Consider the following 70985-nt stretch of genomic DNA (forward strand, 5'->3'; position numbering starts at 1 on the left):
GCGGTTCCGGAAGCAAGCACCTCCGGTATTCCTGGGAGGTCCAGATGTGTCGAAAGCCGAGCAGTGGCTTACGGTGATCACCAGAATCTTGAACTTTATGGGTGTCACCGGCAACGACAGAGTGGTGTGCGCCACATTTCAGTTCCAGGAGGATGCCCTGGTATGGTGGGACATGGTGTCTCAGATTCACGATGTCACCACCATGACTTGGGAGAGGTTCCGGGGAACTTTTCAACGCGAAGTACTACAACGAGGCGGTTAGAAGCGCCAAGAGAAAGGAATTCGTTCACCTGACCCAGCGGGAGAACATGAGTGTCACTGAGTATACAACTCAGTTTGACCGGTTGGCGAGGTTAGCCTCGGGTATTGTGCCGACCGACTTCAGCAGAAAGGAGAAGTATCTGGACGGGTTGAATCCCAAGATCAGGCATGACCTGATGATTACCACCGACGACAGCACCACCTACGCTCAGATGGTGGAGAAGGCACTGCGAGCTGAGGGCGCAGTGGGGTGCATGTCAGAGTCAGCTAGTACTCGGTTGGTGGCGGAGCTCTACCCCTCCCGCATCAGGCTTCAGCAGGGGGAGTAGTGGTTCGGCCATTGATCAGAGGAAGAGGGCACCCACTGCTTCCGGCGGCTCGAGCCAGAACAAGAGGTTCCGGGGGAACCAGAACAGAGGGAACCGTCCTGGTGGTAATGAGACTCGCTTCTCCTACCCCGAGTGCCCTAGCTGCAAGAGGCACCATCGGGGAGAGTGCAAGGGGCAGGGATGCTTTCATTGTGGCATGCCCGGGCACTTCAAGAGGGAATGTCCCCAGCTCCGGCCAGAGGCACCGAGAGCTCCAGCGATACCCACTCCAGCCAGGGTATTCGCCATCACGCAGGCTGATGCAGATGCCAGCCCATCAGTTGTTACAGGTCAGATTCTTATTAACGACTCGTTTTATTCAGTGCTGTTTGATTCTGGGGCTACACGTTCTTATGTGGCGGCCAGAGTCTTTAGTAAGTTGGGTAGACCCTTTGATAGATATGAGTCAGGGTTTGGAACCTGTTACACAGCGGAGAATTGGTTATCTCCAATAGGTGGATTAGGTCTATGCCGATCAGGATAGATGGTAGAGAGTTGAGCGCTGATCTGATAGAGATGAGCTTAGTCGAATTTGATATTATTTTAGGAATGGATTTCCTATCTAAATATTCGGCGAGCATTGATTGCAAGAGGAAGATGGTGGTCTTCCAACCGGAAAGTGAAGAACCGTTCGTATTTGTGGGTTCGGTTCAGGGATCTCGGATCCCGGTGATTTCGGCTATGTCAGCGAGAGAATTATTGCACGGTGGGTGCTTGGGGTTTCTGGCCGTGGTGGTGGACACCACTCGGCCAGACACCATTCGGCCAGAGGACATCAATGTGGTTCGGGAATTTTTGGACGTTTTTCCCGAAGAACTTCCAGGGTTACCACCTCATCGGGAGATTGACTTTGTGATTGACTTGGCACCAGGGGTGGATCCGGTTTCTAAAGCCCCGTATAGGATGGCTCCAAATTTGAACTTAAGGAGTTAAAGATTCGGCTCCAGGGGTTGCTTGACATAGGGTTCATTCGGCCCAGTGTGTCACCTTGGGGAGCCCCGGTTTTGTTCGTGAAGAAGAAGGATGGATCTATGAGGATGTGCATCGACTACAGAGAGTTGAACAAGCTGACGGTGAAGAATAAATATCCATTACCTAGGATCGATGACTTGTTCGATCAGCTTCAGGGGAAGACGGTCTTTTCTAAGATTGACCTCCGTTCGGGTTATCATCAGTTGAGGATCCGAGAGGAGGACATTCCAAAGACGGCTTTCCGCACTAGGTATGGACACTACGAGTTCCTGGTTATGTCATTCGGACTAACCAATGCTCTGCGGCATTCATGGACACGATGAACGAGTATTCAAGGATTTCCTCGATATCTGTGTGATTGTGTTTATCGACGATATCCTCGTGTACTCTCAGTCAGAAGAGGAGCATGAGTTACATCTTCAGATGGTACTGCAACGACTTCGAGAACATAGACTCTACGCCAAGTTCAAGAAATGTGAGTTCTGGTTGTCTCAGGTGTCCTTCCTAGGGCACATTGTGAGTAAAGAGGGGATCAAGGTGGATCCCGGGAAGATCGAATCCGTCAGGGATTGGCCGAGACCGAAGACAGTGACAGAGATCAGAAGCTTTTTGGGATTAGCTGGGTATTACCGTAGGTTCGTGGAGGGGTTCTCCAAAATTTCAATGCCCCTAACCGAGCTTACAAAGAAGAATCAGCGATTTATCTGGACAGATAAATGCGAAGCTAGTTTTCAGGAGCTGAAACAGAGATTGATTACTGCTCCGGTACTAGCTTTGCCTTCGGACGAGGAGAAGTTCGTGGTCTACTGTGACGCATCCAAACAGGGTTTGGGGTGCGTATTGATGCAAGCCGATCGGGTTATCGCTTATGCCTCCCGTCAGTTAAAGGATTATGAACAGCGATACCCGACTCATGATTTAGAATTGGCCGCAGTGGTTTTTGCACTGAAGATTTGGCGGCATTACTTGTATGGTGAGAAGTGCGAGATCTACACCGACCATAAGAGTCTCAAGTATTTCTTTACTCAGAAAGATTTGAACATGAGACAGAGGCGTTGGTTGGAACTAGTGAAGGATTATGATTGCGAGATCCTCTACCATCCCGGGAAAGCCAATGTGGTGGCCGATGCCCTGAGCAGAAAGGGTCCCGGGCAAGTGGCTAGCATGGTTCAGATCTCACCTCAGCTAGCAGAGGATATGGTTAGATCCAGCATTGAGTTTGTGGTAGGTCAGCTTCACAACTTAACGCTGCAATCGATCCGCTAGAAAGAATAAAGGTTGCTCAGACAACAGATCCGGAGTTAGTGAAGATCCGAGATGAGGTATTGGCTGGTCAAGCCAAAGACTTTTCAGTGTCAGATAGTGGAGTGCTTTTGTATAAAGCCAGGGTTTGTGTCCCGAACAGTGTGGACTTGAGGAACGAGATCTTTGAGGAGGCTCATTCTACTCCATATTCTCTACATCCCGGCACCACCAAGATGTACCAAGACTTGAAACCGTACTTCTGGTGGAACGGTATGAAGAAGAATTTGGTAGAATTCGTATCGAGATGCCTCACATGTCAGCAGATCAAGGCTGAACATCAGAGACCAGCAGGGTTGTTGCAGCCTCTAACCCTACCAGAATGGAAATGGGAGGATATTACTATGGATTTTGTGGTCGGGTTACCTAGGACCACGGGTATGTATGACTCCATCTGGGTAGTGGTGGATCGATTTACGAAATCTGCTCATTTTCTGCCGGTCAGAACAACGTTTACAGTGGATCAGTTGGCAGAGTTATATGTCAGGGAGATAGTGAGACTTCACGGGGTACCGAAGTCTATAGTTTCGGACAGGGATCCGAAATTCACCTCTAAATTTTGGCAGAGTTTGCAACGGGCAATGGGTACGAAGCTAAAATTCAGTACAGCATTTCATCCTCAGACAGATGGTCAGTCCGAAAGGACAATTCAGATATTGGAGGATATGCTGAGAGCCTGTGTTATGGACTTTGAGGGTTCATGGAATAAATATCTACCGTTGATAGAGTTCTCTTACAACAACAGTTACCAGAGTACAATAGGGATGGCACCCTATGAACTGTTGTACGGTAGGAAGTGCAGGTCCCCTATCCACTGGGATGAGACAGGGGAGAGGAAATACCTAGGTCCGGAGTCAGTTCAGCGGACCAATGAGGCAATAGAAAAGATAAAAGCTAGAATGCTTGCCTCCCAGAGCAGACAGAAGAGTTACGCAGATCCGAAACGTAGAGATGTTGAGTTCCGAGTAGGGGACCATGTGTTTTTACGAGTATCTCCGATGAAGGGGATTAAACGTTTCGGGAAAAGAGGCAAGTTATGCCCTAGGTTTACAGGACCTTTCGAGATTCTCGAGAAGATAGGTCAAGTGGCATATCGGTTAGCATTGCCTCCAGCTTTATCAGCAGTGCACAACGTATTTCATGTCTCAATGTTGAGAAAATACGTTTCAGACCCCTCTCATATAATCAGTTATGAGAGCCTTCGGCTTTCGATCGGATATGTCCTATGAGGAATGTAGCAAAGGTGCAGATCCTGGATAGAAAGGATAAAGTCCTTCGGAATAAGACCATAGCGTTGGTCAAGGTTCTCTGGAGAAACAGTAAGGTGGAAGAAGCCACTTGGGAGCTAGAATCAGATATGCGAGCTCAATATCCAGAGTTATTCAGGTTAGATTTCGGGGACGAAATCCTTTTAAGGGGGGGATAGTTGTAAAGCCCGCTTAGTTAATTTGGAAATTAGCAGTTATTTATGTTAATCAGGAAATTATTTATAGCTATTTAAATAATTTATCATTGTTATTTATGGAATTCAGATATGCATAATTATGTTATCAGCAGTTTTTATATTTCGCATTTCCGGTGTCCGGTATTTTGGAACGCGGCGTTTGGCTCAGTAGAAATCACAACTTAGTATGTTTGTATTTTGGGGACGGGTTTTAGACATTGGGAATGTCGGGAATGGCCGGGAATTTAGAATGTCCCAAAAATACCCCTTTAGTATGAATTATGTGATTTTATGGTGGAGGGGCAAAATGGTCTTTTTGCCCCATTAGTGTTTTGTCTTATATGATTTATTAAATGGAAAATGAATAATTAGTTATGTGATTATTTGGCTGAAATGGATTTTAAAAGATAGTATATTATGTTATTAATGTCTTTTTCCAACACTTAGTTTTTTTTGAAAAGAAATTCCAACACACACACTCACTCAAAGCTCTCTCTTTCTCCCTCATTTCGGCTGGATCTTGGGCTGCTAGGGCAGAGATTTTTCCTCTTCAAAGCTTGTGATTTTCTCCTCCTCTAAGTGTAATTCAAGTCTAGGTTGGATTTCTTTTACTTCCCTTTGTGTTTTATTCAAGAAAAATGATGAAAATGTGATTTGCATGTTGGATTTTTATGTTGTTGTTGCTGCTGTAATCTAGTGATTATTTTGTGTTTAAGCATGTTAGTTTAGGGTTGTTTTGATGCTTGATTACTAGGTTGAGCATGCTAGATGAAAATGTGTGAAAATTGATGATTTTTGTGAGAAAATGCATGTTTTGTTTCTGTATAATTGCTGGTTGTTATTGTTAGTTTGCAGAGGTGTTTTAATGCTTAGTTAAGTAGAATTAACTAGGCTAGGGTGCATGCTAGAGGGTTTAACCAAGTTTGAGTTCTTGAACTCAAAGCTTGGTCTTCAATGGTGAAATTTGCTTGTGAGGTTTCTGGGTAGATTTGAGGCCTAGGAATGGTCATTTGGGACCTATGTAGGAGGTCTGGAAAGTTTGGGACCATTTGGGTTCGAAATGGTCAAGATATGGGAATTTGTGGTTGCTGCCTGCGAGGAACCGGAATTCCGGTTGAGCATCCGGAATTCCGGATGGGGGTTCAGATTTTCCCAGAACCGGAATTCCGGTTGGGCAACCGGACTTCCGGATGGGGGATTTTTCAGAACCCTAGTTTTCCTCGTTTTTGGGTTTTTAGGGGTATTGCCATGCTTTTCATCGATAGGGAAACTTTTAGTTTCGAGTTTTAGTCCCCGGGAAGTGATTTAGCGTGTCACTTATAGTGTTGTGGTTTTTATGGTTTAGGAGCCAGTAATCCGCCGTTCAGCTTCAGTTCCAGTCAGGTTGACCGGCACACCTGAAATCGGAATCCAGGTAAGATTAGTATAACAGTATGCATATGTAGATTACATGTTTAGCGTGCATGTAGGAAGCCTGCTAGATTACATTAGATATGTATTTAGGCTTCGAACCATCCAACCCTGTCACGTCGGTACAGGCTGGAGTATGACCAGCAGCCGGAGTATGACCGGTTTGACCGATCAGGCTGACACTTGGTTGGTGGTTCCGTACTATTGACGTATCCCGTCGGTACAGGCTGGAGTATGACCAGCAGCCGGAGTATGACCGGTTCGACCGATCAGGAGGATATAGTAACACGTCGGTACAGGCTGGAGTATGACCAGCGGGAGTATGACCGGTTCGACCGATCAGGTTGTTACGTGTCAATAGTACCGTCCCCTGAACGTTCAAAACTCAGTACCATGTTGGACATGGCAGTAGTGCTCAGTACCATGTTGGACATGGCAGTAGCGGGACTCAGTATCGTGTTGGACACGGCAGTCAGTTTTATGTATGATATTATTATGCTTTTCTTACTGAGTCTGTCGACTCACAGTTTACGTTGCATGTGTAGGTAAAGGCAGGGCAGTTGCTGATGGACCGTGAGCGAGCTTATGGGATTGTACATGTCGGGGCGGTTAGGCCTGGAGCGTACGATCCTCGGGACAGCACGGCTGAGATTTTGTATTGTCGTTAGACGACTTTATTTTGATGTAAAAGTTGAACAGTGAAAACGTTTGTAAATATTTTTTTATAAATCGGGATCCCGAGACTTTTTGCAAAATGGTTTATAAGTTTAATGAAAAAGCAAAATTTTAATTAATCACGTTTTTCCATAAACCTCGTTGATTAGCAACGAGCTGCACAGTACGTTTAAAAATCACGTAATACGCCTAAGTTAGTTAGGGTGTTACAAAACAAGTTTAGGCTCAAGAGGGTTAACTAAGGATAATCATTTCATGGTAGGCTTGAAAGGCTCAAACTATTCAACAAATGCCTAAATCATATTCCTATTGAATGTTGTCAAGGATTTCACCTCAAAAGAATAAGACATGCAAGTTCTAAGCTATTCAGTCAATCTTACCACAAACCATAGTAAAACAATTATAACATATTTCACAGATCATCAAATTGCATTCTTACACATGTTATACGAGCATCCAAACTAATCCAAAGAGTTAACAGAATTAAGCACACAGTTATTTTGCAATTTCAGAGCACATTACATTAAACAGCATCACACAATTATCCTTTAGCTTATTGCCCATTCCTAACTAAAATAGAAAATTAAAGCAGAAAATTAAAAGTGCAGAAAATAAAATTTTTTAAATCCCTCCCCCCAAACTAAAGATTCACATTGTCCCCAATGTGATATAATATTCAAGGTGAGAAGGACTTACCTGAACGCCACATCAACAAGCGGTTGACGCCCGTAATAAGCGTCATGCAAGAAAACTTGAAAATTGTTGTTATACTTGCCTTCAAGCTTGGCAAGTGATGAGTTTGAACTAAAATAGTGATTCTTCTACCACCAATGGCACCTCTTTCTTGCTTTTCTCAAATAACCTCTCAATTGGTTGTTCAGTTTCCTCATGACCATCCACATCCTTGACTGTGATTTGATCTTCAATAATTTCATCATTGAGGATGGATGTTTCTTCATTCACCGAATTGAGTTCATCATTTGTTGAGCAAGCATCTAATGTATCCAAATTTTCAACCACTTCAAAGGATTCTTTCTCTTCAATTCTAGGCTCAGTCTCTTCTATGTATTCATCTGATGGTGCTTCTACTATATTCAAACAACTATCATAACTTTCGTTATTTGAGTTATTATCCTTAAAACTCTCTGAATCCTGCGCCATTAAATTATCACATAGAGCTTTTACCATGTCCGCCAATCGATTAATCTCTTTTGGAAGTGATAGTATATCCTCCTCTTCTTCAATTGGTTGGGGTGAGTTTGGACAATAAGGAGGGTATTGATGACTCCAACCTTGAAGTGATGGATTCCAATGCCAATCATAATCAAAATCTGCCATATCATTCAACAGATTTATTGCTTCATGGCCTTTCCTTAACAAAGGCTCTCCAGTAACCTCTGCTCCATAATCCACCCAACTTTTTGTTTCATCATCAAGTCCATTATAAAAGAGCCACGTAAAACATCCACTTGAGAAAGTGGGATAACATCTCTCTCCAAGCTCTTTAAATCTCCTCCAAGCAGAATAGAATGATTCATTGTGTTGTTGGGCAAAATCCTCAAGATATAGCATCTGGATTTATCTTGCAGGTCAAACTCATAAGTACAACATTAGTAAAATAAAAATAAAAAAAAACTAAATTAGTAATTAAAAGATAAAAATTTGAAACAACAAAATTAATACTAAAACTAAAAAGAAAAATCAAATTAGAACAAAATTTAATTTTTAATAATATTACAAAATTTAATCTAAAAGAAACAGATTAGAAATAAGCAAAAAGAATTAACCAAAGTAGAAGTCAGTATAATTTTATGTAATATCAATCTTTATACAATTCCCCGGCAACGGCGCCAAAAACTTGTTGCTATAATTTATAAACACTACGCAAGTATACGCAATCAAGTAGTAAACTCACACAGGTGAGGTCGAACCACAGGGAATTGGACTAATTACTACTAAATTATACTATTAATTCTATCTGGTAAAAGAATACTTTTTATGAATTAAATAAAACAATGCAGAAAATTAAAAATAACAAAGAAAGATTAATCAAGATAAGAAAATAGGGAGACGAATCCTGTTGTTAAGTTACCAATGTTAATGTTTAAATGCTATCCTTCTCTTGAAGTGAATGACAGATTATGAATTAACCTAGCTCTTTTCAGATCTTCTAGGTTCTAAATCTCATGCTCTCTAATTAATTTCTTAATTAAACTAACATGAAATCAGCATTAAGCAATAATCTAAATGTCACAAAGGCTATGTAAATACTTTCGTTTCACATCAAAACCTAGACTATCCAATTTTAGCATTCTCAATTCTCACTTTTCAGATTTCGAATTGAGATCATAAAACATGTAAAAGGTGATCAATCTTGCACATGGAAATTAAACACAAATATGAATAGTATTCACAATCAAGATGGAGGAATGGCAATTAATCATTAACTAGGAAAAACTTAAACAACATTCATCATTCTCCCTAAATAGGAGTTTAGTTCAAAACATCCATAATCAAATCCATAATTAACATTGAAATAGAAAAGAACATAGAAAAATTAAAGAGAAGAGAAAGAACTAGTTGAAGCAATTGATCCGGGTCGCCACAAGCCGCTTTTCTAGCCTCCTCCTTTGTTTCTAGGGTTCCAATTCTGAATACTCTCCAATTTTCACGAACCCTCACTATTTAAACCAATTCTCATCTTTAAAATTCGTGAAATTACGAAACTGCCCAAAAATCCCGTCACTGGGTCCCTGTCGCGACTGGCAAAGCCCCCGTCGCGACGGGGTTAAACAAATCTATCTTCGAAATTCTCTCTGCCTTTTCCCGTCACGACTGGCAAAATCCCAGTCGCGACTGGATTAGAGTTCGATTCCTTGGGTATGTTTCTGCCAGTTCCCGTCGCGACTGGCAAATTCCCCGTCGCGATTGGAACACAGCGACACCAATCTTGGATTTTCTTCTCGATTCTTTCACCATTTTGCCTCAATTCTTGTACAAACTTTCTTTAAATGCCCGAGGACCTGAAACAAAAGAATCAAGCGTAATATAGCCCTAAAACTAGAAACAAAGAGTGAAAACTAACCGAAATATGACCCGAAACTTAGACTAATTTTAGCCTAACACTCTCCTGTCGCGATTTCCCCTGATGGGAGGTGGCTTCTTGAAGACTCCGGTTCTTTCCTCGATCGTGTAGATATGGTCTCGAGGGACTGCGAGTTCCGTATAGTTGATGAAGCGAGGTCCACCTTTCCTTTTCGGCGAGGATTCCTTCTTTGGAGGAGACTTGGCCAACTTCGGACTTCGCTGTCTTCGCGGGCTGCGTCTTCTTGGGCTTCGGCCCCTGGAGTTCTTTCCTCGTGGACTGCGAGATCGTGACCGCGGTATGGGTGACCGGCGCTTGTCCTTCCCCTTCTCTAACTCCGCTAGAGAATTCTCGATTCTTTTGTGAGGTTCGGCCATGGCGAAGAATTCAACTAAGGATTCGGGCCTTCGAGCTTGTAGTTCATTCCAAAAGTCGGTCCTCGGCAAGATACCTGTTATCAGCATGCAAACAAGCGAAGACTCAGGAGCCTTCTCGACCTTTGTTACTTCTGCGTTAAAGCGTTTAAAATAGTCTTGTAAAGACTCACCAGGTTCTTGTTTGATGTTGGCCAAAGTCGTATAAGGTGGCCTATACGTCATTGTGGCCTGGAAATGTGTGAGGAATAAGTCGACGAAGGTTTCCCACGTCGATATCGATGCCTCGGGTAATTGGGTGAACCAATCATGGGCATTTTCCTCGAGTGTTGCCGCAAGAATGCGGCACTTTGCGAGCTGCGGCACCTGATCCACTTCCATTATGGTATTAAATTTTTCAAGATAATCTATCGGGTTAGAAGTACCTTTATATTTGAGGGATTCGGATAGACGAAACCCTTTTGGAAGTTGAGCCTGTCGCACTTCTGTAGTGAAAGGCGAGGTACCATGCAACTTATATATAGGCTTTCGCTGCTGCTCGAGCATTTTCAAAGCCTGCAAAAGCATGCTTTGGTCAATCCCTCCAGCCGCAGGAGCCGGGGCTGCTACAACTGCGGGACTCGCAACTACTGCGGCAAGATTTGCTGGGACATTAATCCCAGTGGTCGCGATCGGCGCGGTAGGCGGGTTATTATAAGTATTGGCACCCTGATCGTCCGCATGGGGATCACGGAGTGTCTCAGTATTATGTGGGACGCGTGAGCGTGCCCTGAAAACTGCGTTGAGATGATCACGCAGATCACCTCGGTGTACCTGATAACGTCCTGCCTGTTGTGTCTGTACAGAGCCAGACCTTGTGTACCTGCTTGGAGTGCGACCATGCGATGACGAAGAGGCTGACTCTGCGTTGTTGTCTCTTGATGGTCGGCTGCGAGGATTACGACGTTCAGGATCTTCATCAACTTGTGTGCTTTGGTTTGGATACCTTGCGGATTGATCCCTCGACGTTGCATGGTTCAGGTCCAGACCTTCAGGGTTGGTTCTTCGTTCCCTGCGTACACGGTTAGTATGACGTCTAGAAGTCGTTACCTAAGGGTTATCGGTGCAAATAGCATGAACTCGAGGAGGGCGTCGGGCTCGGTTTTGTCCATCTACTTCGGCCTGTAGTGCACGCAGTTGATCCTGAATCGCAGCATATTGATCAGTGGTGAGCTGGATCATTCCCTCGGATACCACCGCCGGAGTGACGGGGGGAAAATGCATGGTTGCTGGTGGCGTGGATGCGTCCCCAACTTGAGGGTCAGTCGTTTCTGGGAATAGGTTGAGAGGTCTGATATTGCTTCTTCCTACTCCGCCGTTAATGACGTCCACAGGTGGCGCTCCAGCTCCAGATAATGGTACGTTCATCATCCCAATGTTGATGGACCCGTTGTTAGCTCCGTTGGCGTGATTTCCAGCCATGATGATATTGTTCTTTGAAATGAATGAAATCTTAGTCGATTCCCACAGACGGCGCCAAATGTTGTCGAGTGAATTTCGCAACACCAAATTATATTATTTTATTAATATGAAAGAGAATTTTATGGGTAATGACAAGTGCGAGTATTCAACCTAGAATGGCGAGTACTCGATTGGGAATGGGAAAATAATCAACAAAAACTGGAAAATAACAGTAAGACAGAAAATTATAGTGGTTCAGTCAGATTATGATCTGCTTAGTCCACTGTAGCAAAGGATTCGTAGGTGCCATTTCATGGTGGATCACCTCTTTATATACAAAGCAGGTGTCCAATCGGTTACACAAGGATCACATTCATTGTTAATCCATTATTTACATATTGAATTGCAATAATTAAACCCAAGCAACGTTAACATTAATAAATGAACGACAGTTACTAAGTCCATCAACGTATGCGTCTTCCGCATCTGCGAATTGACTGTTCATGTTCCGTTGTCGAGCTCCCAGGGTTATCAGTACGTTTGGAACGTCTGCGCCCTTAGGTAATTGCCTCTTGTAGACATCGCATGTCGAACTGATAGAACCTAGACATGCGAGTCTATATCGGTTTATCAAGGCTATTGGATCGTTGGGACCAAATCACATCATAGAGAGTTGATCTCTATGCTTTCGCAGAAGTACAGAGAGGATACTCGCATATGTCCTGACACATGCGGGTTGGATCCATCTTGTGTAATGTGAGTTAAAGTTATGCGATTCGACTTAGGTCATGCTCGCAGTATCTCGCTGGTTTTATCCTGGGCGAGGTTAAAACATCGAGGAGTCTCCCATGGACAATTCAGCTTTCATTGGAAATCTGAATACACGTGTCCTTTAAATAGGAGTCTGGTCTCGAGTTTCTAGGTGAGAGAAATCTCACTATAACACAAGCAGTATTATCTTCATAGAGAACTGCTTGTGTTAATACTTCTTTATTGAGTACAATCCATATGTTTCCCGAATATGCCATGTCAATGATCTCACTCCCACACATTCTCTACTTGCTTCATAAAATGTAAGTATGTTATGATTTAAATTTGCCTCGTTAAAAACATTGTCAAAAGAAACCCAATAGGACAAAATTTGAGCTATGAAAAAAAATAGTACAATATATATTTCATATTCATAACTATTTGCAAGTTGTCTCGTTAAAATCCTTGCCAAGAAAACTCAGTGGGACAAACAACATGAATATGTCTCTCCCTCATGTACATATGATCCACAATCATTTTGGTGATAATATATCTCATAAGATTATTGTTATCACTTTTAAAATATCATCGTATATTATCTATGATCATATATTCTCTATAACTCTTCCAGAGTATGTGTGAACTTCTAAATTATAGATGAGGGGTTCGTGGAACATTAATCTTTATCCAACTAATTGTATCATTCATGTGTGTATACAATTTTGTTCATACTAAAATTTAACATTTAAGTAGATATGAACATAACACATTAATGATAATATAAATTTTTATTTGTGACAATGATGGTACTCCAAGACCATATTTTTGTTCCATTCTTGTTGTACGATCTTAATTTTCATATCAAATTATCATATATCTATAATTCTTAATGTATATGAAGTACTTCAAGACTTCTCTACTAATGAACAAACTTTATACATTTAATATTTTTCAATACAAAAGAAATAAAAGTTTGTTCTTCAATTATCAAAAACTCTTCAAGAGTCTATCACAACGTATAATTTACGAATTTATACTGCATAGAAAACCATACGTATTTTTCAAACAATAATTTACTTGCATGTCTTTATTTCATATAAAGATCTTTGTCATATAGTGCGCGCAACTTTGAATTTATATCACCTAAGACATGTATTAAATTCTTCTAAAATTTTTAGATAAGGCTTATTTCACATTCTCACTATATTAGGAGCTCCAAATAAATAACTTTTTGTTGCAACATTTATGTGACGCTTATAATCCTCATAAAATATATTTCAGGCTATAATCAAATCATGATTATATTTTCTCAATATTTAAGCCTTACTTCAACCAATCTCATGTCTATGCAAACTTTGTACAATAATTTATTATGTACAAATACATATATACAAATTTCTCATTATAAATACTTATTTGCACACCCTACAGGTCTTACTTCACTTTATGCGAGTAAACTTGCCTGGACTGCATCATAATATTTTGGCCAAAAACAAAATGTATGTTGATAATTCTCGACAAATCTAATATCATGATCCTTGCTATCTCATGTTAGTTTATTGCATATGCACACATTCAATATATCTATTGTCGACAAAAATTTCATTATATGATAATTTCCTTCCATATTAATATAACTTATAGAGATCTCTTTAAATTACATATTTTTCAAATATGTTTATCATTTATAGGTACCTATATAGAACCACTTCAGGGATTCAATTATAATCAAATATGTTATGTCTAACTTCTCTAGGGAGTCTCTTCTAGAGTACCGTTTCCATCACGGTTATCATTTTTAAATCATCAATACTTTATAACATTAAGGTATCTCCATGAGTACCTCTAGATTTAACAACTTCAAGACATATCAAATGAACATTTACTAATAATCTCTACATTGTTCATTTACGCTTCAGGCGTTTTCAACTCATTCTAACTCAACTTTTGAATAATATTAATTTGCAGTTGGTATATATCATTTTGAGCTATATCGTTCTTATATATTTTGTGCAATGATCATTTTTTAAAAATTATCATCGATCCCAACTGCTTCTCTCCCCTTAATCGAGAGAATTTTAAAAATTGTGATATCTAATAATACTAATATACCTGTAGGGATTTCAATATATCACAATGAATCAATATTTATTTAAACTCATATATACTATATAAAATTGAACTTCAGGTTCAAGTTCAATACTTATGAACTTAATTCATTTATAAGAATGAGTCATACGTGTATAATTATAAATACATAAATTTATAATTTTTGTAAATCCATGATCATATGATCTTATCACATCGATAAGAAACTATGCAATAAAAATCTAACAATGGCTCAAGATTGTTAAAGAAATGTAATTTAAATATTTTCTATGTGCAAATATATGCACATTCTTTTGAGCCTTATAAATTAACAATGAGAAGAATCTTCTGGTTCTTCAATAAAATTTAGTCAAATCGTTTGACAATTTATTGCATATGATTGATCATGTCAAAATAACTCAATTCATGAACTTCAGGTTCACTATAATTTTTATTTTAATGAAACTTTCATACGGTAATGTAAAATCACTACAACATAATCATGTTGGAAATATTTTACCAAGATCTAGATTTACTACCATGTATGTTTCATTAACATCCTAATATGAATTCTAAAATAATGAAATAAACACATATAAAGTTTAGGAAACCTTACATTGGGTGCAGCGGAATATAATGACTCCTTCCGTTCAGATCTCTAGCCCTTGATTCCTTTCTGTAGCAGAACATAATCAAGATCTAAACTTGGATCTCTTTCTGTCCTTCTTTGATGCGGATTCTCCTTCTTGTTGATTGGATTCTACACAATCTTCCACACTATAATTGAGATACCACTTGATGTGTGTGGGCACTACTCTATCACTAGGGTATTTCGAAATTGAAAAGAAGAAAAGAGAAGAAGAGTGGCGACAAGGAGGCTCAGGTTTTCTCTGAAAGAAATAAGATGCATATCTCATAGTTTCCTGAAGCCATCACTTTCTATTTATAGAAAGCCATCTAGGTTTAGGTTAGAATTGTATGGCATTAAAATAATGAAAAATATAAATGGTAAAATGCTTGCATAGTGGCCGACCATGATATGGATAATGGGCCTCACTTTGCAATTTTACCATTTTGTCATTTTTCAATCCCATTTTCTCAAAAATGCCAATTTTTCAATTTAAACATTTAAATGTCAATTCTAATTATTTAATAACTAAAAATTAATTATTAAATAATATTGTCATTTAATATATTTATTAATTAGACATATAAAGTCTCTTAATTAATAAATAAACCTAGATCTCTTTTCTTTACAATTTCGCCCTTGCTTAGTGAAAATTCATAAACTAGACATAGTCTAACTTTAGAATTATAATTGATTAATCAAAATCAATTAACTGAGTCTTACAAGCAGTATGGTCTCAACTAGTATGGGGACCATGGGCCTATATAACCGAGCTTCCAATAAGTTGAACCGAATTTACCAAGTAAATTTCCTAACTTATTAATTCCTTATTGAATCCACACTTAGAACTTGGAATTGCACTCTCAGTCATATAGAACGCTCTATATGTTCCACGATATAGATACGCTATTAATAATCCATTGTTATAATCCTAATTTGATCAATGACCCTTTAATAGATGATCTACATTGAATAGGAACTAAATTACCGTTACACCTTCAATGTGTTTTATCTTTAAAACACTTAGCTCCGTATAAATGATATTTCAACGAAGTGAAATGAAATCTCAACCATTTATCTCTGTTTAGCCAAGCTCCAAGGATATCATCGTTTCACTTCTAAATTCCTATAGAAGTTATAGACTCCATATTTATGTTAGTGCTCCCACTCAATTATACTATCATCTTCCCAAAATGTACGTATCACCCTGACCCAAAAGTAGGCTTAACTAACAAATCGAAGAACGTGTATAATACTCTTGAGATCGAACCTAACCATATCAGGATTAAGATCATTTGATCTAGGATCAACAGGTAATATTGCATTGAATAGACATTACGGTAAATTTTAATATATCTAATCAAAGTTCAGTATCAGTCCCTTCCGATGTCCATACATCCAATACTGGTAAACTTTGCCAATACCCTGGAAAGGACATAACACTTATCCAAGGTGTAAGAATACCTATCGTTGATTATCATGCCAGTCTAAATCCAGTGAACTGACAAATCAGGGAATAAACTTTCGAACATATAATTGAGATTATATTCCACTGTGCTGACAACACTATAATCATTAACAAATTCATATGTTTTGGACTTAAATAGAATTCATACATTATATATATAATCATGAAATAAATCATGTGAACCATGCAACATAAAATATTATTTCTGATCTTTATTAATAAGTAAATCTGATTATATTAAAATGGGTTTTATTTAGGACACAAAACCCAACAAATCATTACAAGTTTCATCAATTCACTAAAACATATACACTCTTCAAGAGTCACTATTATGTTTATCAAACTTTATATTTCTTCAAGAATCACTATATCATCAATTCAATGATGTGTATACTTTACATGACAACTTCATCATGTTATTGTAATGGTCAAATAGATATAACCATAATATATCATTTATTTTTCCCTGTATCTTTCTAACAAGTCGTCGAATTTATTAATAGACTATTCATCAGTCTAATTATCATGACTTGATATATTATATATTTAAATGTACAACTAGTACATATAATAAGTTATTTCTTATCACTTTCATAACTAGATAAAAGTTATACATCTAGGTACATACAAAGATATTTTACTAGTCCAAGTAGCAATCGTATATAAGACTTCTTCAGGAAGCTTTTCAAATAATCATTTTGTGATTCTTTATCACTTTGATTATATTAGATCACTAACAAATATTAGTAAATTATATATTCACTTCTGGGAATATATAAACTGAATTAAATAGTAACTGTATATATATATCTTGTACCAATAATAGTTTGAAACTATTGATTTCAAGAAATAATAAAATATGTGTATATATATAAATTTTCTTTTGGCATTACCAATATATGTGAAATCAATATTCTTTGTAATAGAATTTCATTCATTCTCTTCAGGGGAATGATATTTGAGTAGTTTCTACTTTCTTCTGGAAATATTTGAGTAGTAAAAAATGCCATCGATTATTTAAAATTATTGCATTTACTTCAATGAATAACGTTGAACAAGTAGAACATTATTATAAATTTCTTAAAAATTTATTACTTGTTCATCTATAAAAATATAAGAAATTATTCAACAATTCCTTTTACGATATTTCAAAGAATACATGAATACAGTTTTTGCATAATTTTCAAGATGTATACAAAATTTGATCTTTAATATATGTCGCATGCAATAATTTCTAACATTATAAGTAATAACAATGTATAATAACATGACTAATATATAGAATACGAATAATCTTTAAAAGTAGTTGAATTCAATTCGTATCATTCCCTGCAGGGAATGATGAACAATAAATACATGTCACATGTATTTAAATAACATTAGTCATGTTCATTGTTATTCTTATACTTTGATGTTTCAATGTAATTTTCTTAACATTCGCTTTTTTTTTTTTTTTGCATTCAAAACCCTCTATAAAATTGCATCAATAATAATCATTTTTAATGATTCTTTAGCTGTATTCACATAAATACAATATTTTATTTGACAAATATAAAACATTTAGTTCAGGAAATATTTGTCAAAATCTATATCGATATTAGATTACTTTTCATTATCCTCAAAGAATACAAGAATATATATAAATATGTATTCATCTCTTTCATTATATATCAGTCAACTATATAATGAATATTACGTTTGAATAATCTTTAGGATATATGCAAGATTTTATTGAGGACACATAATCTTCAAAATATATACAATATTTTATCGATGATACATAATCTTCAGGATATATGTATAATTTATATAGATTTTCTCTACTATATCATAGACACATATATTGTAAATATTATAAATGATAAGAAAATAATATATATATGAAATCAATAATAAATATATAAAAACATATACATACATATATAATATATAGATATATAGACAGGGCCGTCTCAAGCTTTTGAGGGGCCTAGTGCAAAATTTCAAAATTAGGCCTTTTTAAAAAAAATTATTAAATATACCAAATTTTCAAAAATTTATATAATTATAACATTAAACTTAATTAAAAACAATCAAATGTCATATATTCCATGTAATTATAATAATAATTAAAAAAAAAACTTAAAAACAATATTCAAATATATAGATCCATCTATTTAACAAGCGACTTTTTTCTCCATATTTCACGCAACGAACAATCTTCAAGCCGCAAAACCTAAAAAGAACATAAATTTGAATGCAATTATTAAAATAGAAGAGATAACAATAAATGAATCATTTAAAAATGTATCTTTCTTACTTTTTGAGATGCAAATTTGCTAATCAAGTCATCGTAATGAAGTTTATTTAGCAATTTATTTTCGATAGACAGTATAGCTAACCCACTCAATCGTTCTTGCAACATAGTGGATCTTAAATATGATTTTATCAATTTCAATTTTGAAAAACTTCTCTCTGCTGAAGCAACTGTTACTGGAATGGTTAGTAATATTCTGTAAGTAATAAATGCATTTGGAAAAGAATCAACTTTTTTTATGTAATCAAGTATTTCAATTGAGTTACTATTTTCATTTGGAAAAATTTTCTTCAACACTTTCAATTCTGAAAACAAATCTAAACCATCAATATCAGATAATCCATTGAATTTTAAAACATCCTCAACATTTAAAGAGTGGTCTTTTAGATCATCTTCATCCAATGCTTTCAGTTTCTTCATGCTAAACAAAAAACCAAAAATATTTTCATACACTTGAAATTGTTCAAATCTAGTTTTAAGTGAACAAATAATTTGGTCAATCAAGTAAAGAAAATAATCAATTCGAAATGATTCTTCAGCAGATTTAATTACATCAACATCAACATTTTCATCAAATTGCTTTTTCCTACGAATTAATCGCTTTTCAGAAAATTTAGGCTCTATTCCCATCTCACTTGCAATTTTCTTAGTTGAATTCATAGCAGTTACAAATCCATTTTCCCTATAATCTTCAAAATAAGAAATGAGATCATTTAAATCTTGTATAGCCTTGTCAATGTCCATGTTTTTACTTTGTAAATGTTTACTTATTGAATTTATAGGAAATAAAATGTCATACCAAATGGTCATGCCTAATAAAAATTCAAAATTCTCTAATTCATAATTTACTAGACTTGTAGCTTCACTTTTTATTTTTGGATCTTCACTTATTTCTGCAAGTTCAAACAAAGCATCTCTTATGTTTGGAGTTTGTGATATAATTGCCTTAACACTTTCAATGTGACTTTCCCAACGAGTTTGAGACAATGATTTCACAGTCAAATTAGTTATATTATTTTTCAATATTGTCCATCGTTTGGTTGAAGAAGAGAATAATGAATATATGCGTTGTAAAACACCAAAAAATGATATAGCTTTAACACAAGAATTAGCAACATCACAAATCACTAAATTAAGATTATGACAACCACAAGGTGTATATAATGCTCGAGGATTTATATCTAATAATCTTTTTTGTACACCTTTGTACTTTCCTTTCATGTTAGATCCATTATCATACCTTTGCCCTCGTATATCATTAATGTCAAGTTTCAAATTTTCAATTTCTTTTGTAAGTTCATCAAAAAGACCTTTCCCCGAAGTATCCTCCACATTCAAAAATCCCAAAAAATATTCTTCTACTCTTATTGGATTAGATGAAATATCAACACACCTCAATATGAGAGACATTTGTTCTTGATGACTTACATCAGGAGTACAATCAAGTAAAACTGAAAAATATTTAGCTTCTTTGATCTTTTTTAAAATTGTATTTTTCACTTCACTTGCCAACAATTGTATCAACTCATTTTGAATATTATGTCCCAAATAATGATTATGAATTTCACTATTTTGAATACGTCGAACATGTTCTTGCATTATTGGATCAAATTCAGCAATCATTTCAATTAAGCTTAAAAAATTTCCATTATTTTCTTGATAGATCTTTTCATTACATCCTCGAAAGGCCGAATTATTTTTAGCTAAATTTTTGACAATTGCAATTATTCTTACTAAAACATTCCTCCAATGCTCTTTCTCTTTATTAAGTCTTTCTTGAGCATCTTTATCAATTGTTTTGTTTTTCGATTGTCTCAATTCTAAGTCAATCCAAGCACTCATGTTAAGTATGTGATCATTACTTGTTTCGTGATTCTTTAACTTATCACCTAGATGCCTCCAATCTTTAGTTCCTTTGTTACTCAATTGACTCACACTCACCATATTAGACTTTTTACCAAACAATTTACAACAAAAGCAATATACTTTATTAAACTCTTTTGAATACACTAACCACCTTCTATCATATTTTTCTCCATTTGACAATATTCTTGTATAATAAGAAGTTGAAAAGTGTCTACCATTTTCATCTTTAATTAAACTAAAATCAATTATTACTCTAATTGGACCCTTTTCTACTAACAAGTCTATTAGTTTATTATCAAGATTTTCCCATCTTCCCGGATCATAAATATAATCTAAATCTTCATTGAAATTTCTAGCTTCCATGACCTCTTCAATATTTTCTTGACATTTTTCTTCAACCATCACATCATCACACATTTCATAATTTCCTAAATTATCTAAATTTATTTGTTCTTGTTCGTTAGTTTCTTTACTTGAATTGCTTTCATCTTTTTTCTTAGTGATAACAAATTTTTCTAAAGCCCCTCTTTGAAATTTAATCAAACTTTCTATTCTCCTTTTCTTTTTAAGTTTTTCATTACCCGACATATATTTTCTACTAGACATACTTGTTCAAATTTTAGGCACACCAAAACAAAACTAAATCAATTCAATGAAAATTAATAAAACTAAACTATTCCATATAATTACCAATAATAAAGAAAAAGTAAATGAAAGAAAGATAAAACCTTGAATTATTGTAAATAAACGTAAGTGTTCCAAACTCAAATAGGGATCTTTTCTTTGAATTTTGAAGTTATCCTCTCTTTTTGAAAGATAAAGAACCTATTAAAAAAAAATTCAAAGTTAAGAAAGATATATCATAAATATAAAATTATATACAAATATGTAATATGTGAACATTATTAAAATTTATCACATAAAAAAAAAAAGTAAAAAGAAGAGTTGAATGAAAGTGTACCTCTATGATATTTTTTTTCTTGTATATGCAAAGTTGCTAACTCAATACCACAGTAAATTTAACAGAAGATTTTAGAATATAAAAGATATAGTATAACTTATATTAGTGTATTGTGTTTAAAATTGTAAAAGAGAACATATATATAGGCTTTTTTTATATAACTCGAAAAAAAAAAAAAAGATTAATTAATGGTGCACCAACGGCTCCATCTTCTCATATGCCAATAATTTATTATTTTTTTTTTTACTAAGAGCCAACTAATTAATTGGTTGGTTTTATCAAACAAATAATCTTTTCATATACCACATAATTAGGCCTCTGCACTAAAATAGGCTTTTTGTGTGGTGCATTAATGTAGATAAGTGGGCATTGTCACGCTTGGAATTTTCTAACATAATGGTTATTTCTCACAAATAATAAAAAGTATAAAAAATGGGTGTGGGGAGGTTTGAACCTTAAGCCTCAAACCCAAAGAAAACTCCACTTCCCATTTGTGCTACACATTTTTTATATGATTTGTTGAGTTAAGTATTTATATATTATACGTTTTTATATGTATATATATTAATTATAATTTTTTCGGGGCCTCCAAAATTATGGGGCCTGGGGCCGAGGCCCCGGCTGCCCCACCCTCTGGCCGGCCCTGTATATAGATAAAAGGAAAAAGTAAAACAAAGAATTCTTGAAATTGTTTCAGTCAGATGAGTATATATATAAATATATATTTAGTGTATCGTGATTTTGAAACAATTCAAGAACTTTAGCAAAATACTCACATTAGGGCTTGGGCAAAGACTCATGCTTGAAGCTCGGGCAGAGACTCGTCCAGGCGTTTGACAGGGATTGAAGATAGCATTATTGAACGATTGATTATTAATTGGTTCTAGTTCTTTTGTTTAAGTTATTCTTTTTTGGCGTCAAAAAATAATATTTTTTATTAGTTTTTGTTCTTTTATTGTTTAATCTTATATCTATATTTTACTATTTTTAGGTTAATTCTAATTGGTGTTTTATGGGGTTAGAATCTTTAGTTTTATGTGTTTAAACTAACTAGGTTTTCTCATTAGTCTTGTCTACTGACATGGTTTTTTAGTTTTCTCTGGTCCGTTTTTTGTTGGTTCTTGTTTTCTTTGTTGCTTTTGGGATTCTGCTGCTAGTGGTATGATTATGGAGGACGATATAGGGGTGCATATTCCTATTGAGGAGGAGGAGGTGACTATCTTGTCTTATGATGCCAGTGCTACGGATTGTAATGACTACGATGATAGGTGGTGTATTGTTGGAAGGTTCTTGACTGAAAGACAAATTGATTTTGAGGTCATGCAACATATGATGGCTTCATTGTGGCAGTCGGGGAAGGGGATGTTTATCAAAGAATTGGATACTAATCGCTACCTTTTTCAATTTTATCATGAAATTGACATCCAAAGTATGATGAATCGAAGCCCTTGGACTTTTAATAGGTTCTTGTTAATTTTCAGAAGTCTGCAGCGGGGGGAGGATCCAAGATTGGTTACCTTGAATGAAGTTGATATGTGGGTACAATTGCATGACCTCAGATCGAGATTTAAAACCGCTACGGTTGTCAAGGATGTCACAAACTATATCGGGAAGTTTGTTCAATCGGATGAAAGGAATTTCATGGGCTTATGGCGGGATTATCTTCGTGTTCGTGTGACTTTGAATATTACGAAGCCATTAAAGAAACGTATGAAGCTTCGCAATACTGTCGGGATTGAGTTCTGGACTAACTTTAACTATGAACATCTTCCCACTTTCTGCTTTATTTGTGAAATTATGGGGCATTCTGAAAGCTTTTGTCCAAGGCAGTTTGAGGTTGGAGAGGGTCAGATAATCAAGCCGTATGAGGAATGGATGCGAGTGAGACCTATACGTAGAAACCACATGATCAGAGCTAAATGGCTTAAGCAGTTTAATGCTGCTTTGGACGATGTTTCTGCAGCAAAAACTGTGGCTCGTGGTGAGGTCTCTCGGTCGACAATGGCAATGGTTGAGGGGAATCAAGGTGTGCTGGGGTCGAGTTCGATGATAGTGGAGGAAACTTTAGTTCAACACGAGGTAGGGATAGGAACATCAAAGGTTGTTAATGGGGACCCTATAATTATGGAAGATATTTTACCGGTTGTTATGCATAAGGAATTATCTGAGGATATCAATGACGAGGCTTGTTTTTTGGTTCTTGACTCGAAGAGGAGAAAAACGGCTTTGGAAGGTACTGATGGGGTCCAGGGGAGGGGTGATATGGCAACGGATGAAGTGGTAAATGGTTCAAAGAATTTGAGTTTGGTGGGTACTGGTGTCCAGGTCCACTAATCATTATGAATATTTTATCTTGGAATTGCCATGGGCTTGGGAACCCATGGACTTTACAATTCCTTAAGAATCTTGTGATCCAAAGAAGCCTAGTATTGTGTTTCTCTGTGAGACTCTATCCAATCGTTCTCAGATGGAGAGAGTGCGTGTGACATTGGGTTTTGATGGTATGATAGTCGTAGATATTAATGGTCGGAGTGGAGGTATTGCGTTATCATGGAAATGAGGAGGAAGTGTCTTTGCTTGGGTATTCTGATGCTTTCATAGATGTGAGAGTTGCTTCTGAAGGTATGCAGGAATGGCGTTTCACTGGTGTGTATGGAGAACCAAATAGGAGTAGGCGTGCTTCTACCTGGAATCTGTTACGTACTCTGGCTAATCGGTCTAATCTACCATGGTGTGTGATGGGTGATCTTAACAATGTTTTATCTCATGATGACAAAAGGGGCGGTAATTGGTATCCTGACTTCTTGATCCAAGGCTTTCAACAGTCTTTGGTTGACAGTGGACTTCAAGACATGGAGTTATGTGGTTATCCGTTTACTTGGGAGCGTGGCCAGGGTACTAATCATTGGATAGAATTGCGTTTGGATAGGGGGCTTGCTAATCTTGCTTGGTTGAACATGTTCACTTCCGCTAAGCTCCATAATCTTGAAATTTAAACTTCAGACCATGCTCCGATTCTTATGATCATGGTTCCTGTTGCAGGTCCCAGTTCTGTTAAGCGGTTTCGGTTTGAAAATGCGTGGTTGAGGGAACCTCTTTGTTATCAGATTGTAAAGGATAGCTGGGAGATTTGTGAGTCTAACGATATTATGCATAAAATTAAGTTTTGTGGGGAAAAGCTGGCGGATTGGGGCAAGGAGGTTACTGGAAACTTTAAGGAAAGGTTGAAAAAGTGTAAAAATGAAGTGCAGAAGCGGAAATTGGGTCGGGATGAGGTCTCTGTAGCCAATTTCAAACAAGCAAAGAAGAACTTGGCCGAATGTTATGTGCAACGGGAAGTTTTCTGGCGTCAAAGATCGAAGCAACTGTGGTTACAAGAGGGAGATAATAATAGCAAGTATTTTCATGCTTCCGTAACTACGAGACGAAGGAATAATCTTGTTGCAAAACTTAAAGATCATTGAGGTGCATGTGTTGACCGGGAGAGCGGTTTGGATGATCTTATGGTTTCTTATTTCCACGAGCTTTTTTCATCTTCCCAAACCGACTAGAGAGAAGTTACAAGTAGTGTGCAAACTCGTGTATCATCCCAGCAGAATGCTGAGCTGCTATTACCGGTTTCAGATGAAGAAGTTCGGAAAGCTTTGTTCCAAATGCATCCGGATAAATCCCCAGGGCCTGATGGAATGACCCCGGGTTTTTTCCAGAAGTGTTGGCTGATTGTTAAGGATGATGTCATCAATATGGTTAAGCAGTTTTTTCATAATGGTTCTCTTCCTACAGACCTTAATAAAACCATTTTGGTCTTAATCCCTAAAAAGAAACAACCTATGGATATGGGGGATTTACGACCCATTGCATTATGCAATGTACTGTACAAGATTGTGTCCAAAGTGGTTGCTAATAGACTTAAGAGTGTTATGCCGTCTATCATATCTGATACTCAAAGTGCGTTATTGCAAGGCCGGTTGATCTCGGATAACATCATGATTGCTTATGAGATTATGCATCACTTAAAGAGGAAATGAAGAGGGAGAGATGGTTATATGGCACTCAAACTAGATGTTAGCAAAGCCTATGACAAGCTTTAGTGGGGTTATCTCCGGGCTATGATGGTAAGGATGGGTTTTGATGGTCGCTGGATTAATTTAGTTATGCAATGTGTATGTTCTGTTTCCTATACCATTTCACAAGGTGGGAAGGAGTTGGAGCCCATTGCTGGTCAAAGAGGGTTGCACCAAGGGGATCCTTTATCACCATATCTGTTTATTCTTTGTGATGAAGGTTTTTTATAGTTTGTTGCAGAGTTATGAACAAAGTGGCTTACTCACGGGGTGTAAAATTGCTCGAGGTGCACTGGTAATCTCTCATATGCTCTTTGCTGATGATAGCTACATTTACTGTAAGGCAACTGAGGAAGAAGCGTACAATGTGAAGGAGTTTTTGCACACTTACGAGGTGGCTTCGGGGCAAAAAATTAATTTCTCTAAGTCTTCTGTGTTTTTTAACAATAATACTGGTATTGAGGTGCAGGATTCCATTTATGCTATGTTGGAAATTTACGAGGCCGATGAAAATGGGTATTACCTGGGTCTTCCGTGTTCGATTGGAAGAAATAAGAATGATATCCTTGGTTTTCTTAAGGATAAGCTTCGGAAGATAATTCAAGGGTGGGAAGGGCGTATCTTATCTCGTGCGGGAAATGAGGTATTCTTGAAATCTATAGCTCAAGTCTTGCCGAGTTATGCTATGAATGTTTTCCTCTTGCCGTCAGACACTTGCAAGGAGTTAGAGCGGCTTATGGCCAAGTTCTGGTGGCGCTCAGATTCAAGTAGTGGTAAGGGTATTAATTGGATGAGCTAAGAGTGGTTGTGTCGTCATAAACATGCAGGGGGATTGGGATTTCGAAGCTTGAGAGATTTTAATTTGGCTCTTTTGGGGAAGCAATATTGGCGTTTGTTGGTTAATGCTGATTCTTTGGTTAGTAGGCTTTATAAGGCTAAATATTATGCTACTGGTAATCTGTTTACTGCTGGATTAGTAGATAATCCTAGTTTCATTTGGCGTAGTATTCTTGAAGCAAAAGATCTTATCCATGCCTGTGCTCAAAGAACAATTGATAATGGGAAAAATGTATCCATTCTTAATGATTTTTGGCTTCCACATGATTCAAATAGCTATGTTGTCTCACGGCACCCTGCTCTTGTGAATAAGTCGGTCAGCTGCCTCTTTCAAGTTGGTACTCGTGCGTGGGATGAGGATGTTGTGAGGGGCCTGTTTGTTGCCCGTGATTAGGACCTTATTTTGTCCATTCAGCTCAGTGATTCGACCGCTAATGATGGTTGGAGTTGGCGACTTGAGACTTATGAGAATTATTCGGTTAAAAGTGCATATAAGTTCTTGCAAGAATCTAAGGGTGCTTGGCGCCGGGAGGCCAATACTGAATTTTGGAAGCGGCTTTGGTCCTTCAAAATTCCTCCTAAGATCAGTATTTTTTTATGGCGAGCTACTTTAGGTGTGCTTCCAACGTGTTTTCAACTCTAAAAGCATTATGTTCCTGTCAAAGTTGACTACTGTTTGTGCAACTCTAGTACTGAAACTATTCAACATACATTGGTGGAATGCTCGGTGGCAAAGGCTGCTTGGCATCGCAGCATAGTGGAGGTCGGGGCTGGGGCTGCAACGTTCAGCAGCTGGTTGTTGGGAATTTTCACCAGGGGGCACGGAGTTGAAATGGAGGAAGCAGTGATGGTGAGTTGGGCTACTTGGCGTGCGCGGAATGACTTTGTTTGGCAAAAGAAGAGTTGGCTTGCTTCAAATATTGTAACATCAGCTAGAATCTTGCTTTATCAATACAAATTTACTCAGGAAAGGAAGGGGCTTTCGTTGTCTCCTTTGAATGATGAGGGACGAAACTATGAGCGTTGGATTGCACCTGTGTTAAACAAGATTAAGGTTAATGTTGATGGGGCTTTATTTGAACAAGAGGGCCGGTTTGGAATGGGCTGTGTAGCTCGAGATCATCATAGAACCATGGTAGAAGCTTTCACAAAGGGAAAGGTTGGGTATGTACAACCCGAAATTGCTGAGATCGTAGGCATCAAAGAAGCGTTGATTTGGATTGCGACTCATCCCTCGGACAATGTAGTGTTAGAAACGGATAGTTTGATGTGTGTCCAAGCAGTCCAAAGTAAAGTTTTTATGTCCTCACAGTTTGGTCTTATTGTTCAAGATGTTAGGAATTTACTTTTGAATTTATCTTTTGTTGAGTTATGTTTTGTTAAACGATCTGCAAACAAGTTGGCTCATTGCTTGGCAAGAGACTCTTGTTTCTCTACAGGTTGTGTGCTTAAATTGGAGGATTGTTCTTCTGAAGTGCGTTCTATTGTTTGAATGAGTTTAATTAATAAATCTTCTGATTAATTCAAAATAATAATAATAATAATATAACATTTATTTTTCTACAGAATTATATATAGTATATTATTTAATAAATAAATTAACATTTATTTGTAGCACATGTATCTAGGGGTACCAGGATTTTTGTTTAGGGTGGACAACATATAATTATTTAAAGAGTAATTTGTGGCATAAATACTTAAGTTTTATGTCGCGTAGCAGATAAATACCTAAGTCGTATTTTTGACGGTAAAAATACCTTCCGTCACACTTTTGGAACTTCCGTAGGTACCTCTCCGTTTTCTTCCAAGTAAGTGTCCATGTGTCACCCTTTTATTAGTCCACATCATTTAAATTTTATCTCTTATTTAAAAATTCATTTAAGCATTTTAAAATAAAAAAAAATACATAATAAAATTAATAAAATATCTCATAAAATTAAAAAATTATTTTTTCCTTTTTCTCTTCAATCTCATCCACGATCTTCTTCTCTCTCTTCTCTTCTTCTTCATCATCCATCCCTCTGTAAAATTTATCATCCCTCCCGTTTTTTTTTTCTATTTCCATCAATCTCATTCTCAATCTCTCTATTGCAAACTATAATTTTTTTTTTTCAATCTATTAGTAAAATTAAAAATCCAAAATCATAACCCCACCATACCTGCACACATTAACTTGTGGGAAGCTTTTTGACAATCAGAGATGAAAACTATACAAATGATGATTTAAAGAGATACACCATTAACGACTGAGGATTGGGCAGATTGAGTCTCCAAAAAACGACTTGATCGACCACCTTCCCAGACTTAGGCAACCACCACCGCAAGCTCAGGAAGGTACAATAAGGATGTGACTTTTTGGTTTGAGACTTTTGGATCCGAGGTTGCTGCATCGGATGAGTTCTCTCGGCAAATAGGTAATTAATTTCTGGGTTTTTTTTTTTACTTTGAACAAAAAGTTCAATATTTACTTTTGGATCTGTTTGAATGGAAATCGTTTAAGGAATGGAAGAGAAGCTCAAGTGAAAGAGATAGATCTGGTGAGAAAGTAATTTGGAGATGTGTAACTGTGAGAATCAATATATGTATATTTTGTTTTATGCTTTAATATTATAATATATGTTGTGTATATGTAAGGGAAAATCATTTCAATATGTACAAATCTGAGTTTGTAGAACAAGAATATGGAACAACCTATTAATTTTTTGGGTTTTTTTTTGGGATTTTTTCAATAATATACTTAAAATACAAATTAATTTCAAAAATACCTTAACAAATCTCATTTACAATAATACCTTGCCACGTCTTCAAAAAATACCTTAATTTGAAATTAATATGCCTGAAACGAAATTAATCTCAAATTATACTTTTTATTTTTAATTTACCTCCGTTTTCAAAAGTAACTATTTGGTTACTTAGTTATAATGTTGATAAGAAACTAATTAGTTAATTTTACATAAAAAAAAAAAACTTCATTTTTATATCATATAATTTGAGATACAATTTGGTTACCTCCAAACTTTATTTGTAAACATCTTAATAATCAATTTATTATTTTTAAATTATATTATTGTATCTTATTATTTAAAATATATTTTGGTAATCTTAAAATTTATTGAAACTAATGAGTTGTTATATAATATAATAAGCTACCACTTTTATATACCAATTATTTTGTATACCTTTTTGATACTTTAAAATTTATGTGTTTATTTTTAAATCATATTAAATTATTCAATTATTTTAAAGTTTTACGTTACTTTTTATTTTTCTTTTGTAACAACAAGTTTATTTAATAAACTAATAAATTATAATCATAAAAAAAAAGCTCACATAATTTATTAGTAAAATTAGTAAACATTTAAATTATTAATTGCTTATTTTAAAATTACATTTTTAGTTACCTTTTAAGTTTATTGTAGAAACTAGTTAGTTTTCATATATATAATATAAGAAGTAAGCACAAATATGAAATAGTTTTATTTAGTATATTTCATAGTTTGAATATTATTGGTAAACTAAATATAAAAAAAAAAATTGAAAAAAAAAAAACTAAAGAAACTAAAATGTTACCTTTGATTTCGGCTAGAAAAAAAATATTTGTGTCTCACATATCAAAATGATTATCTTAAAGTGTAGATCACAATATGTAATTTTTGAGATCAAATAATTATTAGTGTAGCCAAAAAAAATAAATAAATAAAATATAAAAAAAAAGAAGAAAGAGAAAATATTTTAAATCTAAATATTTATTAAATATATGTACTGTAAAAAAATATTAAGTGTAGAAGACATGATAATTGATACAAACATTGAGATATATTGTAAAAAAAAATAAAGAATGTACATCACAAGGATAACCAAGAAAAGAATTTATGAACTAAAAACAAAACCAATATTAATGAAAACGTTACAAATATAATAGTAACTTTGATTATTTTAAAAGTCACGTTATTTATGTAATTGAGATGTATTTTAAGGCTCTAGATGTAAATTTCCCTTTTTTTTTCTTGAATCTGGTTTTGGAAATGTTGAGGATGATGACCAGTAGTTTTGAATATGGTGAGGATGATGAGTATGATAATTGAGGGTGATGAGTACAGTGATGTTTTTTTTTTTTTTTTTTTTTTTTTTAATTTTATGTAAAATGATATTTTTTTTTAAAAAAAAAAGGGTAAGAATAATAGAATATATATATATTTTTTTTTATTTTTTTTAATATATTTTTTATTTTAAAATGATTTATAAATAGGTTTAAATGAATTTCAAAATAAAAAATAAAATTAATGATGTGGACTAATACAAGAGTGACACGTGGACACTTACTTGGAAGAAAACGGAGAGGTACCTACGGAAGTTCCAAGAGTGTGACGGAATGTATTTTTACCGCTAAAAATACGACTTAGGTATTTATCTGATACCCGACATAAAACTTAGGTATTTATGCTGCAAATTACTCTTATTTAAACTACATCAATAAATTTCTGTATATTAAAAGTAAAATTTTAAGTTAATTAAGCGAATACATTACATATAATTTTACTATATTTGACATTATTCAAAAAATAATTATTAGACAAAAAAATTTTTGTTTAAAAAATAACATCTTGAGTTTAACTATGTGACATTTTTATATTTGTATTAATAGAAAAGGGTTTAGAATAAAATTTAAAATGTATTAGAATGGAATAAGAATAGAATAAAAATAGAATAGAATAAAATTTAAAATTGTATTAGAATGGTCTTTCCTTCTATTTTAAAATGAAATAGTCATTCCACCAAAATAGTAAAAAGACCATTCTATTGAAATGATGTTCCAATACTTTAATATTTAACCAAACAAATAAATGAAATGAAAATTGTTTCATTTCCATTCCATTTCATATTACCTCCAACCAACCGCCAATATGTATTATATTAGACTACCTAATCACTGAAGAATGTAAAAATTCTGATGAAGAAGAAAAATGGCTAGAAGCCTTATATTAAAAACAGAGGAATGGTTAAAAGCCTTTTACAGAACCAGAGAAAATACAAGAAGAGAAAATGGTGCTAAAAGCAATTCTTTAAACAAGGAAACAAGTAGACTATATATAGACCAAGTCTATAGCACGTGAGTAATGAAAAGATAATGCTGACTATACAAAAGATAACAACCTATTAACTAACTAATAAAAACTGTTAGGCTAATAAAGGTTGATTAACATCCCCCCTCAAACGAAAAGGAGTGTCAGACATCTTGAGTTTGGACCGAAGATAAAGATAGCGATCCGTGGACAGCGGCTTTGTTAACGCATCAGCGACTTGGTCTAGAGCAGGCACATATCGAACCGATAGCTGTTTAGAGAGTATAAGATCCCGAACAAAATGTAAATCAATTTCAATATGTTTGGAGCGTGCATGGAACACATGATTAGCATCAATGGCAGCTGCACTTTGATTGTCAACCCATAGTATTGGACAATGTGGTGGAGAGACATGTAGTTCGGAGAGAAATGAGACTAACCATTTTATCTCAGCTGCAGCATTTGCTAAGGCTCGGAATTCACTCTCACTACTAGACCGAGCCACTACCTGCTGTTTCTTGGCAGACCAGGACACAAGGTTTCCCCCAAAGAACATCACATAGCCCCCCGTACTTCGTCTATCATCAACACACGATGCCCAATCTGCATCAGAGTAGCCTTCTAAAGTCAAAGAGGTGGCAGGTGTGATATGTAGACCGTGATGTATAGTGCCCTTGAGATAGCGCATAAGCCTCTTGCAAGCTTCCCAATGCAGGTTTGTAGGAGCATGAATGAACTGACTTAACTTGTTGATGATAAATGCAACATCCGGTCGAGTGAGAGTAAGATATTGTAAGGCCCCCAAAGTACTTCTGTAAAGTGTATGATCACTAAACGGTTCTCCTTCAGAGAGAGAAAGTTTAAGAGAGGAACTTGTTGGATTAGAACAAGGTTTGGCCCCTTCCATGTTGAGACGAACAAGTAAATCTGTAATATACTTCGTTTGTGACAAATACATGCCCGAATTGTCACGATAAATTTCTACACCAAGAAAATAATGGACAGATCCTAAATCTTTCAAAGAAAAGAAGTTGTTGAGATCTGAGATGAGCTTTGTGTTGTGATGAGAGGAACATTAGGACCAGTAACCAAAAAATCATCAACATATACAAGGAGAAGAATGGTGTTGTTACCCGAGCCATATATGAATAAGGAAGTGTCAGATTTTGATGCTGAAAAACCCCAGTCCAGAAGTTTATCTCTTAAAGTTTGATTCCATGCGCGGGGAGCCTGCTTTAACCCATAGAGGGCTTTATGAAGTTGACACACATGGTTGGGTTTGGTGGGATCAACAAACCCTTCAGGTTGACTCATGTAGACAGTCTCATGTAGTGCACCATTTAAAAAGGCATTAGAAACATCTAATTGCTTGACATGCCAATGAAGGGAAACGACCAATGTAAGAATAATTCGTACCGTGGCTGGTTTAACAACAGGAGAGAATGTATCCTCATAGTCTATTCCAGGAGTTTGCAAATACCCTTTAGCCACAAGTCTTGACTTGAGTCTATCAAGAGTACCATTTGCATTGAGTTTCACCTTGTGAACCCATTTGTTGCCAATGACTTGCATGTAAGGAGAGTAAGGGACAAGGGTCCAAGTACCAGCTTTTTTTAGAGCATCAAATTCAGTATTCATAGCTTTAAACCACCTTGGATTGTTGAGTGCAGCAGTAGTATTCTTAAGTTCAGATGGGATTAGTGACTCTGGTAAGGGATATTTGGTTGCATTGAATGCTTTGGGTTTTCGTATGCCACTTAAAGACCTTGTCTTCATATGGTGAGTTCTTGTAGTAGTAGGGGCTGTGAGGTTATCAAGAATGGGAATATGGGGTGTAGCCGTTGGGATAGATACATTAGATAAAGTTGTGTTGTCACTATCACACAATGGTACATTGAGTAAAGGTGGGTTGTCATTATCACTCAAAGGTAAAGTTGGTATAGTCGTTGGGATAGTGACATTGGGCAAAGGTGGGTTGTCATTATCACATACTGGTACAATGAGGATGGCCGAAGGTATTAATGGAATGGTAATGCTTTGTGTGGGTGCATCGGGTATAGTGGGGCATGTGTTTGGTGAGGGAGTAGGTAATCTGTCAACATTGGTATTAGTGTGTAGCCTAAGTAAAGGACAAGTAGGAAAAGGATGTGTGATAGGGGTGGGCCAACTGTCTTGTGTTGTGGTCAAAGGTTGCATAATACAAGGGATGGGGCGTGGGGTAGGTACTGTAGGTAAGGTAAGATGGGAGTGTGATGTATCAATAGGAGGTACACTTTGTTGTCTTTCATGAACAGTGGTGTCATGTTCCTCAATAACCGTGGCATTATGAGTGGTAGGGGAATTAAGAAAACCATGATTAGTATATGAAGGAATAGTATTAGTTTGAAAACTAAAGGTGGGAACATTGGACAAGGATTGTACCTGCTGTGTTGAATCACTGCTAGAACCCGAGGTAGCAGGGAAGTGGCCTTCATTAAAGGTTACATTTCTTGAGATATAAATCCTGCCACTTGGGTGTTCACACAAATAACCTTTGTGATGTGAGGAATACCCCAAAAATATGCACTCTTGTGATCTCAATTCAAGTTTATGATTATTATAAGGTCTCAAATGTGGAAAACAACTGCAACCAAAAGACTTGAGAATATTATAATCTGGTTTTGTGCCAAATAGACATTCATATGGACTCACATTGCCAAGAACGGGTGTTGGAAGTCTATTAATAGTGAACACAGCACAAGCCATAGCATACCACCAGTATTCCATACTTAGACCCGCATGAGCTAACAAAGTGAGACAAGTTTCTGTGATATGACGGTGTTTGCGCTCAGCGCGACCATTTTCTTCACTTGTCCTAGGACAAGGGTGTTGGAAATGAATTCCCTGATCAGCAAGAAAGCGAGCAAAAGGCCTATATTCACCCCCCCAATCGGCTTGGACACTTTTGATAGGCAAGTTAAATTGTTTTTCAACAAGACTTTTAAACTTGAGGAACACATCAAAGGCATGATTTTTGTGTGTTAATGGAAAAATCCAACAGTATCGACTATAGTCATCAAGGAAGTGAACATAATATTTGAAGCCATCTTTGGAGACAATATGAGAGGGACCCCACAGATCGGTATGGATTAGTGCTAAAGGTTGGGTGGCCCGACTATTAGACAATGGAAAAGGAAGTTTATGGCTTTTTCCTTGATGACAAGCATTGCAAAATCGTAATGCTTTGAGAGATCCAGTGTGGGAAATATGAGGTAAAAGTTTAGCCAAAGTGTTCTCAGCAGGATGTCCCAATTTAGAGTGCCAACAATTTATATCATTGAACTTTGAAACAGAATAAGCTTGTGGAGAAACATCAGAAAAATCTTGATTGCCTTTATTAAAATCTTGAGAATTACAAGAATCTTTTTGTACATTAGAATGACAATGACAAGAAAATTTACAACAAGATTTATCTATACTAGAATGGGTGGTAAGGTGACACTGAATGGCAGAACTGGATGTTTCTCCAAGCTGATATAAACCATCTTTGGCTGTCCCTTTAAGAAGCACTGTTCCTGTTAGTTTGTCCTTAACAAAACAACAAGATTTATGAAATTCAAGATAGACATCATTGTCAGTAGTGAGCTGAGAAACACTAACAAGTTTTTTCTTAATAGCAGGGACATGTAAGATGTTGTTTAAGTGTAAAGAGGAGGAATGTGGAGAAGGGATAGACAATTGACCAATATGAGAAATGATTAATTGCTTACCATTTCCCACGGCTAATGTCTCAGTGCCTTGGTAGGGAGTGATTGAGTCCAAGTTGGGGTTTCCACAGCTAACATGGTTGGTAGCTCCAGTGTCCACATACCAAAGATCATCATCACCCATATCAGGAAGAATGGTAGTGGTGAAAGCCTGTGGATCATAAGTAGATTCAATTTCGGTTAGAAAGGCTTGAGAAGAAGGAGAACTACCATATTTTGGGGTGACAAAATTCTTGTCGAAGCGGTAGTGGCAAACAGCCGCTGTGTGTCCAAAGCGAAGGCACACTTGACAGAGCAATTTCGAACCATTTCCACGCCCAAAAAACCGTCCATGGGGATTGCCGTGAGTGCGATTAGGGGGAACACCGTGGCCATTAGTGCCTCCATTTCTTGACTGGTTCATACTCAAGTTAGCTTGCATCTTGAGAGAAAAATCCGTGACACTACTGTGGTGTTCCAATCTTGTTTCATGAGAGAGGAGAAGAGCCTGAACCTCCTCAAAGGAGAGATGGTCACTCCGTGATGTAATTCCGGAGACCACGGGGTCAAATTCCGGTCCAAGACCATTCAATAGTTGCAGCACCAGATCTTGAGGAGTGACAGGCGAGCCAGCAATCGCCAAGGCATCAGCGGTGGCCTGAGCTTTGTCGACATATTCAGCGATAGACAAAGATCCTTTTTGGAGCCGAGAGAAAACCCCTTTGAGTTGTAATAGTCGAGCCTTTGTTTGGCTGGAAAACCTTTGTTCAAGGGCTCTCCAAACCGAGAAGGAGGTGGTGAAGGAAGCAACAGATGCAAGAATCGGTTCCGACATTGAAGAACGAAGCCAAGAAAGAAGGAGCTGATCTTTCTTTTTCCAGTGCAAGAACTCAGGATTGGGGGCGCCATTGATGAGATTGGGGGTAGGGGTAATATCAGAGAACAAAATCTGGTCTAATTCATGACCAATAACAGTTGGTACTACCTGGGATTTCCATGACAGGTAGTTGATGCGGTCAAGCTTGACCGTGAGGGAGGAAGACAACGAATTGGAAAATGGATTCCATTGAACCGGCGGTGGTGGAGCAGCGGGAGCAGTCGTGGCCAGGGGATCGGAGGTGCAAGATTCCATTGACGTGAGTCAGTGACGATGATACCATGAAGAATGTAAAAATTCTGATGAAGAAGAAAAATGGCTAGAAGCCTTATATTAAAAACAGAGGAATGGCTAAAAGCCTTTTACAGAACCAGAGAAAATACAAGAAGAGAAAATGGTGCTAAAAGCAATTCTTTAAACAAGGAAACAAGTAGACTATATATAGACCAAGTCTATAGCACGTGAGTAATGAAAAGATAATGCTGACTATACAAAAGATAACAACCTATTAACTAACTAATAAAAACTGTTAGGCTAATAAAAGTTGGTTAACAATCACTATTAATTAGTTACCAAATTTTCGTTATAACCAACCACTTTTATTGTATAAATGTATACATATATATAGCTATATGATATCAGCTTTAAATGTTTCATTCTGTAAACCCCACTATTATGACTATTATTATAATAACAATAAGAAAGTATATAGTAAAATCTAAAAAAATTAATTAGTAAGAACTAAAAAGTTAAAAAAGTACATATTTTAATCACAAGTAATAAAAGTTTAAGAACTAGTAGTTAGTTACTTGTTAGGCAAGCTATATACACATAGATATATAATATGCTAGCACTGGAAAATTTAGATTATAAATATACAATTTAGCTTAACATCTTTTAGATCATCAACATATAGCTATATGGAGTTCCAAGAACTTATGATAGTAACAATAAGTGGTCTAGGGTTGATCAAAGTGATAAGTTACTCAATTAAATTTGTAATGTGGGTATGGATTACGTTCTTGAGAGCCCCAAAGAATCTCAAGGATGAATACGGCCCGTGGGCCGTGGTCACCGGAGCCACGGATGGAATAGGCAAGGCTCTGGCTTTCGAGCTAGCCTCGAAAGGTCTGAGTCTGATTCTGGTGGGTCGAAATGCTTCCAAACTCGAAGCCACTTCGACGGAGATCATAGTATCATTATCATCATCAAAATCATCATTAGTGGAAGTGAAAAGTGTTGTGGTTGATTTGGCCAAGTGTAGTGGGAAAGAACTAGGTGAGATTATAGACAAGGAAATAAAGGGTTTGGACATTGGAATTTTGATCAATAATGCAGGATTAGGTTATTCTTATCCACAATTCCTTCACGAGGTTGATTTGGAGATAATGGAGGACATTTTTAAGGTGAATATAGAGGCAGTTACATGGATGGTTCACTCAATTCTTCCATGTATGTTGAGAAACAAGAAAGGTGCTATTCTCAACATTGGCTCTGCTTCCTCTGCTTTTCTTCCTTCTTTCCCTTTTCAAACCATTTATGCTTCTTCAAAAGGGTAAGTTTTCTTTCCTTTCTAATTTGTTATTATATCTTTGAAACTTGACTTTCATTGAGAAAAGAAAAAAAAGTACTCATATGTTTGGTATGAAAAGAAAAATTTGATTGAACAAAATTTTTCATTACAAACATAAAAAATACATTTTCTTTTCTTCGTTAAAATCGAACTTTGAATGAACCAATGTACTACTTGTGTTGTGTGTACTTAATTTTTCATTAACCACTACAAAAAAGATCATTTGAGTTAATTTAATTCTGCTACTCAAATTTTTGCTTGACCTTGGTCAAAATATAATCTAATAGTAATTTTTATTTTATTTAATGGTATGTATTGATTTTTGATGATACAAGATACTTGTCTATGTTCTCAAAAAGCCTAAGTGAGGAATACAAACAGCGTGGAATTGACATTCAGTGTCAGGTTGGTTAATTCAACTTTTTCTAATCATAATTAATTTATAATAATATTCAATAAAAAAAAGTATAATGCATATTTTCCTCTGTTATTTTTCTTTTTAATGTGTGATTAAAACTTTTCATAAGTTTATATAAGGTATTTTCCTTTTTTAAAATGATTTAAAAAAGTTATTTTCAAAAAAAAAAAATGATTTAAAAAAGTTGTAAATTATGCCAAGCAGTCTTTACTTGAGAAATAATTCATAAAATTTTCTCTTTTATGATTAAAATTATGGATATATTCACAAAATGAAGAATACAATATCATATTTTATCAGGCTAGTCTTCGTTGGTGATATCAGTTATGATTACTACTAGATATCGAACTAATATTGTAAGTCTGCGCATGCCGTGTTTCTTCGGCTTATATTTATGCTTGCTTTTCAGAATTGAGTCGTGTTGTATCGTGTAATGTCACAAAAAAATATAGATCGTATCGTGTCATATCGACATTTTTATAGGGTAGACACGCCACGGACTGTAGACCCAATATTTCATACCGCGCTTGGATTCGTATCATGCTTTGCTCATACCGATCCGTATTTTTTATACAAATCAGCCTATTTTCATATTCTGACTTAAATTCATGCTTTACTTTTTTATATTTTAATTTTTCTTACAATTAGTTTATATGTATATTTTAAAATTTTAATTATATTTATATACCTTTTAAACAATGTTTTATAAATAATCATACAAAAAAATTATTAATATCATTATAATCAGCTTTTAGATCGTATTGAGAGACTTGTTGTGCTTCTTTGGAGAGTTTGGGGAGCTCGTAATGACTTAGTTTGGAATAACAAGCCTTTGTCAGTAGAGAGAGTGGTGAATGCTGCAATTACTTACCTTGATTCTTAGAAGAATGCTCAGCTGGAAAGTAGGGTTGTGCGCTAAATTCTGGTTCGAATACTTCCAGGTGTGAGCAATGGGCTAAACCTTGTTTTGGTGAGATTGAGGTTAATTGTGATGCTGCTGTCTTTGAGGATGACAATAGTCTAGGTTTGGGGTGGATTGCTCGGGATCATAATGGGTTATTCTTGGATGCGCTGGCAGTTAAAACTTATGGTCAACCCGACCCGTTTTTGGCTGAAGCTATGGCGTTGAAGGAGGCGCTCAGTTGGGTGAAGGGAAGGTGGTTTGAGGGGGGTGTGCCTGCTGGTGTGGTTGTGGAGTCGGACTCGCTGCTGCTGGTGCAAGGCGTGCAGCAAAAGAAGCGGTTGTTGTCTCTGGTGGGGCTTTTGATTTCGGATTGTGTTGCTCTTATGCAATCCTCTCTTTTATTTTCTATTTCAATTAGTTTTGTTAAACGGTCTGGGAACCAGGCGGCTAACTTTTTAGCTTGTTCTTCTGGTTCTATTCTAGGCTGTGTTTCCCGCGGGGGTTTTATCCCTGCTGGTTTGGAAGCTATCTTGGTAGCTGATTTGATTTAATAAAATTTTATTAATTTTTTTTTTCATTTCAAAAAAAAATTTAATAAAATTTTAATTTTTTTGCTAAGAAAAAATATTTATTTATAAATATTCAAATTTTTATATCACACTCAATAAATTAATATATAATTTTAATTTTTCATGTTGTAATAGTTTTAATTATAGAATTATAATATTTAATATTATATTTAAATTTTATTATCATTTTAATTTATTTATAATTGATAAATTCATATTTATCTTATTATTATTAAAATTATTAAATTATAATATTTTTTTTAATCATGTATCGTGTTTTTTGGACTACTTTATTCGTGCTTACATGTCGTGCCTTTTGTGTTTCTCGTGTCCAAGTCCATATTTTTTCGTGTCTAGTCGTGCTCGTACCTTCCAAGCTCGTACCAATTTCGTGTCGTGTCAAAAATTTCAGCCTGTATATACAGCACTATATGAAACTCATTCAAAATATATGAGGGTTTCGGGTGTGAGAATAGCAATACCGAACTCATCTGTTTATAGTGAGGATTTGGACAAGTTGTGGATTTCAGATTTTTATTATTATTATTCTAGTTTTGAATTAAATTGATTTAAACATCTATACAAAATCTTTTACTTTCACTTTTGTATAATCATAAATAAAGTTTAGTATAACTACTATATGCAGGTTCCAGCATATGTGGCAACAAAGATGACAAAGTTTGAAGCAAGCTTATTTATACCAAGCTCAGAAAAGTACAGCAAAGCAAGTGTAAGAAGCATAGGTTATGAGAAATCTTGTTCTCCTTACTGGTCTCACTCCTTGCTTTGCTTCATCATATCTCTCCTACCACATACCTTCCTCAACCACCTTCTCTATTCAAAAAATGTTGCCTTAATTAATAATAAGTAATTTATGCTATGAACATTAAACATGATGTAACAACTACATACTTTTGCTTATTAATATTTATAAAAAAATAGGTGATGGTTTGTCTTTGGTTAAAATTTGTCCTTTGAAGAAATTATCAGCTATCACCTCACCATAATTGAAATATTAATATTGTGGTCCTACGATTAACTGTCGTTTTAATTGAAATATTGTCAATTGTGATGTCGTTTTAATTCACTTTGTCCTCTCTTCTCTTGATAATGTTATTGTTTCAAGAAGATATCTAGCTGAGCAGCAAGATAATAAAGCTCCAATTACATACCAACAGAATTAAACCTATATTTCATAACAAAGTCACAAAAAGTGGGACAACAAAACAAAATAGTTTGAAGAATCCCTCATACTAAGTTACCTAATCTTTAAAATAAACAAGGAGCTAGTAAATCTTCAAGAAAGTAGGTAAGTAGTTTATCATACTCTAATTTGACTCATCAACAGCAGTTTTCTGTTGTTCTGCCTTTTTCTTAGACTCTTTGAGTTTTGCCACCTTATTTACAGCAACAAAGTAGGAAAGAATGCCCCAATTGAGTAAAGTATCAGGCAATGCATTTGCTATGAACCATTGGAGAGAGTGAGCCCAGTAAGGGGTACAGATTTGCTCATACCCAATGCTTCTTACACTTGCTTTGCTGTATGTTTCAGGAGATGCTATGAAGATTGAGCTTTCTTTTAGCTTTGTCATCTTTGTGGCCACAAATACTGGAATCTGCATACATACAAAGTTGTTGTAAATAATGACACCCCACCAATATAGTGAAACTATTTCAACTTGAATTACATTAATATGAGATAAAGACATATCTCTATTTTCTCATGTCTTGGTCAATATATATTTTATAGGCTAATTAATTAGAATTATGTACCAAATCACGCCTCCTGAATTTTTTTAGACGTTAAAATTTTTTCAAGAACTATTGAGATTGTTAGATTTAAGGACTTTTGTCTAATTTTAGTAAAAAAAATCTAACATGGATGAAATTTCAGGGGCATGATTTAGTATATATCAAAGTTTGAGGGACATGATTTGGTAGATATTAAAATCTAGGGAGCATTGTTTACTACCTAAATAATCACTGAAACAGTAACATTGAATGAAATTAGACAAAAATCCTTAAATCTAACAATCTCAATAGTTCAGGAGGAATTTTTAACGAAAGAAAAAGTTTAGGGAACATGATTTGATACATGTCAAAGTTCGGGGAAAAAAAAAAATCCTAATTAGCCTATTCTATATATTGATTTCAAGAGAAAAGTAAAAAGGATTAACCTGGCACTGAATGTCGATTCCACTATGCTTGTATTCTACACTGATACTTCTTGACAACATGGCCAGGTATCTGTGATGAAACTCAAGATTTAGACATAAAAAAGTGTCACGATTGACTTAAATCGAATAGTTTGTGAGAGTATTTATATAAGACTATCATACATTACATACCCCAACAGTTCAAAAGAGCATCTGGGTTTCAAAATTAGTGTTCTAAAAGAGCTACCATCTTCCACAATTATTAAAAATAAGGCAAAACAAAAGATTAATCGATCAATTCATACAAACCCAGTTATATAATGGCAAAAGAGAAAGAGATGAGATGACATAGGCTTTTGTAGCAGCATAAAGTGTGAACAAAGGGTAAGAAGGAACAATAGTAGAGGAAGCAGAGCCAATGTTGAGAATAGCTCCTTTCTTCTTTCTCAACATACCAGGAAGAACTGAGAGAACCATCCATGTAGCTGACTCCATATTCACCTTAAAAATATCCTCCATTAGCTCCAAATCCACATCAAGAAAGAATCTTGGATAAGGGTAAGCTAAACCAGCATTATTGACCAAGATTCCAACGTCTAAGCCCTTTATTTCCTTGTCTATAATCTCAACTATTTGTTTCCCACTACACTTGGCCAAATCAACCACAAGGGTTTTCACTTCAACTGATGATGATGATGATGATATGATCTCCATTGAAGTGGTTTGGAGTTTGGATGGATTTCGACCCACCAAGACTAAGTTAAGACCCTTTGAGGCTAGCTCGAATGCCAGGGCTTTGCCTATTCCGTCTGTGGCTCCAGTGACCACGGCCCATGAGCCGTATTCCTTGAGATTCTTTGGGGATCTCAAGAACATGACCCACACCCATCTCAGGAATTTGACGGAGGACTTCAAAACGGATATGAAACCTATAGCTGTTACTATTTGTATCGTAAAATCTTCAAACTCCATTGTCTTCTTCTTCTTATGTGTGTTCAAAGATTATAGTGGAAATATATATATTTGAACAAGAGTTTAATGATATGAAGTAAAGATATGGTTCAGCAAAACAATGTAACAATTACAATTAAGACTTGTGGAGATTGTCTCACATAGATTAAATGGTAGAGAATTGAACTATATATAAGAACATTGGTTACTCATTGCCAATTAGTTTTGAGATAGAACCTCATGATTCTCAACAAAGGTTGTTGTGTTTGTAAAAACAGGTTTATTTGAGGATCGATATTGTCACCCTCATTTTTACACTTCACACTAATTTTTCTTTACATTTGTATGAAAATTCATATAACAATCTAAATTAGAGTAATTTGTGATATAAACTCCATAAGTAATTTGTGGTATAACAATCTAAATTAGTGTTTAGTTAAGTGTCACGTTGGACTATCCATATGTACACACTGTGTTGTCTACGTAGACATTTTGTACACATAGAAAAATTTTATTAGCCCACGTAAATAACTATTTAAAACATTAAAAAATAAAATAAAGTAATTTAAAAATAAAAAAATATAAAAATATAAAATATAAAACAAATTATAAATTAGAAATAAAAAACATAAAACAATTCTAATTCCCTAAAAAACATTAAAAAAAATTAAAAAATTAATTTTTAAAAAAATATAAATTAACAAAAATCATAATTCCCTAAGAAATTCTTTCTCTTCTTCTCGTTCTCTCTCTCTCTCATTGCCCTAATTCCTTAGCTGCCATCCCCGTCGAAGCCACCATCACCATCCACCACAACTGGTGACTACCACCACCACCACCACCACCAACCCTCACAAATGCCTACTGTCACCACCATTGTTGAAACAACTGCACACCCTTTTCTCTGTGCAATACAAACCTAGAAACTCGAAGCTCTCTCTCAATATGGCCTGCTCCCTTTCGTCTTTCCCTTTCTCCGTGCGCGAGCCACGCTGATGCCAGATCGAAGAACCCAACCACCACCACCAACATCCACCGAAACCACCACTACATACCAACCATCGTACCATCCACAAGCATTAATCTCATCTATTTTTCTGTTCTTCTTCTTCTTCCCAGCCCGTCTCACTGTATTTCTTCTTCTTCTTCTTCTTGCAGGTGGTTGTTGGATTTGGGAAGGAAGTACTCAGATCTGGGTTAACTCCGGTCAGATCTAGACTGGGGTCAGTTGGATTTGGGCTGGGTTCCTTTAATCTCTCCTTCTTCTCGGGCCGAGCTAAACGCATAGAGAGAAAGAAAGAAAAATGCAAGAGAGAAAGGAATCGAGTTGGGATTGGGTCGTGGGGTTTGATTCAGAGGGTGGTTTGGCTTGGGGGTGGTCGGAGAATGGCTGAGCTGTGGCTATGTGATAATGAACAGAGGGAGTGAGTGGGAGATGTGGCTGAGAGGGGGTGAAAGAAATGTGTTTTAGGTTTAGGTTAGGGTTTTTTTTTTTTTTTTTTAAAATTTTGTTTTATGTTTTTTTTTTGTTTTTATTTTAATTTATAATTTGTTTTATATTTTTTATTTTTTATTTTTAAATTAATTTATTTTATTTTTTAATTTTTTAAATAATTATTTACGTGGACTAATAAAATTATTTCATGTGTACACAATGTCTACGTAGACAACACAATGTGTACATATGGATAGTCTAACGTGGCACTTAATACCTAAAAATAGATGGAAAGTGTTGGAAATTATTTTACCAGGATCTTAGATCTACTCACAAGTATGTTGATTAACACCCTAAATATGAACTTTCTAAAACGATGAAATAAACACATATAAAGTTTAGGAAACCTTACATTGGGTGCAGCGGAATATAATGACTCATTCCGTTCAAATATCTAGCCCTTGATTCCTTTCTGTAGCAGAGCATTATCAATATCTGAATTTGGATCTCTTTCTCTGAATCTTTGATGCTGAAACCTCCTTCTTGCTGAAAGTCTTTCTTCACGATCTTCCTGACTATGATTGAGGTATCACTTGCTGTGTGTGGGCACTACTCTTACACTAAGAATTTTGAAATCTCAATGAGGAAGAGAGAGAGAGTGGATTCGGCCAAAGATAGGGAGAGAGAAGGCTCAGTTTTTTCTGAATGAAAAAGTAGAAAATTTAAGTGTAATTTTTCTGAAGCCTTCACTATCTATTTATAGCATTCCACTAGGGTTAGGTTTGAATTATTTGGCATTAAAATAATGAAAATATCAGAGGTAAATTCCTATAAAAGTGGCCGGCCCTATACTAGTGGATTTGGGCCTCACTTTTTGCAATTTTGCAGTTTTATCTTTTCTGCATCTGATTTTCTCAAAAACGCCAATTTTCTAATTCAACCATTTAAATGTCAATTCTAACTATTTAATAACTTTAAATAATTATTAAATAATATTGTCATTTATCATATTTATTAATTGAACCATACAAAGTATCATAATTAACAAATATGCCCCTATAAACTCTTTCTTTACAATTTCGCCCTTACTTAGTGAAAATTTCACAAATAGACATAGTCTAATTTGAGAATTATAATTGATTAATCAAAATCAATTACATGAGTCTTACAAGCAATATTATCTCAACTAGTGCGGGGACCATGGGTCTATATAACTGAGCTTCCAATAAGTAGATCAAGAATTTAGCACTAAAATTCACTAACTTATTAATTCTTCGTTGAATCCACGCATAGAACTTAGAATTGCACTCTCAGTATATAGAATGCTCTATATGTTCCACCATATAGACACATCATTAGTTATCCATTGTTATAATCCTAATGTGATCAATGATCCTCTATATGAATGATCTACATTGTAAAGGGATTAGATTACCGTTACACCCTACAATGTATTTTATCCTTAAAACACTTGACCCCGTATAAATGATATTTCAGCTTATGTGAAATGAGTACTCCACCATTTATGTTCGTTTGGTCAAGCTCGAAGGAGATCATCCTTTGCTTACTATTCGCCAGATAGAAGCTATAGATTCCATGTTTATGCTAGCGCTCCCACTCAATTGCACTACCGTGTTCCCAAAATGTACATATCACCCTGACCTAAAAGTAGGCTTAACTAACAAATCAAAGAACACGAATAGCCTTTCAAGATTGAGCCTAATCATAACAGGATTAAGATCATTTGATCTAGGATCAACTAGGCGATATTGACTTGAATAGATATTACGGTAAGTTTAATAAATCTAAGTCAAAGTTCAATATCGGTCCCTTCCGATGCATACTCCATGCATCCAACCTGAGCTTTACTTTAACCAATGCTCTGGAAAGAACATAGCACTTCTCCAAATGCAAGTAAACTCTGTTGTAGATTATCATATCAGTAAAACCCTATGTCTGATAAATCTAGGAAACTTTATTCACATAGTCATGTTTACTTTCCAATGTGTTGACGGCACAATAAACAGGATCAAGTATGTGAAAAGGGTTTCAGATGAATTTATACATTATGTACATATAATCATGAAATAAATCATGTGAACCATGCAACATTAAATGTTATTTCTGATCTATATTAATAAGTAAATCTGATTATATTGAAATGAGTTTTATTTAGGGCATAAAACCCAACAGAAAGGACTAAGTGTTAACAGAGCATGGGTTTAGGGGTTTTACTACCAAAATTTTAGAATTAGGAGTTAGTTGCAATAAACTAAGCACTTATGGAGACTATGCCGGAAATTACCCACCTAAATTATAACCTAAATCTATATAATAATTATAGCAATCCACATAAAAATTACTAGAGCAACTCAAACTGTAAAAATAACAATAAAAAAAAAAACATACAAAAATAATATATGAGATAATTCCCCTAAAAATTATTACCTTAAGCTTTATAAGACCCAATTAAGCTAACTCCAATGGTGAACCTTATATTTGGTGTTAAACTAACACCAAAAAAGTATAATTTTAGTACTAAATTTAGTTTCTATTTCAACCATAATACTAATATTTTTTTTATTATTATATACATATATAAATACAAGTAATATATATGGACCATTTTTCAATGGGTATTACCTATTGATGGTTAGTAAATAAATTTAGTTATAAATATTAATTTTAAAAATATTAAATCATTAGATTTTGATCCAACGATAATATAAGAAAATTTTGAATTTTTATACTTAATTTAACTTCTTAATAAAAAAAATCAAAAATATCTATTTTTACACTATATTAAAAATATGTTTGGAAACAAAATATTATCTTGATTTTTTTTTCAATCGATGGAACAATATCAACTCATATAATGTAAATATGAGAGATTTTTCTAATTAAATAAAAAAATAAAGCTTATAAAGTTAAAATTTTTTAATATTACCCATGGGTGATACCAATTAAAAGTGCACTCATACATATATATATATATATATTCAAGAAATATAATTATTCAACTACTATTTAATTTAAAAGCTAAAAAAAAAATAGTTTTACCATGGTCTACAGTGCCCACTAAATTTTTGTAGACAATTCTATTTATAAGTTTAGGTATAGTGTTAGGTTGGATTATATATAGTGTGAAACCACAGTATTTTTGGTATTTTGCAGGCCAGTTGGAGATGGCTTTAGGATTGAACATTTAGACTAAGTTTGACCTAGACCCGACCAACCAGCCCGGACCCAGCCTAGTCAACCCATAAAATTTAAAAAATCCACTCTGTTCGGGCAAGTCAGGTCCAACCTGGTACACTTTCGGGGTGGGTTCGCGGGTTGAATTTTTATAATCATCGAGTTTCAGATTGGACCTGAACTCCCCTGCCAACTCAACCAAAATTAACTTTTTATTTTTTTTTTATTTTTATTACATGTATAATATATTAAAAAAAAACCCTAAATTCTAATTATTTTTATTTTTATCACATATATAATATATTAAATTATATAATAAATTATATAATAGTTTGAAACTTTTTAAATTGTCTTTTGTATTTTAAATTTTAAATTAATATTTTAATGTAATGAATATAGATTACGATGTTATTAACTTATATATGCTTAATTTAATATATAGAATAAACTATACACAATTTAAATTTATTTTTATAATAAAAAAAGTTGACCAAGTTAATCTACGAATCCGTGACTCGCAAACCTGCAATCTTGGCCAACTTGACCATTTCACGGACTGGGTTTGGGTACAACTGTTTGAACTGAAAACTCGACAAATACTGATGTTTAGCCTTAGATTTAAGGGTTAAGATGCAAAATGGCCATACATTTAGAAACTAAGTTAATAAATGTTCATTTTTTAAAAAAATTAAGAAAATAGCCAAATCTAATAAATTAGCTAATGAAAATTATAAAAATACATTTATCACATATTTTTTTTTAAAAAAAATATATATAATAATAAAATTAAATTACATAATTTCTTTAGTATTGCATATTACTATATTGTAACAAAAATAAATAAATATATTATATCATTTAAATATATAGAGCAATATTAGATATATCGTAGTACTGAAAATTAATATACCGTAGTAATAAAATTATATACCACAAAAAAATTATAACAATACTAAATTAATACTCAAAATATATATATCATGCTAACAAAATTATATATATCACCATTAAAATATGAATACATACCAAAAAATTTATATATAATAAAATAGAAACTAAATATCATATTAAATAAATGATATATTATAGACAACAAAAACCATATACCATACAAGAAAACGTATATACCTACAATAAAAAATAAAACAAAATAATATAATATTATTAAAACATTATATATATCATATTAACAAAATTATATATCACCTTTACGTATACTAAAATAAAAACTAAACATGCATTATCTAAAATAAAATGACATACTATTCAATAAAACTTATATACTATATAACATAAAATATATACCTTACAATAGAAATATGTATAATAATAACAATAAATAGAATAAAAATATATAGGATGCTAATAAAATTATCTATCATGTCAACAATAGTACAATAGAAAATAGAACTTAAATATTATTTAAAAAAATTATATACCGTATAACAAAAAATACATATACCATACACCAAAATATATATACAAAAAATAATAATAAAAATATAGATTACTAATGTATATATATATATATGTATGCATATTATACTAACCAAATTATATAGCACAATTAAAATATATATACCATGACCATTGTATATAATAAAATAAAAATGTTGCCCCTGATTTCGCCCAATATACGTGGACCAACCGAACAGGGACACGTGGATCAGATAACTTATAAATATTTGCTAAATCTTTGTATGCCACAAGGAAACACCCTGGGCATAGGTCCCGGAGGAGGCACCCGGAGTGCAAGGTGCTCCCGGAAGCTCGCATAGCATAAAGCCTCTCCGAGAGGTGTCAGGCTTCTCCTGAGCAATCAAGTCACATTTAATGCTGCATGGGAGGAAGCGTGTTGTGACTGCAACACGCAATAAAGTCTGACGGCACAACCTCCAACCAGCAGCGCCACAGTAATGATCATTTAAGTCTAGCGACGGCTACACTGCGAAGAGTCACATCAATCACAAGGCAAAAAGGACATTCCTCATAAAAACCCTACAGCACCTAGGGATTTGACCATGCATTACTCATGGTATATTCATTGGGAATACCCAACTTTATGGATACCTACAGATACATTTGTAAGAACAATTCTAGGGATTACCCCACCAAAACACTATAAATACCCCCTCAAAGCTCATTAAATGGGATCGAGAATCTTGGGTTGCATATGAGCAAGAAGAGTAAATACTCACCAAGAACATTCTCTGTATTTATAAGGGTGACATTCTCTCAAGTGTAGAATCTGTATTAAATACATCAATTAATAACAAAGACTCGTGGACTAAGGCTCATTAACGCCCCAACCACGTAAAAATCCTTCTCTCATTTTCTTACAGCTCAATATTATAATCATATTTTATTAGTTGCCGAAAACCTCGGTCAACATTTTGGTGCTTTCATTGAGAGCTGAAGAAAGCTGCTACACAACAAGCATTTGACTTCACAAATATGGTGGAGACAAGAAGTACACGTCAGCCTCGCCCTCTGGAAGACGCTCAAGACCCAAACGAGGAAGATGTAGCCTCAAGAGCAGCAGAGGAGTTCGAGGAAGAAGAAATAGTCCCCGATGAGGACTACGAGGGAAACCTCGACGAGTATGCCTATGACGAAGGAAGTTACTCAGAACTGGTGCTTCTTAGACAAAAAGCTATCGATCACGAAGCCGAGATCGAAGCTCAGAAAGCGCAAAACCAGAAAATGCAAGAAGTGATGCTAGCCATGCAAAAAGCCATGGAAGCAGCTGGCATTCACGTGCACCCCAAGGCAATGACCGCTGGACTCAACAGAGAACCAGCGATATCTTCGCTAATTCCCAGCAGCAGAAATCTAGAGAACCTAGCCCTATAAGATATCCTGCTGAGGGGAATCAAACAAAAAACCCTACTTCTACCCCTGGGCGAAAGAAAAAGGGGCAGGATCCGCGAAAGGTCCGCTCAGATTTCCCTAAAAGGAAAGGTCCGCAGAGGGGCAAGCCCCAAAAAGGGAGTCTTGGCCCTCAGGATCGAGGGGACCGAAAAAGCATTTCTGTGCACTAGGAACCCGGGGGTAGAGGAAGAAGAGGACAGAGATGTCCTCCCATTGATCTGAGAAATCAAATCAATGGGAATCAAGGTGACCTCCGGGATCACCTTGACCAAAAAAGATACGGGCCCGTGGTTTCCTCGGGAACGTTAAATGAAGGAATTATGGCGGAACTCGCCATACTCCGAAAAGACATTGCCCGAGTCTCCCGGAGGCAGAAGGGAGACGACTCCGATTCAGACAGCGAGGATCGAAAGCCATGTGCCAAGCACATCCTGGAGGCGGAGCTCCCTAAAAACTTCAAGATGCCCGAAATGGCAGCATATACCGGGAACTCCGATCCCAGCGACCACCTGTCACGGTTCAACCGTGTCATGACGGTCATGAGGGTCAGCAATGACGCCAAATGTCTGTACTTCCCGCTCACTCTGAGTGGGTCCGCGGAGGAATGGTTCAAAAAGCTGGAACCAGGATCCGTGGGCTGTTGGAACAAGCTTCAGACCAACTTCCAGAGACAGTTTGTCGCCGCAAGAAAGGTCAACTTGGAGGTCAGTGCCTTGACTAATATCAAGCAACTGCCCACCGAGACCTTGAAGAATTACATCAAGAGGTTCCGAGAGGAAGCCTCGAAGACTAAGAAGGTTGATGACGGACAACAGCTTGCACTTCTCCAAGCAGGAATCCGTACTGGGACTCCCTTTTGGAATGAGTTGAAGCAAGAAGGGGCTTCTAGCCTCCAGGACTTCCAGAAAAGAGTCCAAAAATATATCAACCTCGAGGAAGCCCAAATCGTGGCTTATGGAGGCTACTATCCCACCGGGATAGCAGGGTACATGCCCGGAGTATCGCCTTCAGGTACTGCCCCGACCGCAACTCCACAAGCAAGTGGCATACAATTCTCTGCTACCCCCGGGTATAGCCAGGGCCAAGCTTTGGCACCAGCATCTTCTCATTTTGGCAACCCGTCCGGAGTGAATGGGCAAGCTCCTTCACATGCTGCCCCGACTACTAGCTTAACAGGCCCTTCCCAGGGATCGAGGAGTAAAAGGTCCTCCAAAGGTAGCACCCGAACGGGAGAGAAGCGCCAGAAAAAGGGGTACACCCCCCAATATACTCAATACACGGAGCTATCGGACTCCCAGGAACGTGTGTACTTCGCCACTAGGCAAAATACGCACTACCGGAGACCACAGCCGTTGTACAAAGACAGCTCCCGGAGAGATCCGAGCAAAAGATGCGAGTACCACAACGACATTGGTCATAGTACCAACGAATGTAAGAATCTCAAGGACGAGATCGAAAATCTAATCCGATTGGGCCACCTCTATGAGTGGATCAAGAATAGGTTGCCCCACCTTAATCCGGGTCAGGTGGCTGGGGGTATGCCTCCGGGAACACCAGGGGGTACGGCAAGAGTATTGGCTCCAGCTGCTCCCGCAGGTGACGCCCAGCATATTCCCGGACTGCCGCCCCGGCCTAACGGGCGGGTAGCCATGATCTCTGGAGGTCCCCATATCGGAAGGAGTACTCGCAAGGAGCGAAAGCGATACGCCGAGGCCGCAAAACACAATGAGATATGGGAAGTTACTCAACTTCCAGCTCAAAGGCCTCGGCTGATGGACCAACCCATCACATTCACGGAAGAAGACGCCAAGACGGTGCGTTTCCCCCATCATGACCCGCTGGTCATAGAGACCCCCATCGCGAATAAAGTGGTGGCCAAAGTCTTAATTGACAATGGGAGTTCCGTGAACCTGCTCTTCAAAGAAGCCTTCACCGCGATAGGCTTGACAGATCGTGACCTCTCGCCTAGTGGATCCCAGCTCACAGGGTTTAACGGGACAACACTTATCCCAATGGGAAAAGTGAGTCTCCCGGTTACCCTGTGCCCGGACACTCCCCAGAGCACGTTTAAATACTGCACCTTCGTGGTGGTGGACTGTCCAACAGCCTACAACGCGATCCTTGGCCGACCGGCCCTAGTAGACTTTGGTGCAATGATCACTTCGATCCGACATCTGTGCCTAAAATTCCCTACCCAGGAGGCCGGAGTCGGGACTGTGAGGGGGAATCAGGGGGAAGCAAGGCAATGTTATAATGTTGCAACCCACCTACCCGTACTTATGGTCCGGGAGCCCGCTGAGCCAGAGATGGCTGAAGAGGATGAGTTGGATCCTCGTATAGGGTCCGAAAGGATCGTGGAGCCAATGGAGGACGTCGAAGAAATACCACTGTGCGGCGTCGACTCCACCAAAGTACTCCGGTTAGGGAAGAACCTGGACCCGGAGGAAAATGACAAAATAATCAAAACACTGAAGGGCGCCATCGACATCTTTGCATGGCGCCAAGAAGACATGACTGGCATAAGCCCTCATGTCATCACACATGTACTCAATGTCAACTCGGACATGCCTCCTGTACAGCAAAAGAGACGCCCGCTCGACTCGGTGAAAGCCGAAGCTCTAGAGAAAGAGGTGGACAAGCTTTTGACCAACGGCATAATCCGCGACGTGTACTATCCGGAGTGGCTGGCCAATCCGGTCCTGGTGCCCAAGCCGAACGGAACTTGGCGAGTTTGTATAGACTTCACTGATCTAAACAAAGCTTGTCCAAAGGACTGCTTCCCGCTGCCCAGGATCGACCAAATGGTAGACGCCACTTCCGGATTCAAGCTGTTATCCTTCATGGATGCCTATGCTGGGTACAACCAAATAAAAATGCATACGGCAGACCAGGAGTGCACTAGCTTCAGGACCGATAAAGGGGTGTACTGCTACCTAGTCATGCCTTTCGGACTGAAAAACGCCGGAGCAACCTATCAAAGAATGGTTAACCGGATGTTTAAAGGCCTCCTGGGGCGAAACATGGAGGTATACGTGGACGACATACTCGTGAAATTCAAAGCATGCGACAGCCATGCAAGCGACTTAGAAGAATGCTTTGAAGTTGTCCGGAGATACGGTACGAAACTCAACCCAAAGAAGTGCACCTTCGGGGTCAAATCAGGAAAGTTCCTGGGTTTCATAGTCAGCCAAAGGGGGATTGAAGCAAACCCGGAAAAGATCCAGGCTCTCCTGAATATGCCATCCCCCAAGAAGCATAAAGATGTGCAGAGCTTGACCGGAAAGGTAGCTGCATTGAGCCGTTTTATCTCACGGCCCACGGACAAGTGCATACCCTTCTTCAACGTGCTAAAGAAATGCCAAAAGTTCGAATGGTCGGGCGAGTGCAAGGAGGCATTCAGAAAGCTAAAAGATCACATGGCCAAGCCTCCTATCCTATCAAAACCTGTCCTCGGAGAAGACTTGTTTCTTTACTTGGCCGTCTCCGAACACGCGGTCAGCGCTGCCCTGGTCCGGGAAGAAGAAAAAACTCAGCATCCCGTGTACTATGTCAGTAAGCGCATGATAGGAGCCGAAACGAGGTACCCGGTCATTGAAAAACTGGTATTTTGCCTCCTGATGGCGTCAAGGAAGTTAAGGCCATACTTCCAAGCCCATCCGATCAAGATTCTGACCAACCACCCGCTCCGGCAAGTTCTCCAAAAGCCTGAAGCGTCCGGAAGGCTCCCCCGGATTTCTATAAAAGGCCAAGCCTTGGCAGATTTCATTACTGAATGCAATGAAGCCGAGGCAACGGCGAATACGCCGGTACCACCAATCCCCACCTGGAGGGTATTTGTAGACGGAGCTTCTAATGAGAACGGTTCTGGAGCCGGAGTGGCTATGATATCACCAACTGGACTGCGACTCCAGGCGGCCCACCGATTCGACTTCACAGCTTCAAACAATGAGGCCGAATATGAAGCCCTGATAGCAGGGCTGAAATTGGCAAAAGTTGTAGGAGCCAAAAGAGTGGAAGTCTACAGTGACTCCCAACTGGTCGTAAACCAGGTATCCGGAGAATACCAAACCCGCGGCGAGCGGATGGCCGCGTACGTAACAATAGTCTGAGAACTGCTCCACGAGTTCGCGGACTACAAAATAGAAAGAATCCCCCGAGAAAAGAACGCTCACGCGGACTGTCTGGCTAAGTTAGCCTCGGACAGCGAAATCGAAGAGCTGGGGTAGTACCAGTGGAACGCTTGGCAGAGCCAAGCATCAAAATAAAAGAGACCACACTAACAGTTGGGCAAGAACCCAGCTGGATGGTCCCCATCATAAAATACATAACAACAGGTGAGTTGCCCCAAGAGAGGGCACTGTCTCGAAAGATTCAGTATCAGGCTCATCGTTATGTGATGATGGATCAAATTCTCTACCGGAGAGGACTCAACATGCCTTATTTAAGGTGTGTATCGGACCCTGAAGCTAGACAAATCATGCTAGAGGTCCACGAAGGGTTCTGTGGAGATCATACGGGAGGACCCAGCCTCTCAAAGAAAATATTGAGGCAAGGGTACTTCTGGCCAACAATGAAAAAAGATTGTATAGACTATGTCCAAAAGTGTGACTCGTGCCAAAGGTACGCGAACATACCGAGAGCCCCTCCAAATGAGATCACCCTGATGACCAGTCCCTGGCCCTTCGCGGTTTGGGGAATAGATCTCATCGGGTCCCTGCCAATAGGAAAAGGAGGGGTAAAGTATGCAATAGTAGCAGTAGACTACTTCACCAAATGGACAGAGGCTGGGCCTATGAAGACAATAACTGCCAAGAAAGCATTGGACTTTGTTATCAAAAACATAGTATGTTGATACGGCTTGCCTCACAAAATAGTCTCTGACAATAGAAAGCAATTTGATTGCGAGGAATTTACTGACTTCTGTAACCAACACGGAGTAGTGAAAAGCTTCTCCGCGGTAGCCAGGCCTCAAACAAACGGCCAGGTGGAAGCAGTCAATAAAATCCTAAAGGTCACCTTGAAGAAGAAGCTGTTGGCCTGCAAAAACAACTGGCCTGAAGAATTGCCAAGGGTATTATGGGCCTACCGGACGACCCCCAGAACCACGACCGGTCACTCGCCTTTTTCAATGGCGTACGGTTGTGAAGCAATGGTCCCGGTAGAAACATTATTCCCATCCCACAGGAGGACGACTTACGATCCTGCCACAAATCAGGCACTGCTTCAAGAAGCTTTGGATCAAGTCGAAGAACTCCGGGATGAGCCTCAAATACGGATGGCTGCTTATCAAAAGAAGGTGACCAAGTATTTTAACTCTAAGGTTAAAAACAGAAAATTCGCTATTGGGGATATGGTCCTAAGAAGGGTCTTCCCAGCCACCCAGGAACCCGGAGTGGGGGTACTTGGGCCAAATTGGGAAGGACCATATGAGATCGAGGAGGAGATCGGCTCCGGCACTTACAAACTAAAAAGAATGGACGGAACCACCGTGCCAAGAGCCTAGAATGCCGATCACCTCAGAAGATATTACCAGTAGCGAAATAAAACTTAGACTTTGTTCAAAGGGTTTGTACCGTCCAAATGTATACCTCCTCTACATGTTAAATAAAACTGAGTGCCTTAAAAACAAAGTTTCTATGCCACTCAGGGGGGTACTAGGGTATACCGCACAGACAGACAGAAAAACAAACTAAGTAAAATATCCTGACCCAAAGGGCAGGTCAAAAAGTATGCGCAAAAATAAAAAGCATAGGTATAAAAATCCTGATCCAAAGGACGGGTTAAAAAGAGAAATATGTGGCAAAAGAAAGATCACATATAAAATATCCTGACCCAAAGGCAGGTCATATACATACAAACGGCCCGGGGATAGGCCTTAAAAAAATATTGTCTCCCCTTCAAATAAAAACTGCTACCCATATATATAGTTCCAAGGCAGCAGCAAATATGTACACAAAAAAAAAGGAGAATAATAAAAGAAGCGGGTGGAATCTTGGTTATACTGGGTCAATCACAAAGCAGCTCAGTCAATGCGCGGAGGAAGGCGAGGTCCGATGCGTGCCTCTACCATGGCATCAAGTTTCTTCTTCTTCTCCCGGAATTTAGCAATCATTTCCTCAGGTTTGGGATAGAAGGTAAGCTTGATATTTTGGTCGTTGGTAGACCAAGCCATGTAGACCCCATCATCGAAGCGCTTCGGACACCGGGCGCAGGAAACAGGAGAAAGGAGCTCGGCTCTTTTTGCCTTCTTGATGGATTGCTCCTTGAAGTCCCTGAGCTCCTTCAGCTCCGCGGCTAGAGCGGCCTTGGACTCTAAGTTCGCCTGGTGAGTGTCCTCTAAGGATCTCACCTTGGCAACCATTTCGTCCAAAGCTTCCCTGGCCTCCCGCAGTTCCCGCTTGGCCTTATCAGCAGCCTCGCTTTGTGCCCTCAGCTCCTCCTAATGCTGGGCCTCCAGCCTATCCCTCCATTGGGCCTCGTCCCGAATCATGGCCTCCGCTTAAGCCTCCCTCCGTTTGGCCTCCTCTTCATTGGCCTTGGCAGCCGCCTCCCGGCGCTCAGCAGCCTCCTGGTAGAGCTGCCTCTCCGCAGTAAGGTCCTGAAGGACCTTCCTGACGTCGTTCATGTCCCCAAAGTCAGACAGAACGAAGCCGTGATTTATGATGTTCTTGGAGAGGCGGCCAGCCTCAGCAGCAAGCTGAACAATAATACAAGTGTGAGAAAGAATTCCCAAGAAGAAAAATGAAAGGAAAAGCAAAATTGCGAAGTACTTACCACGGTGAGGGAGTGACTGAGGTCCTGGACCTGGAAGATAGAGTTAAGGGAGGCGCAAGTTGCGAACCGCTTAGGCGCGCACCGGGTAAGCTGAGAAGCAAACTCGCCAGTCATCTTCGCGGCAAAGGGAGCCAAGGTGGGCCCAAGGAAGCGACGGAACTAGTCCGACAGGGGGTCCAAGTTAAGGTCCCACGGATCCTGGTACTCCGGGTTGTTGATACTCTCCTGTACCTCAACCCGTAAAACCCTCCTAAGGGCTTCCACCTCGGCATACCCCTGGGAGTACTCGTCCATGGCATAGTTATGCTTGGCTATCCGGAGCTCTTGCCTCACCTCATCCCCAGGGACCGGAGTCAGCACGATGTTGGGAGGAGTAGGATGTTCTTCCATGGGGGAGACCCCGCCGTCAAGACCATGGGCAGGAGTGTCAGCTCTCCGAGGCCGCTTAGGCTCGTCCTGGGCAATCATCTTGCCCTTGCGCTTGCGAATAAGAGCCACCTCAGGCTCCTCTTCACCTTCTTCAGCTTCCTCCGGAAGAGCCCGGAGCTCTCCCACACCCTCCGCGGCTTCCTCAGGAAAGCCCCATTGCTTTCCTTGACTTTCTCCCGGAAGCACCTCCTCGTCGTCCACTAAATCAATAGTGTTAGGGGGAGCGCTGGAGGAGACCTTCAGGGAAGGGGCTACTGGGAAGAGGTGAAGGCCGGAGGAGCCACGGGAGTGTGAACTCCGGCAAGCTGTTCCAAGATGGCATCCATGGAGACACCTGTTTTACAAAAATAGGCAAGTGTTAGATATCCGTGGGAAACCACTTACACAAGATACAGCAAATAAGCTACTCCTACCCGGACTTCCTAATTCGGCCCTAGCAAAGTCCTAAACTTTAATGCTGGCAGCATCATCTCCGAGATAGTTGTCCGAAGGCCGGAACCAGCTGGATGTAATGTAAGCTGAAGGACCTAAGGGAATAGGTTCCGGAGGGCCAGAGCCCATCCGGGACCGACCTAGAAAATCTCCTAAGTTTGAAAAGTAAAATTCCTTCAAACGATCCCCCCACCGGGTCGATGGCATCCTAAAACAATGAAGACGCTCGTCGAACCCTACAGGCCTACGACTGGCGTATTCGCCAACGGAAGGAACATAACGAATTATCAAAGGAGACTTACCACCGACACCGGAGGTGCTGGCACCAGGAGCCCCTGAGTTTGGCTCTGGAACCGAAGGCTGTGGCCTGGGGGCTTTTCTCTCCAAAGAATCCTCAATGTGGAGGGGCCTCCGGGCGGGACGATCTCCAACCTCTTCTTGAAGAATCTTGTCAAAAAATTTAGCCTCGGACTTCCCGGCAATCGCCTGGCTTCTTCTTACCATCGGACTCCCCACACGAAGTCCCCTCCCAGAGGCTGCCTGGGCCTGAGAGTATGCCTTCTCCTGGGCCTTCCGGTAGAGATAGTGTTGGTATTTCTTCTCTGCCGTGGCGATAATCTCGTCCCGGAAGGTCTTCTCCGCGACCGGGGCCCTTACATTGGGACAGATGACCCGTGAGAGGTTGGAGTCCTCCACAGATTGATGCGGAAGGATAAGTTTGGCCTTCCTGCAGTTTTCCGTGGTGACTGAACCCCCGACGTCGAGATCGGCTCGGTCGTAGGAGGCAAAGGCCTGGGCCCTCCGGAGGAAGGTCTGTGTAGGGGTCGTCCGCTGATAGGGAGGGATCCTCACCCACTCAGTAAGGAGCTCCGGGTGATCCACTGCCTTGAACCCGGAGGAAAAGAAAAAGCGATGGCGATACTCCTTGACGTGAGTCTGCCTATTATACGGAATCACCCCTTCATTAGCGGGATGGATCCGGAACCCATAGAAACCGTCCTTAAGTTTGTCCCCTTTCTTGGGGACGGATACAAGTTCATAAAAATACAAAATTTCCGCCGGGCGGGGAGATCCCCATCCGCGGGCGGCATAAAAAATAAATAAGCCTGAGAGCAGGCGATAAGCTTGAGGAATGAGTTGGTATGGCGCAAGGCCGACAAAAACAAGAAAATTAACAAAGTAGTCTTGAAGTGGGAGCATGGCACCGGCCATCAGGTGCGTCTGGCTCCAGGCTCCGAAGCCGCCGTAATTATGGTTAGGCGTCTTCGAGTCGCGAGGTGGCCGGTGATAGGTTCCCGAGGTGGAAGGCTTGATCCCCGCAACCTCCACAATATTCTCCAGTTGATGAGGACAGGTTAAGGTGGAATGAAGCTCAGCCGCTTCCCACCCGGTTGCTCGGGACTTATACCCCTCCTGGGCAACAGGTGCCAGGGAAACCTCCTCTAAAGTAGCCATGCGTTTCCCGCTCTTCTTCGAGGACTTCGAACCAGAGGCAGACATTTTCTATTCTGTGAAAAAACAAAAAAAAAAACAAAGAAAGAGAAAATTCCAGCAGTTAGGCCCCATACCAAACCCTAAGTCAAGAAAAAGGGAATGGGGGTCCCCTAACCGCTGGAAAGAGGCCCCCTCCGGACACGTGTCACACGGGAAACCCTAGAAAGATTCCCTGAACAAGTGTCGGGTGCAGTAAAATCGCAGAAAGTGGTTTTACACAATAAGGGGAACAGAAAGAAAAAGACCCTATACTATGTCCTAAACATCCATTGAACGAAGAACGTATGGTCTTCTTCAACGAAAATGCACAATAATAACAGAGGCATGATAACGGCGGTCCCACAACTAAAACAGTAAACACAAAACAGAATACATGAAGAACCTAAACACTTGCATACCCAGAAATCTCAAAATGCGAACCCAGAAAAGAACAAACAGAGCAAGTAAAAGCATGTCATTACCAAAGGATACAAGAAACTTACAGTGAAGTATTGAACTGGGGGTCCTGATTTGAGTCGAGTAAAGACGAGAAGGACTGATAGCAGCAAGCAAGGAAGAACTGGGAAAAATGGCAAAGTGTTCAAAAGTTTCGTGCTAGTTTTGAGAATTTTCTCTCTGGGAAATTCGAGCAAAAATGGCAAGGAATGGAAAGTAACCGAAATGAAGGGAGGATGGTGGCTTTTATAGGCAAAAGTGCATGAGGAACAGGCGTCACCACCTACCAATCGAACGGTGGGGGAAACGCACGATTCCAATACCCAAAGATCAACGGGCCAGATTGATTTGTAATAAAGGCGGTGCAAACGTTTGAGTATCTGTCTGACACCATTAATGCGCCGCATCAATCAATGGGCATGAAACGAATCGACCTCTGCAAAAAGCGAATCGCTGCATTTAATGCCATCATTAGATGCACCCTCACGCGCTCCAAGCTCGTGCCGGGAAACCGAGGAGTCGGCCGGAGACACCTCTGCAAAAAAACGAATCGCTGCATAAATACGCCCCCACGCGCTCTAAACTTGAGCCAGGGAACCGAGGAGTCAACCGGAGGCACCTGAGCAAGCCTTGGTTTATTTTCCAAGTAAACAAGGCTTGGGGGGTAAATGTTGCCCCTGATTTCGCCCAATATACGTGGACCAACCGAACAGGGACACGTGGATCAGATAACTTATAAATATTTGCTAAGTCTTTGTATGCCACAAGGAAACACCCTGGGCATAGGTCCCGGAGGAGGCACCCGGAGTGCAAGGTGCTCCCGGAAGCTCGCATAGCATAAAGCCTCTCCGAGAGGTGTCAGGCTTCTCCTGAGCAATCAAGTCGCATTTAATGCTGCATGGGAGGAAGCGTGTTGGGACTGCAACACGAAATAAAGTCTGACGGCACAACCTCCAACCAGCAGCGCCACAGTAATGATCATTTAAGTCTAGCGACGGCTACACTGCGAAGAGTCACATCAATCACAAGGCAAAAAGGACATTCCTCATAAGAACCCTACAGCACCTAGGGATTTGACCATGCATTACTCATGGTATATTCATTGGGAATACCCAACTTTATGGATACTTACAGATACATTTGTAAGAACAATTCTAGGGATTACCCCACCAAAACACTATAAATACCCCCTCAAAGCTCATTAAATGGGATCGAGAATCTTGGGTTGCATATGAGCAAGAAGAGTAAATACTCACCAAGAACATTCTCTGTATTTATAAGGGTGACATTCTCTCAAGTGTAGAATCTGTATTAAATACATCCATTAATAACAAAGACTCGTGGACTAAGGTTCATTAACGCCCCAACCACGTAAAAATCCTTCTCTCATTTTCTTACAGCTCAATATTATAATCATATTTTATTAGTTGCCGAAAACCTCGGTCAACAAAAAATTAATTAAATATTATTTAAAATAAATAATAATACAATCAAAAAATATAAAAGTAATAATTAAATATATGTAGCATGGCAATAAAATTATATAAATACATTAAAATATTTTTATTATGCAAATAAAATTATATACCACTATTATACATATCATAATAAAGAATAAATATCATCTAAGAATAATAATATATCATATAACAAAATAGAAATATACCGTACAACAAAATCTATATACCAACAACCCAAAACAACTTATAAAAAATTAAAAAAATTGACATAACTTTAAAATATTTTTTTTTTAACCAAACTAATATAGATATACCATAATAATTAAGTAATTTGCTTCTAATTCTAAAAAAAAAATAAAAAATTTATGATTTTGAAATGAGGACATTTACTAACATAATCTTATGATTTAGGGTCATTTGTTATATTTTTTTTTAAATGAGGATATAAACTAACACAGTCTTATGATTTGTGGCCATTTACTATAATTTCTCTAAATTTAATATTTAATTACACTAATAGCAATATGATACTAAAAAAAATACTAGACATAACTAATAATATAATGATAGATTTCTCTTTGCTACCAATAATAAATGATAGACTAAATGACCATTTTTACTTTTTGACCATTAGAAAAGTGAGACATAAATTTTGTTGCAATTGATTGAAGCGTGTCAATATGTACAATACATTGTACAATCTCAACCACTCACACGCAACTCGTACTCTCGTCTCTATGGCCACTTAAGAGGTAGTTCAACTTCAAGTGGTTAATTTTTGTGAGCAATTTAACTTTTGTTTGGTTTAGTACAATGAAATAGTAATTATAATGGTAATAGTAATGTAATGGAATAAAAATATAATAAGAATTGATTTTCATGTTTAATTTGTTGTTAGAATAGACATTGAAATAGATGGTATAAATTGACAACACTATCCCTACTTTAATAAGAAAAAACTACACAATAAAGGTAAAATAGTCCTTTTAAGTAATTTTAATGAGGATTGTGAGTAGTGTAATCACTATGTAAGGGTGTTCATCAAATCGTCTACACCACACCATAACGCATAAAAAATTAGGTTTGAAATTTTTTACGATGCGCTTGCGGTTTGTATTTTTGCCAAACTGCGCGGTGCAGTGTAGTTTGAAGTTTTGAATTTAATAATTGTCGGTTCAAATTGTACTGCATTATATGTTACAAAAATATTAATTTTTACAATATGATTTTTTTTTTCATATATGAACAACTCATATGTTTTACAAAGCTCAAGTTATACAATTAAATTTAAGGAAACATCCATATAAATTATTCTCATTCATTTTTTATTCTTATTTCTCGTATTGTTTACATATGTATATGTTATGACGTCAAAAGTTTAATAAGATTTTTTTATATATATATTATTGGAACTTTTTTGAAATTAATTATAAGCTTTTATTATAATATTTGATAATGACGATAGTGTAAACTACCTAAATTGCATTGTAATGCACTATATTTTTGTGGTGTGTTTTTTTGTGATTTTAAGATTTTGCGTTGCGATTGGGGTTTGAAAAATTATAAAAACTGTATATGCTGTTTGATTTGAAAAAGTGGCCAAAATCCAACTACCCGCACTGAAAACACCCCTACTTTTCATACAAGTTATGTAATACTCATTACAATGGAATGGCATTTTTTTTTTGAATGAAAAATGCATCTTTATTAACCATTAAAATCCGCTACCAAAGACGGTAGCAAGTCGAATGGAACAGTCTCTATATCGAAAGTACAACCAGGGAAAAATATAGAAGCTCTTGCACAATTATGAGCTACCATATTTGTTGATCGCTTAACAAATAAAATAGAAATAATTTTTAAATCGGAGAACAACTTTTTACAATCATGAATAACTTGGCCAAATAACGAAATCATGTCAACCGAGCTTCTTAACGCTTGAACCACCGTAAGACAATCGGTTTCAAGTATAACATTCTGCCACCCATGTGTTTTTATCCAACTCAAAGCTTTTAGTACACCAATAGATTCTACTAATTCTGGTGAGACCATACCCGAGAAGAGAAGTGTTTTGCCTTCAATTAGAATGCCATGATGATCTCTAGCCACAAAGCCACAACCATACTTGTTACCGCCATCAAAGAAAGCAGCGTCGACATTGACCTTGACTCTATTTTCACTTGGTACCGCCCATTGCTCAGCTCTGTCGCTTGTCATAAGACCCGACCATGATGTCTCTACAAGAGAATTTTGAGTATTACTCCACTGATCAAGGAAACCCGTTGCCAACACTACAATTGTTGATGCAGTAGCATTTTTTTTTTCTGCCAAATGAAGTCATTACAGGTGTTCCAAATCGCCCAACAAAGCACCAGCAGCAGTTTCCTTTTTTCTGCATCAGCCGCAACGAAGGACTTGCTGCACCAGTCAAGAAAACTGCTTACACCAGCAGCTGCAGTTTGTGACCCAATGCCTACCCTTTCCCAAACATGTTTTGCCCTTGTACACATGATTAAGGCATGTTCAATTGACTTATCAGCAGCCTGACAGATCGGGCAAAGTGTTTGAACATCCACGCTCTTCAATCTCGGATGTTGCAAAGTGGGCAAACACTCCCTACCAGCGCGCCAAACCAAATTTTTTACCTTGGGAGGGACTTTAATTTTCCAAAATTTTGTCCAAAACTTTGTTTGCTCATCCTCTTCTTGGTGCCACCTGCAATTTAATTTTTGGAGTAGCTTGTAGGCACTTTTAACAGAGTATAATCCTGAAGTTTCATAGATCCAGTTCAACTTATCCCTGCCGTGGCTAATATTCAACGGAATGACCATTATAAGCTTCTTGTCACGATCTTCAAACAAATCATTTAAAATTTCAACATCCCAACTTCCACCTCCAATTTCCAACAGATTACTCACCTTTGTTCCAACCAAACTAGGATGAGTTGAGGTGATGAAAGGATGTTCTTCATTCGGCAGCCAAGGCTCGTAAAGGACATCTATATCTTCCCCATTAGCAATACACCATCGAGTTTCTTTTCTAACTAGATCTTGCACTTCAAAAAGGCTACACCACACAAAACTCGGGTTATTCCCTAACTCAGCCGTGAGGTATGTACCATTAGAAAAGTATCTAGCTTTAAGGATTTTTGCAACCAAAGAGTTGGGCCGAATGAGGAGTCTCCACCCTTATTTTCCAAGCATAGCTAAGTTAAAATCCCTCAGGTATCGGAATCCCATCCCTCCTTTTGATTTATGAGAACAAAGTCGGTCCCAAGAGAACCAATGAATTCCATTTTTCGCTTTGTTTGACCCTTGCCACCAAAAATTATTCATAGCTTTCTCTATATCCCTAGTAATCTCCAATGGTAACAAGAAAACACTCATTTCGTAACTTGGGAGAGATTGAGCAACCGTTTTAATCAACACTTCTTTACCAGCACGAGACAGAAACTTATTCTCCCAGCCTTCAATCCTCTTTCGAACCCTTTCTTTGAGATAGCCTAAGACCGCTGACTTGTTTTTGCTTAAAGTGCTTGGCAAACCCAGGTACAAACTGCCTTCCCCCGCTATAGGCATGCCAAGCATGTTGTTGATATTATCTCTAGCAAGATGATCGGTATTGGTAATATAGAAAATTGAAGATTTTACAAAGTTCACTTTTTGACCAAATGCTGCTTCGAACTTGTGCAAAATTTTTCTTATTCTTGTAGCTTCCAACATGGTGGCTTTACAGTAGAGATAGCTGTCGTCAGCGAAGAGCATGTGAGAAATACGGGGAGCTCCATTAGCCACTTTACACCCATGAATCAAACCTCTACTTTCATATCTATGAAGCAAATCCGAGAGGCCTTCCGCACACAAGATAAACAGATACGAGAATAACGAATCTCCTTGTCTAATTCCCCGAGTAGGAATGATCGGCCCCATCTCATTATTCCCACGAACCACCATATAATTAGGTGATGTTACACATTTCAACAACAAGCGAACCCACCAATCTTCAAAACCCAGCTTCCTTAACATTGCTTCCAAAAAAGGCCATTCAATCCTATCATACGCTTTGCTCATATCCAGCTTTAAAGCCATAATGCCTTCTTTGTCTTTCCTTTTCCTTTTCAAGTAGTGTAGCACTTCAAAGGAAATTAGAATGTTGTCAGAGATGAGCTGCCCCGGGATGAATGCACTTTGAGTGTCGGCTACAATGGAATGACATTACAAGAGTTTAAAGACAAACTAAATATTAGAATTATAATCATGATTTCATTACAATATTAATCACAACAAACTAAACATGTCATTAATTATCAATTTGGACCACCCACACCCACACACGCACCTGTACTATTTATTTGTATTTTTAGAATTCAATTCTTAGGAAAGTAAAAATACAAAAATTAATTAAATAATTCTTTTAAATATTAAAAAATTAGAACATTAATTTTTAATTTTAAAATGTAAAAATTTGGTTTTAAATTGAGATTAAAAGGACACTCATGATGTCTAGTACCCTTATAAAATGTCATATGACTCAATTTAATATTAGGTCCTATTTATTTTAGTTTAAAGTCCCATTTGGGGCAGCTTTTTGAAAAGCTAAAATAGCTTTGTTGACAAAGTTAACAACTGCCTGCAATGGTGGAGTTCAAAACTTCTCTCTCAAGCTTGTAGGGCTACATAGATTTGTAGTTTGGTACGATCTATTTCGGTCTATAGTAAGTTGGCTTTTTTTTCTTGCCAAGACCATATGTGATTCTATTGATAAAGCCACTAGAAAGTTTTGGTGGGTTGATACTGATAATATGAACGTGTATCTCGCTTTGACCTACTATGACTCCTTATGCAAGCCAAAGACATGTGGTGGTTTGGGTTTTTGGAAATGTGCAGATTTCAATTGCCCTTGCTATCCAAACTTGGGTGGGTGGTAGCGTCCGAGTCTCAATCTCTTTGGAGCAAAGTGTTCCATAGGAAATATTTGCATCACAAGAGTTCTTGAAATGTTTCTCCTCCTTAGAAAATCTCTTTTATTTCAAAGAAATTTTTGTTGTTCGTGACTTCAATCGCTAGGAAAGTGCCTATGTTGTATGTAAAGACCGCTTAATTTTAGTATGAGAATTAGTAGATAATTAGGGTTTAATTTAGAATTAAATTTTTAATTATGATTTATGAATTTATGGAGATATATTTGAATTCTAGGTGTGTTATTTATGTTATATATGAAATTTTATGTTATTCATATATTATGCTCGGTAACAGTCGAACGCGACGTATGGTAGATAGAGTCACATTTTCTTTTGGTATGGTATTTTAGAAATAGCGGGAAAATTTAAATAGGCATTGAGAATATCGAGAATATTGGTGATTTTAGATTTGACCAAAATGCCCTTAGGTGGCAAGGTTGCTTCTTGGTAAAGCAAGGGAAAAAATAGTCTTTTGCCTTGGGTGGACTTTTGTCTTTTAGTGACTTAAAAGATTAAATTAGGTTTATGAAATCTGATTTTTTATGTTATATTGTATTAATAAAACAATTAAGTTATTTTATTTTATTTTAATCAAAATTAGAATTTAGATACAAAACACTCTCACTCTTCAAGCTTCTCTCTCTCGAACCTTCTTGGAACCAGCAAAAAAATCAAGCTTGATTACTTAATTCTCGGTGTTCTAGAAGAATTTGTAGGATTCAGTCCAAGGTAAACTCCCATGCTCCCTTCTCTTAAATTTCTTAATTTTCAAGCTAGGTTCTAGGCATGATTTTTGGAGTTAGGGTTCTGTAGTTTTAAAAGATGGTTGATTATGCTTTCAGAGGTTGTTTTGAGGTTATTTGAGCTGGTTTAGAACTAATTTGAGTGTTGTTACTTTGTTTGAGCAAAGTTTGGACTTTAGAGCTCAAACTTTTCTCACTCATGGTGATTTTTAATTATGGGGTTTTTATTCAGTTCTTTTGTATGGTTTATGTTCCTTGAGACGTGAATAGGTACTCTAGAAGGTTTGGTTTGATTTGGGGTCGAATTGGGTTGCTTAGAAGAGTTTTTGTAGTTCCTGTACTGAACCAGTTGACTGGTTCAGTTTGGACCTATAGGAACCGGTTTACCTGTTCATCCCCTGGTAAATCCCACAGAACTAGTTTTTTGGTTGGGAACCAGCATGCCGGTTGGGGCATTTTAGGGCACCCTAGATTTTCTTATTTTTACGATATTTAGAGTATTGTCATGTTATGCATCAATAGGAAAACTTTTAGTTTTGATTTTAAGTCCCCAAAAAGTTATTTAGCATGTCACTCACCGGTTTTACGAATATTGTGACTTAGGGGTCTGTAAATCGTCGAGCAGCAGTTCAACTTAGGTTGATTGGCACACCTGAATTCAGAAACGAGGTAAGATTAGTATAATGATATGCATATGTGATCACATGTTTAGTGTGCATGTTTAAAAATCCTGTTAGATTACATTGATAGCGGTATCAATATACGTAGAGTTGTATTGGATACCGATAAAGGTATGTTTGGCTCAAGTACTATTTGACACTAAAACATCGTGGTACGACTAGAGTACTGAGTATAGGCTGATATTATGGTCAATAGTATTGTCGTATGAACGTTCTAGACTCAGTACCACTGAGGGCGTGGGGATAGGGTTACGGTTGGGTGTATGAGCACCTAATTATAATCTGGATTATATTTATGATTATAATTATGTTTTTCTTACTGAATTTGTCAACTCATAGTTATTGTTTGCATGTGTAGGTAAGGGCAAAGCTAATTAAGGTTGAACAACTGTGAGCTCGAGCGGATGAGGATTGTACATGGGGTGATTAGGCTTGGAGCGTACGATCTTTAGGACAACCTGCTATATTTTGATTGATCGCTCGGCGACAACTTTTGTATCAAAATTTTGTATTAAGATAATATTTTAAATACGGGATCCCAGTTATGTAAGAGATAACTATTTTCAATTAAAGAGTAATTAAGTAAAAGTTTTAATAAATTACAATTTTCAATAAACATGTTGATTAGCAACGGATTACACAAATAATATAAAATTATGATAACACGCCTAAACTAGTAGGATGTTACATTATAGGTTCTGGTAGATATATTGATAGTTGGCATTCCCCTTGGCTGATTTGAGATGATTGGGACCTGTTGCATGCGATTTTCAATACTATGGTTATTCCTTTATCTGTTACTTTTGATAGTCTTCTTAACTCTCAAGGAAACTGGTTAAGGGGTGAGATATCTTTGTGGTTCAAACCTTACATGGTGGAGAAAATTCATCATTTCTAAAAGCTTTTTCACACCTCTAAAGATCTACTTATTTGGAAAGACTCTAATAACAAAAAGTTCTCCACTATGACTGCCTACTAGTCTCTTCATAAAGCTTGTGAATGCAAATTTTCATTAACTAAATAAATAGCCTTTTTAGCAATAAATACACTATAGAATTTAATAATAGTAATAAACACCAAATATTTTACATGTTTTTGTACTTAAAATCTACATACTCTACGAGTCCGTTTTATTAGGAATATTTTTTGGAATACAGAGTACAAAGTTCAGTATATCAAATAACAGAATTTTCTCTCTATTTTTTGTCGTCCATTTTCTCATGGATTCTGCCCTTATTTATAGAAATATAGGTTGACAATTATTTTTATTGGGATTGATTCATTTACAACTGCTGATGAAACGTGGACTTTTGTCACGTTTCATTTATTTACACAAGGGATAATATTTAATAACTGTCTAATTGCTCCTTATTTTTATCTTTTAGACGGTTATGCTGACTAGGAAGGTGGCATCTCGCCAAACATGGGTTATCCTTCTTATTCATCTTAATTATTAGGAAAAAAAACTAAGTGTTAGAAGTACTTTATCTCGTTGTACCCATTTATTTGTATTAGTGATGCGAGATGACCACTACATTGTATAATGCGAGGCGATTGAGTGTTGTTACTTTCACCCTGCTCGTGTGGGAGAGTCAATGATTCACAAGATCTTTAGATATCTCTTCTCATATATTTTACTATGTTTATCCCTACATTTTATTATTTATCTTTTTTTTTATTTTTATTTTTTTTGAAAAATAATAAAAGTTAAAAACTAAACATAAATATTATTTTTTTAGAGTATATTTTTAGGATTACTTGCATTGGATTATTTTAGGGTCGCCAAAAATGATGTAAATGATAGATAAGATAAAATATTATATTTTAGGGTGATATAAGGTTTTATGACAACTTGGAGCATTTGCATTGGAGATGCTCTAAGCAGTAGAGCACCAAAATTAAAGAGGGAAGTGTATATTTTTTTGTCCTGTCTATTGACATGGTGTGAGAGTTTTGTTCTGTTTTTTTTTTTTTTTGTTTTTTTTCTGTGAAAGATTGTTTTAGTCTCGAGTGATTGAATATGGCCAGTTCGAGTGGGGTAGGAGGAGGAGGCAGTGAGGATGTATTCAATTTTCAGATTGAAGAGGAAGATTTATCTGAGTTGACAGTCAGCCATGAGGGAGAAGAAGAGGGGATTGATGACAGATGGTGCCTAGTTGGTAGATTTTTGTCTCATCGGGTGATCGACTTTGATAAAATACAAAACATTTTAGCATCGTTGTGGCAACCAGGAATGGGAATGTTTGTCAAAAAGCTTGAGGAGAACCGATTTTTGTTTCAATTCTATCACGAAGTGGATATCCAAAGAGTCATTAACGGTAGTCCATGGACGTTTGATCGGATGCAGCTAATCATTCAACGTTTGCCGGTAGGAGGGGATCCGAATATAATTCAGTTAAATCATCTTGATATTTGGGTTCAAATTCACGATGTCAAACCTGATTGTATGAAAGAAGCTACTGTAAGAGGAGTTGGTAATACTCTTGGGAAATTTGTTGAGAATGATCCTAACAATTTCATAGGTGTTTGGAGGGATTACCTTCGGGTTCGGGTTACCTTGGATATTAAGAAGCCGTTGAGAAGAAGGCTAAAGTTAACGCACGAGAATGGTAGCTGGTTTTGGGTTCATTTCAAGTAAGAAAGAGTTCCTACTTTTTGCTTCATCTGTGGTGTTATGGGGCATTCGGACAAGTTCTGTAGCAGATTGTTTCAACAACCCTTGGATCAAATTGCGAAACCTTATGGTGAGTTTATGATTCCTCAGCCACAAAGATCGTACAAGAACCTCAGAGCGCGGTGGTTGAGGAATAAAGGGTGGAAGCCGGTTGGAAGCTCCGATCACAATGTACCTGGACAAACTCCAAGTCAGCCAAATATGGAAACAAATCGTCCAGTTGGCGTGGCCACAAATCATGGTAAGGGATATTTGCTGAATAATGATGAGGATCATGATATGCTTAATGGTAGGATGGAGAGTGATCAGGAGGAGGTTATTTTGAGAAGTAAAAAAGGAAATGTCAATATATCTATACATGAAAAGAATAAGGAAAAGGATATATTGAGTGAAGGGAATGCTGAGGTGGTTCTTTATGATAATAAAAAATGAAAAGTTGGTGAAGAGGAGGTGCTGGGTCACGTGGGACAGGCCCAAGGTGATATTGGACTTCCAAAAAACTCTTTTGTGGCGGGCCTTGGTTCAGGATCTCGCCAGACATTATGAAAATCCTAAGCTGCAACTGTCGTGGGCTGGGGCCGCCACGTATCATTCAGTTCCTTAAAGAGTTGGTTGAAAAGAAAAGGCCCAAAGTGTTATTTTTATGTGAAACTTTAAGTAATAAGGAGAAAGTTGATGGGTTGAGTAGGAGGTTGGGTTTTGAAGGATGTTTTGTGGTGGAGGCCCAAGGTAGAAGTAGTGGTTTAGCCTTGTTATGGAAGAATGAGGAAGAAGTGGTTATTGATTCTTATTCAGTCAACCATGTGGACTGTTTCGTGCACTTTGAAGGACAAGCTAAATTCCGTTTTACTGGTTTCTATGGGGAGCCGAACCGAAGC

General features: G+C 37.5%; 5 protein-coding genes and 1 long non-coding RNA gene across 6 annotated transcripts; 4 read left to right on the forward strand and 2 right to left on the reverse strand.

Annotated features, from left to right (window-relative positions):
* Positions 1-18417: 18417 nt before the first annotated feature.
* Positions 18418-20505, reverse strand: LOC133036761 (uncharacterized). The gene is made up of 2 exons (XM_061113491.1): positions 18565-20505; positions 18418-18480 (listed from the first exon to the last, which is right to left on the reverse strand). Exons 1-2 carry the CDS (start codon positions 20503-20505, stop codon positions 18418-18420), a joined length of 2004 nt encoding a protein of 667 aa, XP_060969474.1.
* A 5004-nt stretch (positions 20506-25509) lies between these two features.
* Positions 25510-27781, forward strand: LOC115713156 (uncharacterized). The gene is made up of 5 exons (XM_061113492.1): positions 25510-25551; positions 25694-26231; positions 26280-26664; positions 26980-27578; positions 27729-27781. The coding sequence occupies exons 1-5, from the start codon at positions 25510-25512 to the stop codon at positions 27779-27781; spliced, it is 1617 nt and encodes a 538-aa protein (XP_060969475.1).
* A 9042-nt stretch (positions 27782-36823) lies between these two features.
* LOC115714165 (very-long-chain 3-oxoacyl-CoA reductase 1) lies at positions 36824-40384 on the forward strand. Its single transcript, XM_030642734.2, has 3 exons — positions 36824-37509; positions 37863-37932; positions 40065-40384. The coding sequence occupies exons 1-3, from the start codon at positions 36875-36877 to the stop codon at positions 40287-40289; spliced, it is 930 nt and encodes a 309-aa protein (XP_030498594.2). The 5' UTR covers positions 36824-36874; the 3' UTR covers positions 40290-40384.
* Positions 37943-39426, forward strand: LOC133036639 (uncharacterized). Its single transcript, XR_009687214.1, has 2 exons — positions 37943-38095; positions 38130-39426. It is a non-coding gene; the product is annotated as an uncharacterized LOC133036639 (long non-coding RNA).
* Positions 40385-40552: 168 nt separating the features above from the next.
* Positions 40553-42647, reverse strand: LOC115714164 (very-long-chain 3-oxoacyl-CoA reductase 1). The gene is made up of 3 exons (XM_030642733.2): positions 41927-42647; positions 41596-41665; positions 40553-41034 (listed from the first exon to the last, which is right to left on the reverse strand). The coding sequence occupies exons 1-3, from the start codon at positions 42544-42546 to the stop codon at positions 40747-40749; spliced, it is 978 nt and encodes a 325-aa protein (XP_030498593.2). The 5' UTR covers positions 42547-42647; the 3' UTR covers positions 40553-40746.
* Positions 42648-69453: 26806 nt separating this feature from the next.
* LOC115713699 (uncharacterized) lies at positions 69454-70071 on the forward strand. Its single transcript, XM_030642180.2, has one exon. The coding sequence runs from the start codon at positions 69454-69456 to the stop codon at positions 70069-70071; it is 618 nt and encodes a 205-aa protein (XP_030498040.2).
* Positions 70072-70985: the final 914 nt, after the last annotated feature.

This window comes from Cannabis sativa, chromosome 4, assembly GCF_029168945.1.
Source record: "Cannabis sativa cultivar Pink pepper isolate KNU-18-1 chromosome 4, ASM2916894v1, whole genome shotgun sequence".
NCBI lineage: Eukaryota > Viridiplantae > Streptophyta > Magnoliopsida > Rosales > Cannabaceae > Cannabis > Cannabis sativa.

What these genes read in the sequence shown, in the direction of transcription:
- LOC133036761 (XM_061113491.1), bottom strand. Translation starts at nt 20,505, where the DNA reads ATGGTGAGTGTGAGTCAATTGAGTAACAAAGGAACTAAAGATTGGAGG. An exon ending in GCAAATTTGCATCTCAAAAA is followed by an intron (nt 18,481 to 18,564) that starts GTAAGAAAGATA and finishes TGTTCTTTTTAG; the next exon opens with GTTTTGCGGCTTGAAGATTG.
- LOC115713156 (XM_061113492.1), top strand. Translation starts at nt 25,510, where the DNA reads ATGGGTTTTGATGGTCGCTGGATTAATTTAGTTATGCAATGT. An exon ending in TTAATTTAGTTATGCAATGT is followed by an intron (nt 25,552 to 25,693) that starts GTATGTTCTGTT and finishes AGTTTGTTGCAG; the next exon opens with AGTTATGAACAAAGTGGCTT. An exon ending in GAGGATGTTGTGAGGGGCCT is followed by an intron (nt 26,665 to 26,979) that starts GTTTGTTGCCCG and finishes GTGCAACTCTAG; the next exon opens with TACTGAAACTATTCAACATA.
- LOC115714165 (XM_030642734.2), top strand. Translation starts at nt 36,875, where the DNA reads ATGGAGTTCCAAGAACTTATGATAGTAACAATAAGTGGTCTAGGGTTG. An exon ending in ATTTATGCTTCTTCAAAAGG is followed by an intron (nt 37,510 to 37,862) that starts GTAAGTTTTCTT and finishes TGATGATACAAG; the next exon opens with ATACTTGTCTATGTTCTCAA. An exon ending in GAATTGACATTCAGTGTCAG is followed by an intron (nt 37,933 to 40,064) that starts GTTGGTTAATTC and finishes TACTATATGCAG; the next exon opens with GTTCCAGCATATGTGGCAAC.
- LOC115714164 (XM_030642733.2), bottom strand. Translation starts at nt 42,546, where the DNA reads ATGGAGTTTGAAGATTTTACGATACAAATAGTAACAGCTATAGGTTTC. An exon ending in CTTTATGCTGCTACAAAAGC is followed by an intron (nt 41,666 to 41,926) that starts CTATGTCATCTC and finishes GTTTCATCACAG; the next exon opens with ATACCTGGCCATGTTGTCAA. An exon ending in GAATCGACATTCAGTGCCAG is followed by an intron (nt 41,035 to 41,595) that starts GTTAATCCTTTT and finishes GTATGTATGCAG; the next exon opens with ATTCCAGTATTTGTGGCCAC.
- LOC115713699 (XM_030642180.2), top strand. Translation starts at nt 69,454, where the DNA reads ATGGCCAGTTCGAGTGGGGTAGGAGGAGGAGGCAGTGAGGATGTATTC.